The 72,089-nt window shown below is 38.8% G+C and overlaps 1 protein-coding gene, 1 long non-coding RNA gene and 1 pseudogene across 2 annotated transcripts; all 3 read left to right on the top strand.

Moving 5' to 3' along the window:
- Window positions 1–14,200: 14,200 nt before the first annotated feature.
- On the top strand, window positions 14,201–23,109 carry LOC143686477 (uncharacterized). The gene is made up of 3 exons (XR_013177182.1): window positions 14,201–14,464; window positions 16,429–16,584; window positions 22,922–23,109. It is a non-coding gene; the product is annotated as an uncharacterized LOC143686477 (long non-coding RNA).
- Window positions 23,110–24,986: 1,877 nt separating this feature from the next.
- Window positions 24,987–50,982, top strand: HAS2 (hyaluronan synthase 2). The gene is made up of 4 exons (XM_077167564.1): window positions 24,987–25,618; window positions 36,182–36,808; window positions 46,604–46,705; window positions 48,161–50,982. Exons 2-4 carry the CDS (start codon window positions 36,182–36,184, stop codon window positions 49,088–49,090), a joined length of 1,659 nt encoding a protein of 552 aa, XP_077023679.1. The 5' UTR covers window positions 24,987–25,618; the 3' UTR covers window positions 49,091–50,982.
- A 6,749-nt stretch (window positions 50,983–57,731) lies between these two features.
- On the top strand, window positions 57,732–58,988 carry LOC143686878 (ubiquitin carboxyl-terminal hydrolase CYLD pseudogene; annotated as a pseudogene).
- The last annotated feature ends 13,101 nt before the right edge of the window (window positions 58,989–72,089 follow it).

The following is a 72,089-nucleotide window of genomic DNA, read 5'->3' as shown; positions in this document are numbered from 1 at the left end:
ATGCGAAAAAAAAAGTAAGAGGCCTTTACAGCTGTTTTTTAAAAAGTTATTATTATTGCTGGCCATATTACTCTTTGCTACTCCACCAAAAGCTACTGAGATAATTTGGTGAGCAAGGCTTTGTCAGTTTTACTCATCCATGAGACTCTCCAGTGCCAAGCATAAAGCCTGGTCTAGAGTATGAGCACTAAGGCATTGACTCTAAAATCTGCTTTTTGCCATCTAAACTCTTCTGTTTGCTACCTTCTAACTACAGGCAAGTTACTTAACCTTTTCCAGCTCTATTTCCCCACTTAGAAAATGGAGATAACAACAGAGCCTTCCCCAGTGTTGTGCTGAGAATAACATGTAAAATGCTTAGCACATAAATGTGCTCAATAAATATCATGCATTTACCCATAGTTATAATTAAATAGCAATTAGAATATCTCCTGGTGCTAAAATAATTGACAAAAACGCACAAGCAATTTGACAATATCTAGCCTTAGATCAAGAGTTAGATGAGCAGTGAGTTCAGTGCCTCAGGGCACTCAGACTCTTTCACAAAAGGGCACTCAAGGCAAACTACTCTCTCCCTTGGCCCCCAAACACATGCCACATATTGCTATGGTGATACTTTTGTGCACGTGTTTCAATCCATTTTGAATGCCTCCTCCTTCCCAGCCTTTAGAAATCTTGTCTACCTTTCACAATATTTAGTATTAGTATTGCATTTCACAAAAATGCAAACTGAATACTAAAACTTCCATGGCATCTTCCTGGATTACCCCACTCCCTCCCACCCACAAACCCTCCTTCAGAATACAAGAGGTTGCAGATCTCCCCTTTCTGTTACTCCTTGGTGACCTGTTCACATCACCCCAGAAAACCAATTGCCTGGCTGACTTCAAGAGCTTATCTCTATTAGATTAGGGATTTCTTGCCATTGGAGTCTTCATTTTTTTTTTATCTCCCATAGTGTAAGAAACACAGCAAGCATCAGTTGATGTCTATTGAATCAGGCACAATTGAGTTCGTTGGAACTGACATCAGTTATGAAATCATTTGCCTTTGCTGCTTCTCACATCCTTGTTAATTAGCAATTACTCAAGTTTTCTCTTACTGGAATTGCAATTTCAGTTTAGTTTCTTGAGATTTATTTTCCTTTCTTCATTTCTAAAGCAAACACAATGGCACTGGCTGGCTTAGACAATGGAAATGCATTGGCTCACAGTTTTGAGGCAAAGAGAAGTCCAAATCAAGGCCTCATCAAGGTGAAGCTTTCTCCCAGAAGACTGGTGTTCTGGGCTGACTGCTGGTGATCCTTGGCTCCTAGCTTTTCTGTCACACGGCAATGCATGTGACGGTCTCTCCTGGTTTCTTTCTTCTCTTTTGGATTTCACTGACTTTCTGTTTCTGGATGCTCCCTCTGTGTGTTTTTTTCTCTCTGTGACCTTCCCCATAAGGCCCCCAGTTCTAGGACCAAGACCCATCCTGGGCCACACCTCATCTGAAGTAACCTCATCAAAGGGTCCTATTTACAAAGGGTCATACCACAGGAATGGATTAATTTAAGAACATGTTTTTCTGGGGTACATAGCTCCAAACCACCACAAGATCAACTAAAACAAAACACACACACACACACACACACACACACACACACACACACACACACACGGTTGTGTGGGTTGCAGCTGCTTTAGGAGTGATTATAAGGTATTTAAAAGCAGTACTGTAAAAGCACGCAAACTGATACCAATAATCCACCCATCTTATTCTCCGAGTTTTGTGAAGTTTCTGTCCTTTTCTTTTAAAAAGAGTCAGCCTGAAGAACTGAGCATAAAGGTTGGTTTAATCAATAAGCTGAATGGAATACATATGAACTTCCTCTTTGAAGAACTTTAAATCTGAAAGTATCTTCTGGGAGAGGCTAGCTGTATATCCAGATTTGATTTTGAAAGCCAGAAGCATGACAGGAAGTCTGCATTGTTCATATGTGCTTGAATTTTTTATGTGCATATAAAAGTTTTTTTAAGGGCTTTTTAAAAGAGCTTTTAATATGATAATCATTTTTGTAAACACAATACTGAAAAGGAAAATGTGTAATGAATAGAAGATCTTTTAGGAAATAGACTCCCCTATTACATTTCTAAAATGTATTTGTACATTAAAATATCTCAATGCATGTTGGTATCATATTTTAAATTTTTCTTAAAAACATATTGAAACCCTTCTGATGCTTTTAAATATTCTTTGAAGCATATAAAACATTTTTATTAATTCCATATAAAATCCCACACAAAATTTCCATATAATTTTGGAATTATATATCAACTCACACTACATTTTACATTGGGAAAATTACAAGCCACATTAAAATTATGCAAACAATTGTAAATGAATTTATCACACTTTAAGATGGCACGAGCTTCGAAGGCAGTTTGATTGGATGAATCTGTGCTCCACTTCACTGTGGGTCCTTTAACATACTCTCAGGCATTCTAACTTCCAATTCTCTGGGATAACCATTTGTGCTGATTTGAAACTATTATGTACCCCCAAAAACCATGTTCTTTCGATCCTAATCCAATCTTGCAGACCTGTTGTAGGGTGGAATCTTTTGATTAGGCTGTTTCCATGGAGATGTGGTCCACCCAATTGAGGGTGTGGCCTTTTGATTAGATTATTTCCATGTGACCCTGCCTATTTGAGGTGGATCTTAATTAGTTCACGAGAGTCCTTAAAAGAGTTCACGGAGAGAAAAAGAGCTCAGACCTGTACAGAGGGCAGATGCCTGCATACAGATGTTTGGAGATGCAGAAGGAAAGCCTCCTGGCAGAAGCGAGAGGACCCACAGGAGCTGCGGGAGCCATTTTGAGACCACCCAGGAGGGCCACCAGACGTCACCATGTGCCTTCCCATGTGACAGAGGAATCCGGATGCTGCGTTTCCTTCAAGAAGGTATCCTCTTGTTGGTGCATTATTTGGCTTTAGAATTGTAACTTAATAAATGCCCTTTAGAAAAGCCAATCCATTTCTGGCATATTGCATTCCAGCAGCTTTAGCAAACCAGAACACAATGGTCCTTCCCTCATAGGACCAATGTGAGGATTAAAGCGGAAAATGCACATAAAGTGCTTAGCATAGGGCCTGATACCAACAAATGCCCAGCAAACATTTCTTTTCATCATTCAAAAAACAGAGATTAAGTTTCCACTCTGTTCTAGGTACCTTAACGGGCTGAGTTCATATAAAAGTAAAAAAAAGTTTCCTGACCTTACCTCTACTTCACTGAGAAGAAACCAAGGAAGTTGGAAGAGTTAACAGAATCACCTAACTAGTGACTCCAGAAAATTTGGACACTGGAAACTAATAAAGATCTTTATATTTCTGAAACACTAGCTGAGCAAAGCATTCAATTTATTTTGATACTTAAAAGGCTGTAGATTCTAATTCCCAAAAGAAATGGGTAGTCTTACACTGTTCAATAAACTTTCAGTTTGGAACTCAGATAGCCTGAAGCTTACCCATGGGGAGGGTACATAGTTTTGTTCTCCGAGTGCACTTTCCTACATTGGAGCCTTTTGAACAAGCAGTTTTCTCATCCTCACTTGGCCTTTCTCTTTGTCTTCAAAGCAAATTCTTAAAACCCTTTAGTTCCTGTTCAAAACCTGTGTCTGACACTCCTTTTATCTACAGTATGGACAGAGTAGTAAAAGACATGGATAAAAAAATAAACAAATAATAGGGGGAACAATGATTAAAATAAATTGAGTAGATTGAAACACTATGGTCAATGAGGGGGGGTAAGGTTATGGTATGGATGAAGATTATTTTTCTTTTTTCATTTTTTTGCTGGAGTAATGCAAATGCTCTAAAATTATCATGGTGATGAATACACAACTATGTGATGATATTGTGAGCTATTATTTGTACACCATGTATAGAATGCTTGTATGTCAAGAGTGTATCTATGTTAAAGTATGACAATAAAAATGTTAAAAAAAAAATCCAGTTCAAAATTTACCTCCTTTATTTTTTTCTATTAGCCCATACACTCTCCAGGGATAAATTATTCTCTCTGGAGTGTTTCCATTGTACTTTATTATATACCTCTATTGTAGTGCACAATATAAAATAGTTATAGAGAAATGTGTTATTTATTCTTTGAAGATAAAATTTGAGCTAGTGTATCTGACCATATTAATATGTGCATACTCATTAGATGATTTTTTTTGTTTGTTTGTTTGTTTTGCATGGGCAGGCACCAGGAATCAAACCCGGGTCTCAGGCATGGCAGGCAAGAACTCTACCTGCTGAGTTCTCTGGCCCACCTTCTAGACCTTCATATTTTTAGCTACAAAATGTCAATTTGGATTCATAACCACTAAGATCCATTTTGTTTCCAAAGTGCAATATTTGTAAATCAAGTAACATAACATGAAATTCTGTCCTCCCTTCATTTCAAAAATTAGAAAACTAGAGCTCAGAGAGTTTGAGGGATGTTTATGGTATTTAGGAAATAGAACCTGGTGTGTCAGAGTGGGTTCTGGAGTCGGTGTGCCTGGGTTTGAATCTTTCCTTCTCTATTTTCTTGCTCTGTGATTCTACATAAGTTGCTTGAACTTTCTGTGCGCCTGTTTTATTATCTATAAAATGGGAGTGATAACTGTATTATCCAATTTAGTATAAAATTCCTATGATTCACTACTAAAATATTAGTATTTTCATGAGTGCTGCCCCAAATGCTCTTAAGATGTTGCTAACATAAAGTGTTATGTTGTTAGATAATATATACTGTTTGCATTGCATTGCCTTTCTATCATGAAAAACTTCTAAATTCTGTTTTCTTGGGATGATGAAAATGTTTTATAATTATTGTGATGGCACAACTCCGCAAATTTACTAAAATCAATGACTTGTACACTTAGAAAAAGCAAATTTTATGGTTTGTAAATTGTATCTAAAGCTGATTTCAAAGGATTATTAAAAGAAGAAAAAATATATATTTCCATTTGCTAAAGTTGGCAGAATGCAATATACCAGAAAGGAATTGGCTTTTATAAAGTGTATTTATTAGGTTACAAATTTATAGTTCAAAGGCCAAGAAAATATCTGAAGTAAGGCATCAATAAGATGATATTTGGGCTCTGAAGACAGTCCATTGGCATCTGGAGCACCTCTGACAGCTGGAAAGGCACGTGGCTGGCATCTGCTAGGTCCTTGCTCCTGGTTCATTGCCTTCAGCTTCGATTCCAGTGGCTTTCTCTCTGTGTCCTGCAGGACTTTTCTTAGTATCTCTGGGGCATTTTTCTTTTCAGGCACCTGTGAGTCCTCTGTTAGCCTCTCAAAGGCAAACTCTGAATTTCATCTCTCAGCTTAACAAATTCTAGGGTGTTTTCTTTCTCCAAGCATCTGTGCTTTCTCCAAAATGTCTCCTTCTTAAAGGACAGTAAGCAAATTAAGACCCACCTTGAATGGGTGGGGTCACATCTCCATGGAAACAACCTAATCAAAAGTTCCCACCCAACAATGTCTGCCCCCATAAGACTGGATTAAAAGAACATGGCTGGGCGGACCACAGTGGCTCAGCAGGCAGGAATGCTTGCCTGCGATGCCAGAGGACCCGGGTTTGATTTCCGGTGCCTGTCCATGTAAGAAAAAAGAAAAAATGGCTATTCTGGAGTACATAATAGTTTCAAACCAGCACAGCATATATAATTAATAGGAATAATAAAGTTAATAAAAGCTTACCTGTAAGCTTTCCAATTTAATATCACCACTAACTATAACATTTGGTGTTTTAGATTAAAGCAGAGCTTAAGTGGTAGAAGTATTTGACTACTATCCATATAGGGATTTAGATTTGTAATGACATGTAATGGAGTTCTTCTACAGTTTCCACAAAAAAGGAAGAAAAAAACCACAAAATGCACTGAAAACTGCAGAGAAGGGGATTCATGAGAAATTAATGAAACTGAATTGAAATAGTACCTGTTCCATAATTTTTCCTGTTGATCCACCCCATCAGAATTCATTTACTCCCTCTGAGGTTCCATTGTATTCTATGTTTCTATGATGATACCGAACACCACTTTCCAGACATCTGCATCTGTTACACAGAGTAAGAAGCCTCTAGAGAGCAAAGATAGCTTTTGTTCAGTTTTGCATTATTCATGGTTCAGAAATGCTTAAACAGGAATTAAATAAATATCTGAACTATACTGAACGACTTCCTCAATAAAAGTTTGCTCATAGAATGTTTTTTTGCTATGTTCCAAAAACTTAGAACATATCTGATCCCAAGGGTTTTAACTAAGAGATTTTAGATCATCATTATCACATCAGTTTTACAAAAGAAGCAACTGAAAATTGGAAACATTAAGTTACTTGGTCAAGAACATGCAGTTATTAAATTGGCTGAGATGGTATTCCAATACATATCTGGCAGACTTGAAACCCAAATGTTTATCTGTTTCTCTTGAAGATATTTGTACTTTTGGGTACTATATTAAACAAATAGAGAATCTTTATTTTTTTTAAACCTTTGTGATATATCAATGTTACAGAAATGTAAAAATTTTTAACGGTGTTTGAAATTCCCTGAATTTTTTGAGTTATAGTATTAGCCTACTTTCTTCTTTTTTCTATTGGGGAACTGAAAACTTGACTCTTGTCTTCAAACTCTAAGCAATACCTGAGCTAAGCTCAACAGCCAGAAGTAGATGAGCTCATAAAGAAAATGACGACAACAACAAAAATTGGAAGCACTTATCTCTAATTGAGTTTTCTTTTTTTTATCAAACCCATTAACAAATTATCCACCCATCTTCTCATGATCCAAATGGGTCCTTTACCATAATGTAAGACCAAAAGATGAACTGTCAGATTTGAAAAGCAATAAATACAGCACAGTCCGGTTTCCTGGGAAAGATCAAATGTTTTGAGTTTGACTTCCTCTCTATCCCTAAAAACATTTGAGAAGGAAAAGACTGATGGATTCCTTATTGGCCTTTTTCCTTTGTATGTTTTGTTAGATTTTTTAAAGCAGGCTGTGAAAAGTTGTTGTTCATTAATGAAACTCAGAAAGTAGTCAATTTCCTTTGATGTTTAAGACAGCATCTGTTCCTCTCTCCAAAGAGAGTAGAGAAATTAACATCTCCATCACATGGGCTTCCATGTAATTCAAGTTTTTGCCACCCAGAAGTTGCAGGTGCAAGGATACAGCTAGCTTTGTTTTATGAAGCATATTCATTTGTACGTGTGTGCATGAAGAATAAGGACCTGGTCTCAAAAATTTTTTTAATTAATTTTTAAATTAATCTGCAAACACACTGAGATTAAGTCAAAATTGTTCTTCAGGTTGACTTTTCTCAATTACTGTCAAAAGCCATTTCAGAGTTCAATCAATAATGATCTAGATCCTATTGTTGAAAACGTTCTAAAGGACAACTCAAGTTTTCCAGCCCAGATCATTGAAAGGGATGAGTTTATGATGGGAAATCAAATTCAGTCAGTGTATAAAGGAAGTTCAGTCATCCTCCCCAATCAAGATCAAGAAATCAAATTGAGTATTATAAAAATATGATAAATATTACATTTTAATTTTTACTTTATGTATGTAAAGGCACATTAGTTTGCCAGTCTCTTGATATATAGCCATTGGTCGGGGGAGGAGGCATAGATCAATTAATCTGTGCCACCTGTCTCTTATAAGCCATATCAATAATGCAATTTGTTTAACAGTTTTGGTTTCCCTAAGTAGAGTGAGAATCAAAAAACACTGAAAACACAATCTTGGTGCAGAAAACTTCAAAAATTTTAATAGTGTTTCCTCTATACCTAATATTACAGCAGTTATTTCAGGCAAAGTCAATTTTCATAGACCCATTAATTTTCTCCTTTCCCACATTCATGTTTTGTTAACTGATGTATAATTTTTTTAAGTAATCACAATAATAACTGTCAAAAATAAACAGAATAAGTTTCCACTTCTGGGAGAACGGAATGATATACTTTTCCTTATTGCTCCCATTAAATATAATTAAAAGCCCTGGATATAATATATAAAACAAACATAAGAATAGTCTCAAATGTGAAGAGAAGAAGGTAGACTGGCTAGAGATTTTGGGACCTCAAAGAATTACATGGTGGTGTGTTCTCTGGGTTTGTGTTTAACCTTATAAATCTCAGACTCAGAGCTGAAGAGGTTGGACACTCAGAAATACCAAAACCTCAGACCAAAAGAAGCCACCATAAAAGCTTTCTTCCTTTAGCCAAAATGAAAGAAAGGGGCAGCATAATAAGACAAAAAAAAACTTTGGACAATAACCACACTACTCCAGCCAAATAGCAGAACAACTCCTTCAGAACAGCTGAGTGGCGGCCAGGAAAAGGTGAGTGGGGATCCTAGAATCCCACCTCATCAGGCTGCCAGGGTGGTGCCAGAGAGTTCTGAGCAAGGAGCCAGTACTTTTATGCCTGGGGGTAATGAGGCCTCTGTTCCATGATGCGTCAGTGGAAACCACATAAGGAGCATGGATTTCCACCCCCATTAGGCAGGGTGATATCAGAGGAGGTCTACCGGAGTGGAGGTACAGGATTGTTGTCACCGCTCAGTGGTAAGGAAACTAGATACTTCTCTCATCCTGGTGCTGTCAGTGGAGGCTATACTGACAGTAGCAAAATTCTCATTATCCCTCTCCACTGGGGATATCAGTGGAGGCCTCCAGGAGGCCGAAACTCCTACCCACACCCATAATAATTAGGAGGCTCTTCCACATGGACGTCAATGTAGGCTGAGTAGGGAACCTGGACTTCTGCCCCCAGCTCCTCACCCACCCCACCCCTGGCCAGTAGAAAGAAGACATTGCAAACTCTTTCCCTGTCAGAGCAATGTCAGAACAACAGCTAAAGCAAAAGGTTTAAATAAGACGCAGTATCTCATAACGTAATACCCCAAATATTTAAGTTTCAACTGAAAATCATTTAACATGGAAAGTACCAGAAAGACCTCAAACTGAATTAAAAATTACATTTGGTAGATGCCTGCCTACAAGATGACGGAAATGTTGACTTCTCTCACAAAGATTGTTTAAGCATTTTAAGCTAAAAATGCTTCAAGGAGCAATCATGAACACTCACGAACAAATGAAAAAAATAGAAAGTTTCAGTAAAGAAATAGGTGCCATAAAGCAAAATAAAATGGAAATTTTAGAACTGGAAAATAAAAACCAAATAAAACCCTCAATGGTTGAGTTCAGACTAAGGGATTAGCAAACTGGAAGATAGATAAATGGAAGTACCCGATCTGAACAATGGAAAGGAAATAGACTGAAGAGAAAAATGAAATGTGACCCAGGGAAATGTGGGACTATAACAGGAGATCTAATATTTGTGTCATTGGAGTGCTGGAGGGAAAGGAGAAAAATGGTGTTGAGTTGAAAAGGACTTAAATAAATAGTGGTTGAAAACTTCCCCAAATTGGCTAAAGATGTAATACTACAGAATCAAGAAGCTGAAAGAATCCCAAACAAAATAAACCCAAAGAAATTCACACCAACACATATCAGAGCCAAACTTCTGTAAAATAAAGACAAGAAAAACTTTGGAAAGCAATGAGAGAAATGACTCCTTAAATAGAGGGGAAACATAATATGAATGATAGCAATAGCTCATCAGAAACCATGTAGGTTATACATTTTCAAGTGCTGAAAGAAAAGAACTGTCAACCCAGAATCCTACATACAGTGAAAATATCCTTCAAAAATGAAGGTGAAATAAAGAGATTCTCAAATAAAGGAAAACTAAGAAAATTTGTCACCAGCAGAATAACTAAAAGATCTTCCCTAAGCAGAAAGAAAATGATAAAAGAAGGAACATTGTAACATCAGGAAGGAGAACAACAGTAGAAAGATTTAAAATGTGAGAAACGCAATGCATTTTCCTTTCCTCCTTGGGTTTTCAATGTTAAGGTTAATAGTCAAATAAAATTAAACATCTCTGATGTGGTTTTAAATGCATAGAGAGGAAATATGTAAGACAATTTTAAAAGGGGAAAGGTAAAAAGATGCAAAGGGAGGTAGTGTTTCTACATTTCACTCAAATTTGATAAAATTTCCATACCAGAGTTAGGTATACATAATGCAACACCAAGAGCAACCACTAAAAACACCATACAACAATTTTCACTGAAAAACCTCCAGACAAAATGGAATTTTAAAAATGTTCAGGTAACCTATGGGAAGAAAGGAAAAGGAAAACAGATTTATGGCAAACAGAAAGAACAAGAGAAAACAAAAAATAAAATGGCAGACAATTCCTAGCATATCAATAATTACATTAAAAATAAATGAACTAAATGCACCAATTAAAATACTCATATTATCAGAGCAAAATAAAAAACATGACCCAACTATATGCAGTCATAAGAAATTTACTTCAAATATAACAATAACAAATAAAACTAAAAGGATGGAAAAAAATATTTATGCAAACATGAAAAGAAATTAGAAGTGGCTATATTAATATACCTAAAGTACAGTTCAGAGCAGTGAAATTTACCACAGACAGAGGTATATTATACAATGATAAAAGAGCCAATCTACCAAAGAAGACATAGTACTCCTGAATGTATATGTGCTAAACAATTGATTATATACCTAGAGTGGAATGATTGTGTGTTAAGAATGTTTGTTTGTATATTATGCTAAAAAAAATTTTAATTAAAAAAAAGAAAAGAAACCCTAACAGAATTGAAAGACAAAATCCACAATTATAGTTAGAAATTTCAACACCCCTCTCTCAACAACTGAGAGATCGACTAGACAGAAAATCAAGCAAAATAATAGAACTCAACAACACCAATGTTGATGGAACCTAATCAATATTTAGAGAATACTCTACCCAACAATACATTCTTTTCAAGCCCCTATGGAACAGCAATCATATAGGCCATAACCTGGGACAGAAGACAAATGTCAACAGATGGTAAAAATGTAATTCATACAGAATGACCACAATGGAATCAAACTAGAAATCAATAACAGATAAGAACAAAATTGCCAAGCATGAAATTAAATGCAACACTGTTTAATAACCCACGGGAACTTGAGACACATCTTTGACCCATGGATTATAAAAAAAAATACATTGAACTTAATAAAAATGAAAATACGACATATAAAAAATAAATGAGTTAAAACAGTGCTAAGGAAATTTACAGAATTACACGCTTACATTTTAAAAAGAGGAACTATGTCAAATCAGTCATCTAAGTTCCTACCTCAAGAACTAGAAACAGAAAAGCAAAATAATCAACGGAAAGAAGGAAATAAAAATAAGAGCACATTATGTATGTAGCAGAGATGCCTAACAGTCACCTTCAGAGGACCTCTTTTATTGCTCAGATGTGACCTCTCTCTCTAAGCCCAACTCTTCAAGTGAAACCATTGCCCTCCCCCCATGTGGGACATGACATCCAGGGAACAAAATCTCCCTGGTGGCATGGGAGATGATTCTTAGGGATGAGCCTGGCTCTGACACCAATCAACAATGACATCCTGACCTAAAGGGGGAAAGAAGTATAGCAAATAAGGTAACAGTGGCTGAGAGAGTTCAAATAGAGTTGAAAAACTACTCTTGGAGGTCACTCTTATGCAAGATTCAGTTGAGACACTGCCACCTATGATAACTTGCCAAACCCTAATCAAAACCATTCCTGCAAATCCTAAAGAATACCTAGAGAATTATATAAGATTCTACAAAGATTCCATGGACTAGGGCAACTTTACAGAAACCTACAACTGTCAGATGGATCCCTGGACCAGATAAGTATTGAAATGCAGAAGGGCCAGCATTTCTAGAACATCATAATTCCATCCCCCATCCCATATCATCGACAGTCCCTTCCAACATGAAAAAGTTAGAATGGGCATAGCCCAAATACCCCTAAAGAGTGGGACAAAGATCAAAGGTGATGGTGGAGTTATACAGAGAAGGTAAGGTTTAACAAACAAGTATGACTGCTGAATCATGATATGATATTTCTTTTAGTCTCTGGTAACTTAGAGCAGCTAGAAATAAAAACCTAACTGTGGAACTGTCACCCATACCAAACTCTGAAATCTGTTCTACAACTAATTGTTGTGATGTGCTTTGAAATTTCTTGCTTTTTTGTATATATGTTATTTTTCACACACACACACAAAAAGAAGGATTTAACAAATGAGTATGACTGCTCAATCATTATATTGATTTTTCTTTTGGTCCCCAGTCTCTTGGAATAGCTAGAAGAAAAAATGAAAAATCATGGAACTGTAACCCATACCAAACTTTAAAATTTGTTCCATAGCTACTCGTTAAAATGTACTTGGAAATGTGTTGCTTTTTTGTATATATGTAATATTTCACAATTTTAAAAAAAGCTTTAAAAATGATAAAAGCACAAAGCACTTATACTGAAAACAGTAAAACAATAGAAAAATTCAATGGGACAAAAAGTTGGTCCTTCAAAAAAATATCAGTTATTTTTTATATATACAGCAATAAACATATGAACAAGAAAATTAAAACTAGAATAACATTTCCAATATCTCCCCAAAATGGGAATCTAACAAAACACGTATAGGACTTTCTGACTGAAAACTACAAAACTTTGATGAAACAAACCAAAAAGATCTAAATAACTGAAGAAATATACCATTTTGAAGGATTTGAAGTTTCAAAACTAGATCCTGTATTAGTCAGGGTTCACCAGAGAAGTAGGAATAACCTAATTACAAATCTTCCTTCCCACTCTGCTCCCAAGGATATGGTCTCTTAGCCAAAAACAATCCTCCTTACTACAGGGACCAGGCATAGAACCTGCTTATTGCTGAGCTATGAGTTCCAGCTCCCTGCCAGTCTTCAGAATTATTCACACAAGCTGTTATGTACCCCAGAAAAGCCATGTTCTTTTCCTATTCCAATCTTGGGGTGCAGACCTATTGTTTGGGTGGAATTTTTTTTTGCTTGGGCAGGTACCATCTCTGGCATGGCAGGCAAGAACTCTGCCACTGTACAACCATCTCCCACCCTGGGTGGGATTTTTTTTAAGTAAGCTGTTTACATGGAGATGTGACCCACCCAATTCTGGGTGGGACCTTTTGATTAGATGGTTTCCGTGGAAATGTATCTCTACCCTTTCAAGGTGGATCTTAATCCATTTACTAGAGTCCTTTATGAGAGAACCATTCTGGGAAAAACAGCCAAAACAGACAGAGACATTTGGAGATGCAGAAAGAAAATGCCTCCAAGGGAAGCTGTTTGAAACCAGAAGCCAAAGGACCAGCAGATGCCAGTCACGTACCTTCCCAGATGACAGAGGTGTTCCAGATACTTTCTTGAGTCAAAGTATCTTTTTCCGGATGCCTTCATTTGAACATTTTTATGACCTTAGAACTATAAACTTGTAACTTAATAAATTCCCTTTATAAAAGCCAACCCATTTCTGGTATATTGCATTCCGGCAGCTTCAGCAAACTAAAACAGAGGATTACCCCATCTTCTGATTATTTCAAAGCTTGCCTCCCACAGTCCCTGCTGGTTTACTCTGTTCCTAATTGCAGCCACCCTGTGGCCCTGCGTGGCATGTGGCGCCCTTCTCACCCATGCTGTGAGTATATGTTACTAGTCAAGTGATGTCAGTTTCCTTCAGCCAGGGTTGGGTTGCACTCGGACATTTCTATCAACCTACAGCACAAATCCCTCCCTCGCCAATGGAGTGAAGAGGAGGTGAGTAGAACAAGCGGTGGTAGTTGAGGAATGGGAAAATGACTTTTTCATATTGCACAGTGGAACAATGGATATTCTGGTATGGCGTCTGGAAGCATCACCCTTCGATCTGGAAACGAAGGACCCCAGTTTCGAGCACACTTCTCAAGCAGAAGCATCTACCCAGGGTTTGGAGGGCTGGGGTCCAAAGACTGGTAACGTATGGCTGATTGCAGAGACTGTACACAGTCTTGGATATGCAAGCTGGGGTATTCACCGAATATCTTCAGGGTCCCTCCCAATATATGCACATGGCCTGGGTGGGGAAAGAAGAGGGATGGACTGAGGACGAGGGGCAGGAGCCAGAGCTGGAGAGGTGACTGGTAGAATGTTCTCCTTACGTTGCTGTTGTCATGGAATGCTGATGCGTTTGAGGATTCCAAATTTGAAACTAGCCTTCCAAGTGTTTATGAAGTTATATTTATTCATCAAGGTAGAAAAAACTAATTTATTCCACACTTTGCCAAATTGATTTTTAAGTATTAGTATTCAGATATATGGTATGTGAGCCTCTATTAGCACTCTCAAACCTAGTCCAAGGCTTGTGCCTGACCCATAGTAGATGCTTAATAAACTCTTGGTGAGTGGATACATGACCACAGGGACTGAGATGACTCAAAATGAAGAGCGATGGCAGAGACTAGACCTAAGTGGCCAGAACTCCTAAGAGGTAAAGACATTTGCTATAGTTATAATTTAATATAGGTAGTCAAATAGCATAAATTCAGTTATTTCAAGGAAAGGTAGGAAGGCATATTTGAGCTATTATGTTTAGAACTATCTCTTATTTTATTTAGAAATTTAAATTGAGTAAAGTCATAAATATTTGCTCTAAAAGTGGAGGCTTAAAGATTTATTTTCAGTTAACCATGTATTCTTGGACACTCCTACTGGACAGAATTGCCAGAAGCCCTGGCCAAAAAAAGAATTTTTTTTTTTTTTTTACTCAATCTCGCCTGAATCACAGACTCATTCTGTGATCTGGGGAAAGTCACTTGACCTCTCTGTACCTCACATCATTCAGCTGGAAACATGGGCGTAAAGGAAGAGTTTGCTGAAAGCCAGATGCTCCATCTAAGTAAGGTTTCCTTAGGTAAATAAATTATGGGGAAAAAAGCATTCATCCCTTTCGGGGGGGGGGGCGGCATTTAAATGCCACTTTAAATGTGGCATTTAGGCTTTTGCACATGGACTTCCTATAATTCAGGTAGACAGTGAAAATTATATATAGCGAATTTCCTCTGAACTACATACTTCCTACTGGATACTCAGTATCTTAAAGGCATTTTCTTAGAAATTATAACCCAAATCTGTAGTTTTTAGTCTTTAGGGATTTGACTAGTTTTGGTTTTTCTTTTTTTCTTTTTTCCCCTCAAATCCTGAACATAACCTAGAAAGATAGTAGCAGGAAGACTAGCAGAAATTGAGTATTTCCATTGCAACCGAGGAGGACGTTCTTGGAGTGATGAGTAGGTCTCACCTTGTCACCTAACAGCGTTTTCACCAACAGTTATGCCTAATATCTACTAAACAATCACCAGAACTTTTTAAAGGATACTTTCATTTACTCTCCATAAGGAATTTCTAAGGTATGATTTCATTACTAAACCCATTTTGCAGAGAGAAACCAAAGCTCAGAAAGAGTAAGCAATTTGCTAACCACCATGCAGATCCCCAGAGGCCTCCCCTTTTTTTTTTGTTTTTTTGTTTTGTTTTGTTTTTAGCGTGGGCAGGGACTGGGAATTGAACCCAGGTCTCCAGCATGGAAGGCAAGAACTCTACCTCCTGAGCCGCCGTGGCCCACCCCCAGGGGCCTCACTTTTATACTTGATATTTCCCTTACCTGTAATGGAAATCACAGCCTCAATGCACTGGCAGGTGACTTATTGATGAAACAAATTCTCACGGTGTTGAAGAAAAACAAACTGTTATTAAACAGAAAAACTCTTTGGAATTCGCAATGGTATTTTGCAAAAGAGGTGTTATTACTCTTTTGGTATCTAAGTCAAGTTAAGAACAGAAATCCAATTTAAAGAGCTATGTGTTAAAAGCCCAGGAAAAATCTCTTTCATTTTCTATGACCCTAAGGTAGATGTTCCTGTAAGTCAGAGAGCATAAGCATCACCTAGGGGAGCTTTCGAATGGCATATTCCCAGGCCCCATTACATTCTGATGCAGTGGGTCTAGGTTGGGGCCTGGGAATCTGTATTTTTAAAGCACACCAGGTGATTGTGATGGAGGCCTCCCCTGCACACACTTTGAGAAACACTTTTCACCTCTGCACACACTTTGAGAAACACTTACTTTTCACCTCTGCTGCATGGAAGGCACCTGGCTTATCAAAACAAACAAGGATGTCACTGCCCAAATTGCTTACTTAGAATACTGACAGATTAGGGGTGAACAAACCACAGGTGCTTTCTGCATGAGACAAACTAAAATCGGCCTGGTTCTTTGCTCAAGCAAACTATATAGACAGAACCTTTGCATACTTAGTCCTCAGACCCACACAGATCTGGGGTAATTTTGAAACCTCAAAATACTAGAAAGAATGCTGTGGGAGAGAACATTCCTATAATTGAACAAAATGTAATTCCTTTGATAAGCATCACAATTGCTTACTTTCATCTTTAGGTTATCCAGGAGTGACTTTCAGAGTAGACAGGAAGTGACTAATGCTTTGAGTCACAGTCCTCGAAGTGTGACATTTTCAGGACTGACAGTGGCAGTACCTGCCCTGAACGGTAATTCTGCTAATTGGGTCTCCGAGCTAACACCTCTTGGATAAAGGTAGGAAGTCTCACTTTATAGGATTGGTTTAGGTTATCTCCCCAAGGATTTCAGCCACCTGTATTTGAAGTCAGGCTTCTTAAACTGAATGCTTGGAATAGAATTTGGATCTTGGTCTCCTAAAAATATAAAATCAGGTTTCAATTTACCTGAGGAAAGAGAAAGGTAATAGCATTTTTAAAAATCTTATATTCTCAGTTTCCTATTCCCCTTGGATAGCTTTTTCTAAAATGATAAAATTCCTTTAAGTTTAGATCCACACTGCACAACCAAATTGATGAGGTTAAAAAAAAGTACAAGCAAAGGGTTTTCTTAGTTTCCACCTCCCTCCCTTTTTTTTCTTCTTTAAGTGTTTGCTTGTGGTTTCTAATTAATGAGGGCAATTTTGGGTCTCATATTCTTTCCAGAGACTATACAATACTCCTCTTGAACAACGGAATTTGTAATCTGTCAGTGTACAAGTTCGGGGAAAGCAGTCTATGAATCTCCTGAAATTGTGTGAACATCATCTTTTCTGGGAAGAGAGTCACTTTCTTCCCCAAATTATTGAAAAAAAAAGTCTCCCTTTACTTAGAAAAGTTTAAGAACTACCCCCTCTAGGAATAAAATGGAAGTCCATATAATTTGCAAGTACTGTAGTTACTATTGCCACAATCAAGATTATTAGCAATTGTTTGTGGAGAAAAATACATTTCAAAATCTTCTCCTTCATCATTACAATTAAGACATTAAAATATCAAAGGACAATTAGAGTACAGACCTGGGACTTGAGTAGCATGCTCTGCTTTTGTTCATTTGTCATGTAAAATACAAGCCCTGGTTGTTAGAAGTTGTTGGCATTTTCCATAATGTGGGTTAAAAAAAAATACAAGTGACAAAGGTCATTTATGCTCTGTAAAATAACCATTTTCCCTAAAATCTGAAACATGCACGTGGGTCTGGAGATTATTCTTAAAACTTAAATAGTCCAATAATTTAAGTTTAAGAACTCCAACTTGATTCCAGTTCTTTAAAAAAGTGTTGAACTGAATAATTATTGAATGATTTAAGGTGCCGTTCCAAAATACAGCTGGTTGTACTAAGGAATTTTGCTGTTAATCAAATCATCATCACTGACTTCAGATACATTTGGGTGTCAACATTTTAGGGCTTAACCAAAGTCATAGAGCATTTAAAACAGTTACCACGTCTGATAGACATTTAGTTATCTCCCTCTACTCACATTCGCACACCTAGTGACCATCATAAACATATTACACTCATGCCCTCTTCAACTTTTGGTCTGAATTATTCCCAGGACCAGGGTAGATCGGCCTTGGAAGTGACATTAAAGGTCAAGTAGTTTGTGGAAGCAAAATTGTTAAAATGCCTCTAAGCACTGCAGATGTAATTATTGGGTTGATAGAGGTGAGGAACGGGCAGGATTCCAGGCCAGAATGTTCCTATTAAGAAGACACTTTGAGATTATATTCTTTGTTAATATGAGTGAGGTTTATTCGATGCTACTGTGTGTATTGTGGAAAAATTTAAGTCCTTATTTGAAACATCTAGTCTTTCTAAATGCTTAGACTTATACAACATACGTTCAAAGTAGACAGTGTAAAATAATACTTTAAATATTTTTTTCTGTTAAGACATGGGAGTGGCATTGCTAAACTATATGTTTTGGAGCAATATGCTGAGGAGGTGGGGGGACAGGGAAGGAAGTACAGAGGGAAGGGTTCTTTATACGTGAATTAGACAAAATCAGATTGTCTGACTGTGGTTCTGTATAGGCATTTTAGATATTGCTGGGTATTAAGCTTAAGTCTTAATGGCCAAACTATATTAAAAATAGAGGTAGAATGGTAGTCCTTATAGAAGTGTCCTTGTGTTAGTTCATAGGAAGGACTCTCTTCTGTGCGTGACCTCTGCTGAGTCACCTCCGGGAGCTAGATGTATTTCTGTATTTAGTCATTGAAATCATATAAGAGGAAGAAGAGGAAGGGCGAAGGGAAGGGCTCTTTGCTAGATCTCTGGATCTAGAAGGTAGTTTTAGACTATAACCATAGTTCTACGTACATTTTTTTTTTTAAAATACCTGTGTTTACTGTGGATAAGATTATTTCACAACATCGAAGCTTTTTAGATATCTTGAGGTGACAGTGTATGATAAAAAGTAGAGCTAGTGAAGCAATGAATTTATGAATATCTTTTGGTTAATAGAATAGAGGCACCTTTGACATGGAAGTATTAAACCACCTCTGAGCAGGGTGTATCAGGCCCCCTCTAAGCAGTATGCGTTAGGTTGGCTACAGAGGGGCAGAAGAAAATGCAGGGGGAGGGATGTATCCAGATGTGTTCACATTTCCTTTCTTTTTTTTCTGTATACTGAGCAGTGGGAGTCATATTTCATTCTTTTTCCATGTGAATATTCCGGTATCACAGCATCAGTTGTTGAATTGGGGTGGTTTTTGAGGGGTGGAGTGCAAGGGCCGGCAATTGAACCCGGGTCTCCCACATGGCGGGTAAGAATTCCACCCTGAACTGCCCATGCACTCCTCATATTTTCATTCTGATATGACCATCGAACATGCACATCTCTTGGCTGTAACATAAGAAAATGTTGTTAAGTAATCAATGGAGGCATACCTTGCTATTATTTTGATATAGATCTGACAATGAATTATCTCAGATGCATTATACTTTTTGTATTCCTGCTTTATGTCTAATTCTAAATTGAGCATTAAGGGAATGCAGTATTTGTAACTGCCAACATCTATAGAGGCCTGTTGCCATTTTTGTCCTTTATGAAATTTTTGCTCCCAAGAGAAGCAGAACACATTCCTCACCCCACCCCCGGCCCCCGACCGTGTATTCTTGATTCTCACAACTCATGGCTTTGGGACTTTGAATCAGTAAATATTCATGAAAAAGCATGATACTTTCTGTGTGATTTCAACCACATAAAAAATGTATGCTCAGTTATGTTTATACCCATAAGGACCTAGAAGGATATGTCAAATTGTAAACTGCTTGTGATCCTGATGACTTTGTGTTCTTTGCTTCTTGTGCTTTTCAGCTTTCTGAAAATTAACTTAAACAATTAACTTAAAAGTTTTTTAAAAAAATACATGTTATTTTAGAAACCAAAAAAAAGAAAAAAGGTCAAGTAGTACAATTTCTACGTGATGCTGGAAATCCCTTTACATCATCTAACCCAGGAGCTGAAAACTAAATTTCAGATCAATTCCTTTCCATCTTTGCACAGCACAGAATCCTATGAATTCAGCGAGTCCCAGGAAGCTGAAATATCTTGTGTTTTGATCCCCACTCACTGGTGTAGTCAATCTTAACTGTACCGTACCAAGCATTTCATTTCCTACACCCGTTCTTCCTGTGACAGAGTTGACACTGATGCTCCTTTTCTCACTGCTAGACTTCATCTTAGTGTGCAATGGCTTATCTATATTAGTTTTTTGTTGTTTTTTTTTCATGGGCAGGCACTGGGAATCCAACCCAGGTCACCGGCATGGCAGGCGAGAACTCCGCCTGCTGAGCCACCGGGGCCTGCCCTATCTATATTAGTTTTATAGTATGACACCCAGAATCACCACACAACTTCATTTGTTATGCTCAATATAAAGCAGTATTTTTCAAACTGATGTCTGTGGACCTTTTGGGGGACGCAGAGATCCTCTGAGGGGATCAGAGAGACTAAAAATATTCTCATAAATACCAAGACATCATTTGTTGACATTTGTGATGATGGTACAAAAGCAGTGGTGGGTAAAGCTGCCCTGCGTTAACATGCAACAAGACAGAGGCACCAAACTGTATTAGCAGCCATTACCTTCTTCACTGCCATAGCGTCAGAAGGAAATAAAAAGCCATTTTCATTTAGGAGGCCCTTGATAAAGCAGAAAAAGTTACTTACATTAAATCTCAGCCCTTGAGTATGTGTCTTGATATTCTATGTGAAGAAATGGAAAGTGCACATAAAATACTCCTGCTACTTCTCAATCTACAGTGGCTGTCTGGAGGAAAAGCTTTCATGTGAGATTGAGTTTTGAGCTGAGCCACTTTTATTGCGGAGTACCTTTTTTACTTGAAACAACAATTAACAGGCTAATGACCACTACTCAGACTTATGTATTTAGAAGATTTTTTTTTTAAATGAATGAAGTGAACCTATAACTTCAAGGCAAACAATTGACAGTTTTGTTTCTAGTGACGACATTTGAGCTTTCAAGAGAAAATTGGAAATTTAGAAAACTTGAATGAGTGTGACAGTATCCCCAGATTTGATGACTTATTTGATACGATTGGTGGTGATATTAAGAATTGCGATATTTTTGTACTGAATAATTAAATGTATCAACATTTGAAAAATCTGTATAACTCAGTGAATCACTATGTTCCAAATGATCAATACATAGTAATACAAATTCATGAATGAGTAAAAGATTCACTTACAGTACAAGATAGCTGAATTTTAATGTAAAAAAGTACACAAAGTTCACTGACATAGTTTTAGATTCAACTTCGCAATTTGCCTATAAGACATTATCATTCTAAAGTTTTGATATAGTATCAAAGAAGAATATCTTAAAAGATTATTAAAATATTTCTCCATTTCCACATTGTATATCTGTGTGAAGCAAGCTTTTTTCCATATACTTCAATCAAAGTTTTGAGCTGAGCCACTTAGAATGCAGAAGTAGATATGAGAATCCTGCTGTCTCCTACTAAGCTATTAGTAAAGATATTTGCAAAAAATGTAAAACAAGACCATATTACTCACTTATTTTTTTGTTAATAATAGCTATTTTTACAAACATGTGTTACTAAGTAATATATCATGGCTTTATTATTGTTATTTTAAAGGAGTTAAATGTTTTTAAACAATTTCAGTCAGCTTTAATTTCTAATATTGTAAATGTAGACAGCTCTAACCTATTAAACAAGTTTTTTTTAAGTCCTCAGTAATTTTTCAGAGTATAAAGAGGTCCTTTAATATCAAAAAGTTGGAGACCCACTTATGAGAGAATTATGAAGGTATTAAATCCATGCTCTGGACACTTTGTTTCAGACACATAACAGTGTTTTTCGTGCTGTGGGAGAGAGGGTGTCAGCACCCAAATGCTGCTCATTCACATTCACTCAAATAAAACTCCTATCCCTGAAGTTCATTGCTCCATATTTTATTGATATGGAGAACATCGATAAATTTTATGGATCTGGAGAAAATGGTGATTCCACTCCTTCTTCTATTCTATACCTTGATTGCTAGGGAATATATTGTCTTGTATAGTTGAAAACACAAGAGGGGATGGGTTGGCCTAAGGTATGTCTTAGTGTTGGGGATTGAATTATGTACTCGACGAAAGACATAATGAAGTCTCAATCCATGTTCCTGTGCCGTGAACTCATTTGTAAATAGGATCTTTGATGATGGTATTATTAGTTAAGGTATGGTCTCATTCGCAAATAAGACCTCTGACCATCCTATTTTGGATGATGCCAAATTGAATCAGGGTGGGTCTTATTCCACATGACTGGAGGCCTTATAGAGAAAGGAAATTTGGGTGGTCAGTCCAAGAAAACAACACGAAGAAACCAGAAGTCAGAATAAACCAGAGAGATGGACATGCGACTGCCATCACCAGATGCCACCTACCCCAGAGAAAGCATGGCCTCACCACATCATGATTTTAGACTTCCAGCCTTCAAAACTGTCAGACAATACATGCTTGTTTAAGGCACCCCTTGTATGGTATTTGCCATAGCAGCTCTGGCAAACTGAGATACTTAGGATGTCAAAGGTTGAAGAAACACTTGCCATCTTCCAATCCAAACAGTTCATATTTGAAATAAGAAAGCTGAAGTTTGACTGTTTAATGTTAATCAACTGGTTGGTTTCATAGTTTGTTTGTGAAACTGGGTTTCACATCCCCTACTTTGGGGCTTTTTCTGTGCTTTATAGATTGCTGGTAGCAGGAAATGCAGGTCTAGGACCCAGAAAAGAAGCTGGGTGAATGTGAAGATTTGGGATGTGTCCATTGATGCACAGAATAATTCAATTTATTAAAGCCAGTGAGAGGACATAGAAAGCTGAAGTAGGTGTAATAAGAGAGCATAAGATGAAGCCATGGTTAATGTTCACCAAGGAAAATTCAAGGTATAGAAATATATTATGAATATTCACAATATAACAGGCACAGTGTTATAACAACTGTGTAAAGTTCCATGTATCGACTAGGGAATAAAGGTTCAGAGAAGTGAAATATGCTACCAGGATCACACAAACAGTAAATGACAAATATGGGATTTGACCTTTAGTTCTTTCTTATTCCAGGTTTTCTCTCTGATATATAACATCTGAAGATACAATTCTCTGCCTAGAAGAAGTTTCCACCTCTGGCTTAAATTGCACTAGCCTTTTCCCAGAAGTGCATGGATGTGTAATCAGCTTTTATATCCATCCATTTCAGGGAACATGTTACTTTTGCTTTATGGGTTAGAAATGAAAGGTACAAGAGAAGAAACAACAAATATGTTTTTGTTTAATAAAGAAACTCAGTTTTATGAAATATTCTCATTGCTTCAACTGTTAAGATAGTAACAGCTAAATGTTACTAAGCAAAAGTGTGCAGTAGTATTATATGTAATACTCCTGCATTACATTTACTATTAATGGCACTTTAGAGCTAGAAGCTAAGTGTCCCCCTGGGGTCTCACAGTTAGATACTTGACACCCAACAATTTTCACCCTGCCCCTAAATTAGTTTGTTCCACTTTAAATTTAAATGTAACGGTAAGGGAGTTAGATAATATATCTTAAATTATCATTTAGCATGAAAACTACTATAAAACTAAAAATAAGGGAGCTCAAGTCTGATTAAGTGGGGTCAGATGAAATTGTGCTCTGAAATTTAAGCCAGTCCCTCAAGAGTTCAGCCACCTAAACAAGGTTCAAACAAAGGTGGAAGCCTTGAAGGTTTGTTGGTGGACAATGACTTAGTGGGTCTGCCCTGAGCAGTGTGAAGTCATCAGGCCAAGGTAAAGTTGCCCAGAGGTGTAACTGCTGTGTATGGGGGGGTGGGGGAGGGGGGGAATAGGGCCCCCACACAAGGGATAGAAACTGGTGGATGCTGCTACTTTGCTGGTCTAACCGTGGGGACTGACTACCTGGTACTGCAATACAGTTCTTGACCCCAAATCACATCCCCCAACACTATATCCTGTCCGAAGTGCTGAAAGCATTGGTCCTAGTTTACTGGACTTTTCTGTTTCAACTTGCTCATTATTGTCTAAAAAATGTGATAAGGAGCAAATCCAGTTTTCACAGCCTGGCTGAGTCAGAAATAAATGTGCGCCTCCGAGGAATCCTGGAAAGGAAGGTTGGGGGTGGTGGGGCAGTAAAGAAATTTGTTTTACCCCCTAATAATTTCAACGGAATCTCCAAAACCCAAGTTAGTTTGTAAGCTCTTTCATTTTTTCCTAAACAGTGCCACCTACTGTCTACTTTAAGTCATGAGGAGGCTGGTTGGCGAGGAAGAGAGTGAGAAAATAATACATTTTCCCCCAACCCTGAGGCTTTGGAAGATGAGAAAAGGCCATCTCCCAGCAAGACTAAGTATTTCGACTTATCTTCCTAAAAGGCTCAAAAGTAGTAAGGGCCACTTCAGCCATCCCTTAGGGTTGGCCATATATTTTAAGAGCGCTATTCCCAATCATCCAGAGGTCTATTTTAAATTACATTTTATTTTAAATGTGCGCTGTTTGCCCATTTTTTCATTAGGGGGCCACTTTCAGCAAACAATGAAATTATTTTTCTACTTCTTTCGGCCCACCCAAGGCGGGTATTCCAGTGTAAAAACGCTTTAACACTTGAAGTCAGTTCAGAAACTCCTGAGTTGGCGGGAAGAAAGGGTTAACCAGTAGGCAGACCTGGAGCCTTCTTTTTAGGATCCCAGCCAGCTGTTGGTGCCTCCGGGCACACTCATTCATTCATTCATTCATTCACACACACACCGTCCAGATATCCCTCCCCAGAGCGGTTGCTTAGCCCAATGACACCATTTGGCCTTACGACAAATTATTTAAACACGACGGGGAGTTTATCGCAAAGAGCGGATACTTGTAACTCAGACGCGAGTTGAGGGATTTCTAAAAAGCGTGGCCCGCCGGCTCGGCCGCTGCAGGAGAGGACGCAATCAGGTGGTGGCCAGCCTGTGTGCGCCGCATTTCTCCGCACACGTTAGCAATCAAGTTAATTGAATTCATTGGAGTTTAGAACCGGCCTCTAGCTCAGAGAGGGCTTTGAATGGCCAACTTCTCTCTCTTCCTCTCCCCCTCCCCGCCTCCCGCCCGCCCGCGCTCCCAGTTCCCTCCCCTCGCGGTTCCCCAGTCCGCACCTCCCTTCTCCACTCCCCTCACCCCCCACTCCCTCCTCGGCCCTATTAAAGCATCCACCGGCTTACTTGTTAAGACCCCCTTAAGTTGGAGGAGGCAGGAAGGCAACAAGAGCGGGGAAGGAGAAGTCAGGACGTCTGGAAAGAATTACCCAGTCCTGGCTTCCAGCAGCCCATTGAACCAGGGACTTGAACCAGCCTCAGCCAAAGACTTTCTCCTGATGCTGTGCTTCCTGGGTTCTGCTGAGGCTTCACCGGGCTTCTTTTGATACGGAAAAGGGACTTTCCGATAGCGGGGGAGAGGGACTGGAGCAAAATAATAATAATAATAATAATTTATTTTTAAAACACATTTTTTTCCTCTTTTAAGAATCGAAAGACTTAAATGCAACGGAATTAATAAAGCGAATAACAGCAAAATCTCCTTTCAAAGTGGGGGAGAACCAAGCATTTAAGACTCCCTCCCCCCCTCCCACCCATTTTTTTAAATGTTGTTTTTAAATTTTTTTTTTTTTTTGGCCGGTCGTCTCAAATTCATCTGATCTCTTATTACCTCAATTTTGGAAACTGCTGGCCACCGACCCTCCGGGACCATACAAACAGGCTGCAGAAGACTTTATGACCAAAAGCTGAACAAGGTACGTTACACTGGCGCGTTTCGGTGAATGATGAGGGTCCTCAACGGGCCAAGGAGAGGAAAGGATTTTAGCCATAAAGATGTTTTTAAAAAAAAAAATTTTTTTTTTACTGCTTCGATAGAAAAGTTCGAGGTCTGAAAGTTTCCAACTAGACTGCAAGAATCAGTGCATATTTCATATCATTGTCAGGTTTAGCAACAGAGATGTCTTTCGCTCCCTGCGGCGCTTCCCCAGAAATCCGCTACCTTTCTGGGGAACACAGGTAACCTCGCTGCCGCGGGAAGACAGCACGTCCGGGGGATGTACTTTTCCGTTCTGCATGTTCCGGAGCCGCCGAGGGCTCCCGACTTAAGAAACAAGAATTTCCACTGCGAAAGGACGCCCGTCCCCTTCCCACTTACCTTCCCATCCCCTCCCCGCCTTTTCCCACACTATGTGTGCGGAAGAAAAGTCTGCCAAGGGCCAGCGCTTTTGAATTTCGAGTTGGAAACCCGCTTCTTTCTTAGAAGGCAAAGGGTTAAGCCGCCCGGGCTCCCACACGCCGGGACCCCAGAAGACTGGCTCTAGGTCACCTCCCGGCCGCTGCCGGCCCCGCTCGGCCACTCCCCCTCTCGCTCGGGCCTGCCCTCCTTTGCGCACTCCGCACCCCATTCAAGTGTTAAGCTGGGGCTGCCCGGGCTCAGCCCGGCCCGGGTGCCGTCCCCCGGCAAGGGGTCCCCGAGGCGCGCCGGGGCACTCGCGGCCGCGGCGGGAGGAGGGCGCGCAGCCTGCTCTCCGCCGGGCTCGCGCGCTGCGCCTTTGCAGCTGCAACGTCCCCGGGAGCCAGTTCCGACGTGGCACCCAGCACGCCGGCGCTTCTTCCCGCAGCTGCAGCGCGGGGCTCGGCCCGGTGCCGGGGGTTCGGGGCGGGGTGGGGGGGACACGCGGGAGTCGGGGTGGAGGTGGAAGGCGAGCCAGAGACGGGGTTGGGATGCACAATCAACACGCTGGGCGGAATTCGTCGCGCTGTTTCCCGCCCTGAGTGAACGAGGGCTCGGAAGTGGGTCCCTGCGAACGGGAGGGCGGGCCTGAAAGGGGGCCTGTGGGAGGGCGACGACAGAGGCTTTTTCCTCTGGCCAAAGAAACGCAGCCGAGGGGAAACGGCGCTGGAGGAAAGAGGGGCTGGGAGCCGAGAGGTGGCGCCTGGGGAGGAGGGTTTACGAGGCCCGGGTCCTATTACACCGCCTCGGATGCCAGCTCCCCTCAGCGCCTCTCCCTCTCTTCCCCCAAACACCCGGGTGGGGTGCTTGGACTCAGCGCCTCTGGGGCGAGAGAGCCGGCCGGGGCCGCGCTCTCAGAGAGTGGGTGTGAGAGCCCGATCGGCCCCTCCCCGCCCAGCTCCCCACCCTTTGGGACCGATGCTGCTGAACGCGTCTCGCCTGCAGCTGCAGAGAAAAGCTCTGCTCCTCCAACCCACGTGGCTGCACTGGGAATGCCTCTGACGTCACGCCCAGAGGGGGAGGCGTGATGCAATAGATCGAGAAGCCCTGATTGGCCACCAAGGGCTTCCCCGAACTGGAGGCCTGAGTTTATATCCACTTTCACTCCGCTTAGAGGCAGGCGAGGAAGTCAGCACTGGGGCTCTCCTGAAGAAGGGGGTTGGTAAGAGGGAGAACTGCTAACCTGCCTCTGGTAAATTTCAAGGCATTTTCTCAGACTGCTTATTCCGGTCCAGCAGATAATATATCTTTGAGATGTTAAATGCATTAGGATTTTTTTTTCAAATCATTTTAAGAATAAAGTTCTTAAAGGTCAACGCATATTCAAACTTCAGTCAATGCTATTGGGCTTAAAATTTAAAAGTGGGATAGAACAAATGTAATTGGCTCATTCATTGTATTTCATTACATGTTTCTAGGGGCTTAACAAGAGTTCATGTCCAGGAGGAGGTACTGTTTTTCCAGTACCCATCAGACTCTACCAAAGGTGGTCCGAGAATTTTCTTTTGCCATTCTTTTACACTTTCAGTGAAAGGTAATTCCTTAGAAAATGGCAGAGTCTCTATTGTAGTGTGTATATTACGTTGTGTCTCCAGTTCTGACACAAATAATTTAGAATTCTAAGATGACAATACTAGGTCATTGTAATTAGCATAGCATTCCTTCTATTATTTTTCCTATTTTTATATTACTTGAGTTGCATATTGTAGATTATCTGAGTTGCTTTTATTGTAGCTAGAAGTGAATCCTTACTCTACCAAAGAAAGTTATGCACTTTATAAAAATTCAAGGACTTAAATTGGTGACTAGCATCAAATTTGAATGCCATTCTCTACTAAGCACAGATTACATTTAGTCACCTACTTTCCTGGAAGAGAGGAGTTATGTAACAAATAAGAAATTTACTAGAAAGTTAGGTGGCTTGGAGCTAGTCATTTTTTCTGGGTCTATAGAATACAGCCTCGGCCCCCCCCAATATTGAATTGCATAAATACTTTTTCACACATGGTTTCCTTACCAGATAGTTATTTTTAAAACAAAATTTCCCTGAATTGTTAAACGCAAATTGTATGCCTTTCTTCATTCATGTTTCATTATTGGCACTGTGGAGAAGGGTCCAGGGTGCATATCTCCTTTGGTGAAGTTTTGTTACTCACTTACATTTTAAATCAATGAACAAGTCATTTTGTTCTTCATAAACCTTCCAGCTCTTGCATAAAGTGGAAGTGATGAGCTGATGTAATGGAAGAACCCACTGTCCCTTTCTGGGTTCTCCTTTTATCCCGGCACATCCAGGCTGTGTTCCTCCAGAAAGCTGAAAGGACAGAGCCTGTGGCAGCTGGTATGACAGCTGAGTGGGGGAAAGCTTCCTGAAGAAAAATCTCCGTCACTCTGACTTGGTTTTAACCCTTTCTTCTTTAGTAGCAATCTGCATGGAATATAAATGTGTTATAACATTGTAGATATCCTTAAATTAAATCAAGTGTATTTTGAATGCCATCTATATTGCATATATATATATATAGCCTAACCCATCATCTAGAAATGTTAGTGGTATGAGTAGATACAGATAACAAGATCACATTCTTATTTTGTTATTAAAATAATAAATACCTATTAATGAATGCCTCTTAAATGGATACATGTATACTCAAGATGCAGTTCACATCTTCATGGAACTCATGATACAAAAAGTGTACTCAAAGGAGTTTTTGAATAATCTGATCTGGCCTATAAGAAAATGAAATAACTACTCTTTATCACATGCTTCATATGTTTCAGGCACCAACTAGATACTCTGCATACATTGTATTGAATTCTAAGCTGCAGAGAGAATTTTATAATTAGAGGAAGTTTCCTCAGAAAGGTTCAATGTAAGGGTGTGAGTAAGGAGTGAGGATGAAATTTAATCCATGTCTTTCTGATTATAATGCCTACACTATGCTACAGTTGGCTTACACAGGTTTCGTGGCTTAGACAGGTTTCATGGGAACCCAAATTGGGGAGAAATCACATCTGATTGAGAGAAATCAGGAAAGATTTCATAAAGAGATATGACATTTGGCCACCTATGGCTACATTGACCTATAGAGATAGTGCCGGAGAGCTAATACAGATATGTATAAAGCCAGGATTCCATGCCTAGTCTTTTTATCATTTTCCACTTTACTGCACTGTGAACTAAGTTTAGGATAGTGAAGTTCAGGAACCAACAGGCATTCTAGAAATAATTGGTTAAAATTATTTAAAGGGAGAGAAACCTAAAACCTGAAACTCTGGATGCAGATACAGCTCGAGTGGCAAGGCCTTTGTAAGGCTCCCATCCTAACCTTGCAAACTTGGCTCCAGAGTCTTGACTAGGATAACTACAGAGAAAAATGGAGAATAAAACAGCCACCTGCAGAGTCAGAGAGGGAGAGGAAGGTGGTTAGAAGGGGAGGGGAGAGCAGAGCTTCCCTCCTGTCTGTCCCAGAGAAGAGCATCTTCTAAAGAGACTTCACTGGGTGCTTCTGCCTCCAATTTTAGTTAGGGCCAGAGTTGCAGAACAGGCATCAGGCATGTGTGTCCGCACAAATGAGGTCATAAAAACCTTCTTTGTCTTTAACTCATTGAGTCCCAAACGTTGCACCTCAGAATCATGTGGGGAGATTTAAAAAATTCTGATGCCCTGTTTGCACCCCAGGGTTTGATTAACTCAGAATGTTGTGGGAACCACACATCCGTCATTTTTTAAGATCCTCCAGAATTCCCATGCTCAGCAAAGTTTGGGAATGACTATTTTAGCCATTTGATCAACACAGCTTCCTAACCCACTATTATCAGGCAGCTGGCTACCACATGGAAATGTCTTTTAAAAAATTTCTTATAAAAAATCAGGTTTCGGGCGGGCCGCGGTGGCTCAGCGGGCAAAGTGCTTGCCTGCCATGCCGGAGGACCTCGGTTCGATTCCCGGCCCCAGCCCATGTAAAAAACAAGCGGACAAACAAAGTACAATAAAACAAGAAAATGTTTAAAGATGTTTCCCTTTCTTCCTCCCTTCCTTCCTTTCATCCTTCCTTCCTTCTCTCTGTCTTTCCTTCCCTTCCTCCCTCTCTCTTTAAAAAAAAAAAAAAAATCAGGTTTCCATGCTTCTTTCTAGTGTCATCTGCCTATACTAATATTCTCGATTCTAATTATTCTACATATGATTATCAGCTATTTATATAATAATATTCTCAAACCGAATTATTCTGCATATGGTTTCAAGCCTATTCACCCCTGTTCCCATTACAGCCAAGGTTTAGGGGTAAAGAAAACCTGTGTTCCATAACCGGTTCTGCTACTTATTATATGTGATCTTAGCCAATGCATTCATTAAACATTTTTTAAAGTATTTCCTATCATCCTCTGGGCTGTTTGAATGTTGACTGCAAGTTAAAAAGACACTGACCTAGGGCCGGTCACGGTGGCTCAGCAGGCAGAGTTCTTGCCTGCCATGCCTGAGACCCAGGTTCAACTCCAGGTGCTTGCCCATGCAAAAAAGAAAAAAAAGACACTGACCTGGTCTTCAGTGCGTTTTAGAGAATAATGAGGAAGAGAGAATGCAGTTCATAACAAGTTACTCTTCCTTTATGTTAAGACATTGAAGCCATTAATAACAATAACAAAGTAACAATGATAATAACAACCAATTATTAAGTGCCTACTATATTTCAAGTGCTGAAGAATACATACATTGTCCTTATTAGTTACAGTAACCCTGCAAGGGTGGTATTATTTCCATTTTGTGGATGAGGAAATGATGCTTCAAGAGTGGTTACCAACAAGAGTTAGCTCTCTACTCTCATCCTTCTCTAAGTAACTACAATGAAGGGTGTAGAATGGAGAACGTACGGGTAATAGCAATGCCAAAATCAATAAGACTTTTAATCCCCCATCCCCCTGATTTGAATTTCAGAGACATTTAGTGGATTGTCCCAGGACACATGACTCAGTCATAGAATGTCTAATGGTTTTTCTAAGTTTAGATAGCTAATATGAGGTAGAGTCTGAAATTGAGTCTATCTCTTCTGATCCCCAATCCTGTTCTTTCCACCAGCCCACATTATCACTTGTTAACTAATGAACAGGAAATTCAAAAGGAGGGAGAGTCAGGCTGATTAGATAGTTACTGGCAGTGGGCGTTATTGAACTCTGACAGTTAACAATGTATTTTTGTAAGATATTTTACATGACGAGTTCCTTCTTTTAATCTCAGTCTGTTTTGTGGCATCAATATGATTACTTACATTTTATCTATGATGCTGAAGATCATAGATGTTATATAACTTGTTCAACATTATCCAACCATTAAAAGGAAGAGCCAGGATTCTTTCACGAATTAGTCTAGTTCCAGAGGCCAAATTTTTCCAGCTCTAAACTTGCGAAACACTGTGTGGTCAAATGGATGGTAGATGGGAGAGCTGGGATTTGAATACTAGTATATCTGACTTCAAAGCTTTGCTAATCTTTAATACCATATAATTTCTCCAGCTGAAGCATCAACACACATGTTTGCACTTGCAAATCATTAAAACCACAACACAAAGGATTATATGGATAAATGGACAATAAATACTGTCAGAGTACTGGAGTACTCTGAAAGATGATCCCACTATCCCTTATGCTCCAGACTTGACCCCTGAATTTTGAGTCGCTTAGAATGCAACTCAAAATTGCCTGGAAATACCTTAGGTATCTTCTGGAGCTTGTCTTGAACTCCTCATGACACTTAACTTTAGACTGCTGAGAAAGAAGTGATGGCACTGGCTAAGAATAAGAAAAGAAATAAATGCTGGATAAGGGGGACCGTAAGTAAGGGTTGGCTTGCTCCTCAGCAGCTATTCACTGCCCCCATAGCAAAGGGCAGGGACCCAAGTCCAATGTGCCAAGCCCTGTCTTGGGACACTCAGAGCAGTTGATGGAGACACATGAGACCCTGTTGTTTCGGAGCAAACACAAGTACTTCTTGGAAAATAAAGCAGGGAGTGAAGGCGGTGGAGGGGAAGGCTGTGTTGTGGGAAGGTCTCTCTGAAGAGGTAACAATTGACTTAACCTTTGCAGTCTTTCCCAGATGCTGACAACTAATTTGAATTCGTGTCAGCTTCTAGATCCAAAACCAAGGGACCACTTCATGAAAGCCATGGGAACTCAGTTCTTGCCAATGTACTAGAGCAGAGAGATAGGACTATATTTCTCCCTTTATTTAACTCTTTGCCCTCTGGCTAATATAATAAGGTTAAAAGGCTGTGATACCCTATAACCCATAGAGACCCACTTAAACTGTGTAAGCCACCAGCAAGGCTTTTTACCTGTTCAACAGGTGGAAACAATGGGAGCAGTAATGGCTTTCTTAGGGTAAAACAGGGTTTTGGCTATTGGCATTTGGAGCAATATTGCTGTTGCATAGATGGAGTCACTGGTTTCCCTTGACACCACCCCATTCCATGTCCCTTTAGGTAGTGCACATATAGGAAAGTCTATGAGCCCAGAATTTTACGTATTAGCTGGCTTTGTGTCTAAACTAAATTGAATGCGAATTCCATATTTTGTTAATGACAGGAAACAGTTTTCAAAGTTCTTCACCAATCTTTCCTTACATATCAAAATTGTATTGGCCTGAAAGAAGATGGCGCTACCTATTTTGTCATGAGGATTCAGATCTGTTCAGCAAATATTTATTGAAAATTACTCTAATCACTGGTATTATGCCTTTGTGTGGATTCTACTCCTGGTTTTGTGACTTTGGTCAAGTTACTTAAATAGTCTTGGTTTCTTCATCATATGTATATATCATTTATAACATGAGATAAGTAATCCATTAAGATAAAGTAAAGCAAAAGAAATGAAACTTTCTCAGCTGATTAGAACTAGTGCTGAATAAATGTTAGCTGCCATTATAACAATAATTATGATGATTTTAATCAATTAAGTTAAATTCATTCATTCAACAAATGTTATTGCATATCAAAGACAAGCCAGGCAGTGTTTTATTTCTTTGGGGTACATCAGTGAAAACAGATTTAAAAAATTCCATGATTTTGTGGGGCTTATGTAATGGTATATCTAGCCATTCCTTAACACTTGGTTTGGCCCAGAATTCTGTGGAAAATAGTACTTAGTGAATAATTAATTGGCTGTAAGCCCAATAGCAATTTAAGAGTCAATTAATAGGCTAGTATTTGATAGGGCACAAAAATCCAGGTTTTATATTTTACGTGTTTTTGGAATATAGATTTCTCAATCATTTTCCTATCTAGCAATAAACTCTTTTGATCTAGGATTGTGTTAACCATATTTTCCAATTTAACAATAAAGGCACTTGCTTGACAAGGAGAGTGTGCATAAGAAACAGCATTTGAATTGGGGATTGTCTCAGAAACTCGAACACTTATGGTATCCATATCTATGAAATCGTCCAGGGGAAATTATAAAGAAACACATCTTGGGTGTCACTTTCCGAGATCAATGTATTCCCTCAACAAAGCTAACTCCAAAAGGTGCCTTTGCCCTTTGGTCTGTATTGAGATGCTGTATGTGTCATATTAGGCAACAATGAGATATCTTGCAAAAATATAAAGGTTTAGTTCTAGCCACATTGCTGCAGCTTACTAATAACTTTTCTAGGCTTCTAAAGGACATTTTGTGGATGACGATGATGTAAGAGGGTGTTCCCACTTTAGCTGTGGCCAACAGATGCTATGTGAACACTCTACGTCCACGTGTGCTGATAAAAGCAAGGAAAATGTGAATAATGGAAAAGAATGGCAGGCAGTGCTTTTTGCTGGCTATGGTAATTTTAAAGTCAAGCTAAATACACACTTAAGCTTCTCTCTGGCAAAGTGTTTTAGTCCCCTTGAAATTTTTCACCCTTGTGAGAATGACTCATGTCTTGGAAATGACAAGTTTCAAGTCTGGTGCTCCCAGCATCTCTGTATTGGTTAATGCACTCTTTGGGAGTTTCCAGCATCCCACCAGCAGTGTTAATTAGTGAGGGATGCTGTACTCTCTTGCCTTTAGCTGAAAACTCAGTATTTACCTATTCCTGAGCAGCCTGAACTTCTCACTTGTATTATGATTACCTTTATCAGGCTTACATATTATATACTTTTTTTTTTTTTTTTGGCATGAGCAGGCACCGGCAATCAAACCCAGGTCTCCAGCATGGCAGGTGAGAATTCTGCCACTGAGCCACCGTTGCACTGCCCTATTACATACTATTAATTCTTACATAACAGCTAGAAGTGAACACATACATTTTTTTCTTTCTACTTCCTAGTTAGCAAATAATTTAAACTGCATTGCATTTTCTGCTTTTGAAAAACACTTTCACAAACAAACACTATTTCATTTGCTTCTAAGCACAGACTCATGAGGGAAACTTTGACAAATACTATCATTTCCAATTAACAGAATAAAATGCTGCCCACAAGCAAGAATCCTGGTCTCCAGGTTGCTTTACATTACCTGTGTAGGATACCCAACTAAACTGCCAAATGGATAACGAGTAAACAAATAAGCAAAAACCTGGAAGGTTATTTCTTGCTAACCCAAGGGACCAAGGCAGGTATACCTGATTGGCAGTTGGCTTCTTTTCCTGTGCACGGTCCTTGTAGCTTCGGGCTCTGCAATCTGCCAAGACCTTGTTGATAGGTGTAGTAAACCTGTGGAAAGGAAAGTGAGGTTGGGAGAGCCCCTCCCTCTCTCTTAAAAGCCCTTACTGGAAGTGGTACATTCCAGATTTCTAGAGGCTCGAATTCCATATCCATGCCATGCACTCTGTGATCAGGAAAGAGAGGTAACACGGTGGGTGAGCAGTCACATGAAGCTTCCCGAAAGAACAATACATACCTATTCAGGACCACCTCAGTGGGCAGTACAGGGAATACAGTGTGAATGGCGTCTCCGAGAACTGAACAATGTGGTCCTGCGACTATTAACAACCAAAATGATTTAAGTGATGTGTGGGCATTTAATTTAGTTTTCATGTGGATTAGTAAAATTCAGTTAGCTTATGAAGCAAGAGGTAGGGCAGGGATGATTGCTTAGCATAAGTTTCCTTTTAAAAGAAATGTATTTAGTTTGCAAAAATTAGTTGAGTTAAAGAAAAAGATTAAGGACTGGGAATTCAAGTGCTGAAATTAAGCATGGTATTATTTCATTAATATATTTTCTACAAACATTTATTATGTGCCTGCTAGTTCCAGGAAGTATACGAGGCCAGAGAGATACAGAGTTGAATCCAAAAAGACTCCTGTCCTCCAGGGTCTTACCATAGAGTGGTTAATGATGGCAGATAGACACCTGACCAAAGGACGGCAATTCAGAATTGCAGGGGCTTTGGTAAATGTTTGTGCAGGATACCTAGATAGAGATAGAGAATTTTTAATGCTAACAGGGACTTTGGAAATGATTGGGTCTTAATACCCTCATTGAACATGAAGGAACTGAGACGAGAGAATTAAAGTGACTCATCCAAGGTCATGCAGCTAGTTATGGAAAGAGCTAGAACTAGAATCCAAGTGTCTTCTTCCCCAGTCTCAGCTCCTTGCATGGACAGGATGTGAAATGAAGAATTTGCATTGGGGATGAGATGATATTACACGTGAGAAATTTAGAAAAATTCTCCCATAGATTATTCACTGATGAGTACTGGGGGAAAGGAGGGGTGGGGCATGGTACAGGAAAGAAAGACTACTTTGAGAGTTCAGAAATTTAGGTTCTAGGTCTAGCTATGATCATATTACTAAAGTACAGGCTTAGACAAATGATCTAAGACACTAAAAATAATACATCTGTGTTTAACACATTAGTTTTCAATTGTACCTTATATCATCATCTCATTTGATTCTTGAATGCACCCTCTAAGCTGTGCTAGAAAGGCATCCTTATCCCCATTTTGCAGATAAGAAAACTGAGATGCAGAAAGTCACTACCTAGCTAAGTAAGCCACTCATGGCTAGAGGTCCTGAACGTTTCTAGTCCAATCCTCTCCCCGTGAAACCTTGTATATAACATGTGTGGGACAAGAATGGTTAACAAAGCCTATCTCTTTATTATGTTACAGATGCATTGTGAGAGGTTTCTATGTATCCTGAGAATAATTGGAACCACACTTTTTGGAGTCTCTCTCCTCCTTGGAATCACAGCTGCTTATATTGTTGGCTACCAGTTTATCCAAACGGATAATTACTATTTCTCTTTTGGACTGTATGGTGCCTTTTTAGCATCACACCTCATCATCCAAAGCCTCTTTGCCTTTCTGGAGCACCGAAAAATGAAAAAATCTCTAGAAACCCCAATTAAATTGAACAAAACCGTTGCTCTCTGCATTGCTGCTTACCAAGAAGATCCAGACTACTTAAGGAAATGTTTGCAGTCTGTGAAGAGACTAACCTATCCTGGGATTAAAGTCGTCATGGTCATCGATGGCAACTCAGAAGATGACCTTTACATGATGGACATCTTCAGTGAAGTCATGGGCAGAGACATATCAGCCACTTATATCTGGAAGAACAACTTCCATGAAAAGGGTCCAGGCGAGACGGATGAGTCACATAGAGAAAGCTCGCAACATGTAACCCAATTGGTTTTGTCCAACAAAAGTATTTGCATCATGCAAAAATGGGGTGGAAAAAGAGAAGTCATGTACACAGCCTTCAGAGCACTGGGGCGAAGTGTAGATTATGTACAGGTAGGTCTCTAAAATTCCTGCCAGTGCAAACATACATTTAAATAAAGCGGCTTTTGTATCTCTCCAGTCATATGCTATAGCCCATCCCTGTCCCTTCTGAGCACAGTACCTCCTTTCAGTTCATTTGAAAACAGCATGGCTGTTGAAAACACATTTTGAAAGAGAGGAAAAAAAATTTGTAAAACTGTTAGGACTATCTATGAAAATGCTTAACTTGTGCAGTGTTATTGGTTGGAAATCAAGATTATTTTAAATGAGACCCCTCCCTCCCTTCCTCTTCCCCTCCTTTACCTTCTCTGCCCCCTTGATTCTGCCAAGTCAAATCCAACGTCATTCTCCACCCTCTTAAACTCTCCAGCCTTGTAAGAAAATAGTGTCTGCCTGAGCATAAGGGTCTGAGAAAATCTGCAGGCTGAAGAGAAGGCTGTAAAATGTTTCTCACAGAGCCTTGGCAAAATGGGGTTGGTAAGAACAAATTTGATTTTAAAAGGATAAGAGTTCAAAATTGAGAGAAGGCAAGAGGGAAAGAGAAAGTGGGGGGAAAAAAATCCCCAAAATGTCTGCAAGCAAAGCCAAAGTAATGTTTACTTCACTCCCCAAACAGCATTACCTCACCCACTGCAACTTGACCTTTGAAAGCATGTGTGATGCTGTTTGTTTGCACAGAAATTAGGCAGCTTGTACCCTTCATTAATTCTCTGACTGCTCGCTGTAGGGTTTCTACCCTCCTCATTCTCATAGAGGCTTTCCTTAGGGAATTAGTAGAGTTCCTATGAGTTTTCTAGTTATAGGTTCCTGCAGATACTTTAGTTAGATTTTGGCTATGATATTGAGATGGGAGAAATGTCCTTGGTTTAAAAATTTCACTGGGACATTGTTCCACTCCTTTTAAAAATGAGATCATGGTTTCCAGAAGCCCCATATATTTTTAAGGGCCTTTACTGCCACAAAGTTGTGTCTAATGGGTTTCCCAGTTTAGTGGGATGGGACTGAGCACTGGCTTTAGTGTCAATTGCTTGAGGTTCTAATCATAGGGATTACCCAGAGGTATTGCCTTGGGCAAGACTGGGCCTCAGTGTTCTGGAAAGAGTAAACCAATTTCACCAGAATGTGGAGACAATTATTTCAAATAATGTATTCGAGGTGCTTAGTAAACATTGCTAATGGTATTAGGATTGCTCACATAATTAAAGCTGTTTCTGCTGATGTTACTAGTACTCATCTTATCATCTAATTGTTACTAGAAAATTAGTGTGCCTCTCAGTTGTAACCACAGGGTTAATTTTGTTTACTATCCAAAGAATTTTGCAGTATTTCTTCAGTGTTTACCAATCTGGACATTAATTTTGCTTCTAGGGAGGTGGTAGAGTTTCATTTCCAAATTTCTCCTAATTTTTCAGCTGTTGGGTCTTACACAATTAAGGTTCTTTCAAGTATCTCTGGACCCTCAGAATTTACATGGTGCAACTTCAGGCCAGATGAGAGGATGACATGACATTTTTAATGGAAGGGATGACTGTGGAACTTAGAGAAGATTTGAAGAATGAAACTCTGCCTAAAATGAGGAAACATCTGTCTTGATATTTTGCCTTTAGTTCTAGTTAAAACAACCTCTGTTTGCCATCCCTAATCAAGGCCTCATTGTGTGGGTTTTTTTTTTTTTTTTTGACTCTGTTCCTCCCAAACCCCCTTCTCTCATCAGTCTTATTTCGAAATTTTGTTTGTATCCTTGACGACTTTACACAGTGCCTGTCCAGGAAAAAAATAATACAAAATATAAAATGTTAGAATAAGCTTCCTGCTAGAGCCCTTGTCAGGCTTGAGAACTGCCCTTCCTTCCACATAAATTGACCCAAGCAGCAGCTATTCCCAAGGGCTTGACCGCCCTTGGCCAGACCCAAGCCAAACAAGGGTAAGAAACTTCTTTGCATTCTGAAAAACCTGCTACTTCCATCCTGCCATCCCCCATCCAACTGCCCAATAGTTAACCTTTTTTGACCTACAAAAATGGCAGTTTCATAAGTTTCAGACCAATACCCTCTCATCCTCTATCCAACTAACCCAGCGTTCAAGAATCGCAGAGCAGAAGCCACAGAGAGACAAGGAGAGAGGGGGTAGGGGGTGTTGGGACCGAGCATTACAAGTGATTGAACTCAGGGTGCAGTTTAGATACAAGGAAATGGGGGCTGGAGGAGGAGAATTGGCCATCTGCTTAGGTCATTGCTAACCTGGCTGGAGAATACTGCTTAACTACACAGAGAGATGGCCAAAAAGATTGGTTTCCATTGCGGCTGGGTCCTTGACACTGGTCCGCACTCTTTTCACTTGATCTTGAATAGATTTCTTGCTTATTGCTCTCATGACCTATTATTTCATACCTTCCCCAGTCTCTCAGCACCCTACCCACACCCCTCCCTGCTTAACTACTAACAGATGACCTTGCCTCCTATTAAAGAGGAAATAAAAATCACTGATTCTGAATGCTGCCCAGAGCTTTACTCTCTCCTCCTTCCAAAGTTTAAGGGGACCATCTCACTTCCTGTCTCAAGGTTAACCTTTCCAGCTGTGCTCCTAGTTCTTTTAGATCTGCTCCCTCTGGTCTCCTTCAGAAGGTTTTGTCAAAACCTCTGCTTTAATCTCTGGTCTTTTCTACTGATACTGTGTCAGCCTTCCAGCCATTCACATACTTAGTGCTGACATGCAATACCAAGGGAAGTTCTACTCTAGGAGAGAAAGCCAGTGTGGTAGCAAATTTATCTGATGATGCTTATTGCACCTTCAGTGATGAGAGAAGACAAACAGATGAGTAAAAATAAAGTAAAAAAAAAAAAAAGAAGTTGAAGAGAATGAGAAATAAAGGGGTGCATAAGGAAGATTTTCTTAATTCTGAAATATGTTTTGTCATATTTGGAGAATAAGATTAAGAGCACACTGAATGGGGAAACCTGAATTCTAGCTCCAGTTTTTCTATGGGCTGCAATTGAAATATCAATTGAACTGGTAGAACAGATGATCTCTTAAGACCCCCTTCTAGCTCATAGTGTAGCTAAGAACTATTTTAATTTCTCTGACATCTAAATTTCCTTCAGACAACATTCTGAAGCTCTGGCAGAATGCAATCAATATAAAGCAAAAGCGGGTATTCTAATTTTCCTTTAATTTATCCCTTGCTATCATGTTTCTCACTTTACTTATAATCTGCTCCTTCCCCTAAAATTGGGTTCTTTAATATAAACTGTGATTTAAGACCACCATAATGTGCTCTCATGCTTCTTTCCTTTAGCATGAACATTTGACCATTTGGAATAAGGGTATTTCTTGGCATAGGCTTCAGTGCTGACAACATTTGGTTTCTCACTTTATCAGCTGGCTTGTCACCTTTGCTTTGCACCTTCTATAACTTTCTTTCATGTTGAGACTTTCTTAAAGAGGTAAAAAGAATAAATAAATGATTCCTTTTTTCACCTCAACACTTGGAAGAGATTCTAGGTTTACCAAAGGCTGGACTAATTTTATAAGAATTTGGATAATTCATTCCACCAAGTAAGGCTTATCTCTTCCTAATTCTTCTAAGGGCAATGGAGAAGCATTAAACAGCTCTGGTTCTTGTAATGTAGAGACCTGGAGGCTCCCCACTGGCTTGATGTGAGATCCCTATAGCATAAACCCAATGACGTGAAAGGAATATCCTCCCTCCCTTCCTCTCCTCTATCCCCAAAGGAAAAGCTTTCCTCCTCTTTCTGGAATGGTTTTATTAATTTCAAGGGGTTTTTGTAGCTCTGAAATTCTTAGGATTTTACATTTGCCACTTCAGTGAGATATAGGGCTTAACGTGAGACTGCTCAACTTATCTGTATTCCATTTATCCAGAATGAAAATAAATAGAAATCAAGAAAAATATTTGATCAAAGTATCATGCTAATATTGATGATACCCTAGAAGTTTGTTATAATTTAATAAACGACCATATACTATGAGCTTTTGGCTAACCTTTATGGTTATATGAGAAATTTTAAATTGTGAGCAGTATTCTGTTTGTAAAGATATTTCCATATTCTAATTGTTCAGTTCCCCTGTCTCCTGCATGTATATGATTCTATACAAATTATTATTTTATGTATACTCTTTTTCACCAGACAATGCTGTCCTCAGGGTCTAGATTTTTAAAATGATCAGTGTTGACACCCATTCACATACTTCCAAAATCAAAGATTTTGTTGCTGTTTTAATCAACATCACATTTAACAGGTCCAAGGTCAATGAACAGATGCCAAGTCAAGTTTGGATGCAACAAGCAATTCTGAATGTTTCTACAGGTCCAGCTTCTTCTCTTTACTGCATGATGTACTTTCATATTTGTATACCCAGGGTTATATTCCAGGCCATAAATGAAGCCAGTGCAAACTTCTCTAATGACTTAATTTCTTTTTCCTAGTCAACAAACCCAACTTAAGCCCTGTTACACTGCCTGCTGAAGAGTTCAACTTGTTGAAATTTGGGGGTACTGGTGTATGTGGTTTTGGACTAGGCATTGATTTCCTGCTCTGTGATGGAATCAGGGCTTATTTACAGTAATACTAGCAAGGACCTTCTATCTTTGAACTAGTGTCCTGAGTTTGTGCCTCTGATTTTGTTTTATCACCTCTTAGTATATGTGACTTCTATTTCTTGAGCAATTACTATGAGCTAGCCACTGTTAAGAGCTTCACTGACATTTTCTCACTAAATAATCATTATAACAAACTCAGGAGGTAGATATGATTATATTTTTCATTTGAGGGAGCTTAGGGAAGTGAAGTAAGGAGCCAGTGGAAGGTAAATGTGGGCTTGGGACCCAGATCTCTTTGACTTGAAATCTTTGCATGGAGTTTTCTCTTTTTTTCAGTAGTGTCTTTCCTCTGATGGTATTCTGCTAGGGTTTCAGGGAGGCTGGCATCACCTTGTTTGTTTGTTTGTTTTTAGTAAATAACAATTTGTAAAAATGTTGGTTCTGGTCCCTACTCCTTTTAAGTAGAGAAATGGGTGTGGGGGGTACTTTTCATTTGCTACATGGCTAAGTTGTAGCTGGGCAGCTGGGCAGTGGGTCATAACCAAGAGTAAATTCCATTCACTCTTGAAATGGTCTCACAGAGTCAAAGTTAAGATGAAGGGTCAAGGTTAAGACAGGATTGCACCTTACAAGCAGGGAAAGGGTGAAGACTGTAGCAGCAAAAGGGTCTTGATTTATTTTCCTCCAGTTTCCTCACTGAAGGCAGCCAGAGTAATTAAGATTTCCTTGTGTTGTGTCAGCTCCGGGTTCCCTGTGCAGTAGTGTGTGGAGGATCCATTAGTCTGAAAGAGAAGGATCTTAAAAAAAAAAAGTGAAACATGGAGACACTTGGCTTTTTACACTTGGGTCATAGAATTTGAAAGGCATTTGCTAGAATAAATAACAGTATTTCTGCAGGGAATTGTAAAATTGTGAGGTAGGTTAACTTTCAGATCAGTGAGATAAGTTGGAACAGGCAGGAAGAACAGACACGAATGAATCTATGTATCTTTATCAATAGACACATTTATAGGTCCAGACAAATTTGAATTTTGTCATTATGGTAAATGATTCTTGATATGTAATCATTCCCTTTTAGTAAGTTTTTTGGTGTGGGCTTATTTAAATGGGAATATAAAAATTAATTATATACTATTAATTAATACCATTGACTTATATCTCTACAGTCTTATAATTCACAAACACTTTTGTATGCGGTGTCTCACTCTGATGACATGATGATGCTAAATAATTTGTTCAAGATCGTAGAAGCAGCAAGTTCCAAGACTTAAGACTTTAATCTAGATCCTTGGTTCTTAGGGTATTTGTTCTTATAATAGGTCAAATTTGGGAAAAGAAATTTGGTTCATTAACGTTCTATATTTTTAATGTAGTTACTGCTACTTAGAAAACACTAAGTTGGACCCAGCCTTAAAAAAGAAATCTACCATAATGAACATCAGGGCTTAAAACATATTCATCTCACAGGAGACCTGGGTTCGATTCCTGGCCCATGTACCCAAAAACAAAACAAACAAAAAACCCACATGAACAAAATTTCCTATGATATACATATTACATTTCTGCTTCTGTATGTGTGAATGTATAGATACAGAAATACATATATGTAGGGAAACAAAAAAATAACAACATATTTATCTCAACTTAGCTCCTTTCTTTTTATGAAAGTAGAATTCCTTCCCCACAACCAATTATTTTAGACCAGGTGTCAGCAAACTTTGTAAAGAGCCAGATAGTAAATATTAGATGTTGAAGGCCATGGGGTCTCTGTGGCAAGTACTCAACTTTGCTGTCATAATGCAAAAGCTGCCACAGACAATATATGAATGAGTGAATAAGGCTGGGTTCTAATACATTATTAATGAACACTGAAACTAAATTTCATATAATTTTCACTTGTTATAAAATATTATTCTTTTGATTTTTTTTTTTTAACCATTTAAAAATGTAAAAAGCCTTCTTAGCTCACAGTCATATAGAAAAAGTGGCAGGCAGGACTTGGCCTACAGGTCACAGCTTGCCAAGCCTTGTTTTAGATGTAGGGAGGAACGAAGAGGGAAATAACTGCCTGCAGGAGTGATTGTCTTATGCAGGTTGGTGAATCTGTTTAGGCTGAGATGGCCACTTTCTTCCCTATAATATCTTCCTCTTGCCATTTTTCACTTATTTTATTCAGATGTTAGTGGCTTTGCTTCATTTCCTAGTGCGGAATCTTATGACTTGTGGTTTAAACCAATTACAAAGTGATACATTCAGTGTGACCAGTCATTTTGACTTGTTCTCTAATTGCTTCCTGCATACAAATCCTGTCCTGTAGTTATTCCCTTCGTGAGGGTGAGCTCACGGAATGTTCCCCACAGATTCTAGCCTGAAGCTAAATAGTTGACATTTGTGAAATGACATACTTATTACCAATGGGTGAAGAGAAAACTGGAAATTTCATCTCTACTATACTGATGAAGTGCTAGAGCTACACTTTCTTTACGTCCTCGTAAGTAAGTACTGTTATGCCCACGAACACATGCTTTTCTAGACTGCCAGGCAGTGGGTCTCCTGGTGGCATTCCATCAGCAAACAGCATGCAGACACTGAACTCCCAAATCCCGTAATAACAAACCCCTTCCCGAGAGATTTTTGAGAGTTTTCCCTTCAGACACAGCTAACCCCACCATGAGAACAACCTCTCTCAGAGAACTTCTGGCACTTCACTATTGGAAACTGGGAGGAGCAGAGACCAATTTAAATGGGTAGAACCTCAGAAGTGTGGTTCAAGTTTGGTTATTTCAAAGAGGCACTTCCCCGACTTGCTTGTGCTTGCAAGCAAGGCTGAGTTATCTAAACACGTTCATTCTGGACTTCCCCTTTCCTGTTGTCTTTAGTCTTATTTTAGCTTTCTGGTTTTACCTTTCCCAGTTTAAGTCAACAGAGATGGGTGTGACCACCTGGATTCTAAAGGTGGCTTGACTTTGTCTTCTCCTTGCTCTATCCTCACTTTCTCTATCCTCACTACAGTCTTCCTGCCCAGCCTGTAGCCATATACGCAACAGTTATCAAGTCAGGGAGAGGCAAAGCATCACTTTTGGAGGCATTTGTCTAGGCCCCTGTGCCTTGGGATGCCTGGATACATAGTCAACTATTAGCAAAATCTTACTGTCTGCAATGAAAAATGCATGCCTAGCTTCTGCCTCGTCGTTACTATTATTTTTTCATAAAATAAATAAGGGCTCACTGGAACAAAATGGAATGTCAAAAAGCTAATTAAATGTACATAGGTGCTTCTAAACAAGCAAAATAAAATACAAAAATTTGAAAGTTTATCCCCAAATTGCTATGATGCCTCATATGCTCCTTAAGTCAGGAGTTTCATAGAAAATTAAATTTCTCTTTTTACCAACATTTGTCATTAAACTATAAACTTTTCAGGAAAAAACAACTGTTGGTAAAACTGAAACGGACATTTTTAGAAATGTAGGTTTAATAACTCATGAGGGACTTATACTTCACATATTTAAAGTCTCCTTTATAAATCTACTAATCTTAGTTTTACAATTTTTTATATTCAAAACTGATATATCAAATCCCAACTATTTTTATAAAAAGTAGTTTGGAGAACTGTTAAGACAATTTTGATATAAATAAGTAGACTAATTCTGGACTAAATCCAACCAGTGTAGCCAGACTAGACGGCAGAATGATAGGAATTACAGATAAGTCCCTAGTCTCTGCCAGTCATACCACACTGGTTTATCACATGCCAATTCTGATCCATTTATAACTACTTCCTGGAGGATGCTTGGGTTTTGCTGCCTTCATCAGGGAAAGAAAAAAAAAGTCCAATTAGGGATAAGGAGGCACTTCTTTCCTACTTCTGATTTTCTTTGATCCTGTAGAGAAAGTTCCAACTCCCAGGATAACTCAGTTGGGCCAGTCCCAACCACCTCATGCCATCTTTCCCAAGAGAAGAGGAGTGATTTAATCAGATTAGTGAGTTTGGAGGAAGGAAGAAGTATGGGTAGCCCAACCTCTCCTTCCCGGTTTCTTCTGGGAGTGAGCTATCGTAGGTGAGCAGGCATCTCCCATACCTTTTGAAAAGGCACACTCTGCATCTGCAGAAGGAGGCCAGCCCCACTTCAGTGCTGTCTGGGACTGAGCAAGTCCGTCCAACACTGGGGAACAGTATTATGATGAAGCACATATACAGATATAAGCCATAGTCTCCATCCATATCTTTATCAATAGAAAGGTGATATTTTGGTTTGTTTTCTGCCTTCTTTATCTGTTTTATTTTTTCAATTGGTTTAGAAATCAGGCTGGAAAGCAAAGTACTATTTATAATCCCACTCACTTGGATCTCACAATGCAAAATCTGTTTTGGGTTTACTGGCGACACCCTTGTCTAAAGAATTTCTATCCCTGGTCTAGATGAATTCCAGTAAATGCACTGAAGGTGTATTTGGTTTTGTTTCAGAATTGCTTTTGTTTTTGACTCGTGTAAATCAGTTTTTCATCTATTCATAGAAAATGTTCATATAACAATTGTTTTAAGAACAATGATTGGCATTTCTAGAATGGCTTAAGGTGACAGATAGATGCTTTTAAATATGTGACCCTAAATGAATACTTTACTAATGCAGAATAAAAAGGTGTTCTGAAGGTCATCCTAGTTCTTTTCCTAATGCACTACATCTCCTGAGCCCAGGAATTATGGCCATCCGGTTCTTCAACTACACAGCCATCTGCAGAATGGATGTTCTTCCATCTTTTAGCCACCATATTAAAACGGAAAAATAACCCCTGTAAAACATACCCCACTTTCAAAATTGCCATAGGGTTTCCAGAGCATCATGAGGGCTAAGGTGCCTGAAAGCCATATTAAAGACAAATAAGAACAACAACAAATCAGAACAAATAATAATAATAATCACAGACATCCTTGCTAATCAAGAGTCCAGGTGTGTCTGGGATGTGGGACTTTCATTGCTAAAATTGGGAAGTCCTTGGCTAGCCAGGATAAGCTGGTCCTTCTATGAGGTATCCCTAGAATGATCACTTGAACTGCTCCAATCAACAGAATCTTTAATTTAAATATTGAGCTTGCTGAAAAACAAGGTCTTTCTATTGGCCATGATATAGCAAACCCTCTGTCATCCTTGTGATGCTTATTGACTCTTGTGAGTTTTTACTATATGGAGAACACTAATAATATTTTCTTTTCTTTAAATCATTCTCTACTTTCTTCTTTGCAGGTTTGTGATTCAGATACCATGCTTGACCCTGCCTCATCTGTGGAGATGGTTAAGGTTTTAGAAGAAGACCCCATGGTTGGGGGAGTCGGAGGAGATGTCCAGGTACGTATGGCTTCTCTTTGTGCTTCACATGCCTTTAGGAGCATGAATTCTTATTCACTGATTCATTAAAAACATAGTTACCATGCACCATCCCTGTGCCATATATTCTTATTGCTAGAGACATGTTAAAATGTGCCCTGTACGTACTTCACTATCTCTTCTCCTATCGAAATGGAAGTAATTTAGAATTTCCTTCTTTTGACCCGCAGTCTAATTCATATCTACACTGACTGTTTATGTTATAAACAACATAACATAAGTGCATAATGATTTATACTGTATTTCCTTGAGCCATAACTTAATGTTCTGCTAAAATCTGTTGTTGATGTACACTTAGTTGCATGGGAGGAAATGGATTCTTATATCTTATACTTATGTATTTAAAATCTGGCCAGTAAGTGGTTGCTCAGAAATTCATATTAGGAAACAATGGACGAAAAGAAAACTAGGAACTCAAATTCATACTAATGAGAAGAGCAAAGATGATTAATTAATAAATGGGTTCTCCAATACGACCTATCATTTGCTATCAGTGAAGACAAGACTGGTGGAAGAAATATTAATGAAAATAAATTGTGGAATGGAAAAATAAATATGTGAAAATAGTGAAGCTTAAATAGAGTATGTTGCAAGCATGAGGTTAGATTTTAGCAAAAGGTGAACTACCTGGGAAAATTGACTCACAAATCTAGGTATTGCATTGCTGTATAACCCATGTTGCATGTGCATGATGACAGTAAAGGTATAGAAAATGCACTAGAGAGGACTGAGAAATAATCTGGTGATAAAAAGCAAGCAAGCATGCAAAAATCCAGATGAAAGCTAAACAGAATTGAGAGCAGAGAGAATTTAAGAAATATCCTGAAGAAGCTGATAATTTTTCTTTATGTAGAGAGCATTGTGTCCAGATTTAAATTTTGGGAGACCAGGGAAAAGCTTTTTTATCATTGGTAGTACAGAAAAGTATGGAGGAAGGAGAAAGAAAATTAGCAGCCAAAGATGGGAGAAATTGAAAATTAAGCAGAACAGGAGGGAATAGCACTTAAAATCCTTCCATACTTATAGGGAAGGAAAGACTGTCTGGAAGAAGAATTTGGTGACTCTGATCTAAAGCTTAAAAACAATCTCAATATCTTGACACATCAAGAGCAAAAAAAAAAAAAAAACCCAAAAAGAGGACAGAGAATAGATGAAGTATAAAAAAAAAAAATTACTTTCAAAGAATCCGTATGAAACACACACACACCACTACCACCAATACCGTATCAAAATAATTTAGTAATACATATTTGGAAGAAATAGGATGTAGCCATGACAAAAAGAGGGAGGAAGCCAAAAAACAGGAGCTAAAAATACTGAACCTCTATCTAGGCAAAAACCTCAGCATGGTGCAGGTTTTGTTGGCACCTCTGGCAGAAGCGTTCCTTTTATTTATTCCTTTTTTCCTTCTTGCAGATTCTAAACAAGTACGACTCCTGGATCTCCTTCCTCAGCAGTGTGAGATACTGGATGGCTTTTAACATAGAAAGGGCCTGCCAGTCTTATTTTGGGTGTGTCCAGTGCATTAGTGGCCCCCTGGGGATGTACAGAAACTCCTTGCTGCATGAATTTGTAGAAGACTGGTACAATCAGGAATTCATGGGCAACCAATGCAGTTTTGGTGATGACCGGCACCTAACAAACAGGGTGCTGAGCCTGGGCTATGCCACAAAATACACAGCTCGGTCCAAGTGCCTTACTGAAACACCGATCGAGTATCTCAGATGGCTGAACCAGCAGACCCGCTGGAGCAAGTCGTACTTCCGAGAGTGGCTGTACAACGCCATGTGGTTTCACAAGCATCACTTGTGGATGACCTACGAGGCAGTTATCACTGGATTCTTCCCTTTCTTTCTCATTGCCACAGTCATCCAGCTCTTCTACAGGGGTAAAATTTGGAACATTCTCCTCTTCTTGTTAACTGTCCAGTTAGTAGGTCTCATCAAGTCATCCTTTGCCAGCTGCCTTCGAGGAAATATCGTCATGGTGTTCATGTCCCTCTACTCAGTGTTATACATGTCAAGTTTACTTCCCGCCAAGATGTTCGCAATCGCAACGATAAACAAAGCTGGGTGGGGCACTTCTGGAAGGAAAACCATTGTTGTAAATTTCATAGGACTAATTCCTGTATCCATTTGGTTTACAATCCTCCTGGGTGGTGTGATTTTCACCATTTATAAGGAATCTAAAAAGCCATTTTCCGAATCCAAACAGACAGTCCTAATTGTTGGAACGTTGCTCTATGCATGCTATTGGGTCATGCTTTTGACACTGTATGTGGTTCTCATTAATAAATGTGGCAGGCGGAAGAAGGGGCAACAGTATGACATGGTGCTTGATGTGTGATCTGCCATGGTTTGCTGTTTGCAGTCACATCCAACACCTTAGTTCCTCTAGGGACCGTACAGTATTGTGGTACCAGAAAACGCCACCAAAGGAGACATATCACTGCTGCTGGGACTTGAACAAAGACATTTCTATGGGTTTATTTTGATTCTGCCAAAGTAAAACGATATATCCAACAAGAAGAAACTCAAGATTTAGCCTGTTATTTCTATGAAAATGGGAGGAATTCTTTGTTTATGCACTTTGTCCTGACTGTGCATCTGCCTGACAGTGTTTTGTCCTATATACCTCACGAGCCGTGCTTTATGTGGGTTATCATGGAAGACAAGGATTTTGGAAACTCAAGGAAAAGTTCTTTCAACCTATACAACCTAACTTATGGACTTTTTTTGATAGCTAATTTTTTAAGGAAGGATTTTCTGTTTAACTACCAAAAGAAATGCCAAAGGAAATTTTAAAGGCCGTTGGCTATGCTGTATTTTTATATAATTGTACTGTGTTTTAAAATTTTGTATGCCAATTTTTAAAACAAATTTTTGCATACTCTATATTTTACTTCTCTGCCAAAATACACTTGTTTTCCTTTTTTTTTATAAAATAGGTTTTGAAAAAATTCATACTTAAAAAAAAAATTGCCCAAAATGTGAAGCTTGTTGACTGATGTTGTTCAATGATAGAAAGAATAAAATGTTTCTCTCTCTCTCTCTGCCTTTTAAAATTGAATAGTTTGTTTCTATGAAAAAAAAATTTAAACATTCAATATTTTGAACCTTCCCCCCCACCGCACTTCTTTTAGAAAGTCCCATATAACTGTCACACTTTGGGAATAAAAACATATATGTGTGCACACACACACAGTCATTGAAAACCAAGGCCAAAGGGGTAGAAAAGTGCAATTTTTTCAGAAGATAAAAGGGAATGCTGGTCCTCAAAAGACATCACTAGACATGCAGCATTGGACAAAACATGAGTATCAAAGATATCTGTGCATGTTCTGGCAGTGCTTTCCCAAGACAAGTAAAATGGAAGGTGGGAAAATGACCTCCATGATTTGGACAGAGACAATGCAGTTCATGAAAGGTTTGGTTTTGTGGCTTGAATTTGCCTCCCCTTTTCTATCTCTCAACCATGTTTTACCCCTCTTTTTTTCAGTTTGCCAGTTCACTTTACATGTGAGAGAGAGGGTTACACGGTGGAATTGGGTACATCACAATATAAATCATAGAGATTCAAAATTGGCAGATCCAAGCTCCAAGCATCCTCTTTTACTTTCTAGGAAGGATTTCTTCTGAGTGATACAGATAATTGCTTCATCTTTTCTGATCTTGGCTTACATAAATGTTTACATAGTAGCAATGATATCAAGGTTTAATAAGTATATCAAGAATTGGCACATACACAAATCAGTGAACCAGAACTCTGAACTTGGCTAATTTAGCTACTCCAGGGCCTCAATTGTCCAGTTTAACTTGACACGACCAATCTTGCCTTGTAACTGGTGCTGCATTAGACCTGCGTTAAAAATGCAATCAGAGTACATGGATAGCTGCATAAAAAGCATTGTGGTGAAGCAGAGCCACAGAGAGAAGTCTGTGCTTCTTGCTTTTCTGCTACCTTTTTCTGCAGACATCTATCTTCATTTATCCTACCTGAGAGAAAGTTGCATTTTCTACCTTCAGAGTACAAAAAGGTACAAAACATTCTGAAACCCAGACTTTCACGGATTGGAGAGCTTGTGGGAAACAAATGCACCATGCCAATAAATGAGACTAAAACTTGAGTTTGCCTTTTAACTATTTATGTTCTAAGTTAAGCTTTGATAACATTCAAATGTCAAAATCTCTCATTCTTATAAAAGGTCAAATTAATTGCCTGTATTTATTTTAGCAATTATTCAGTGTATTTCCAGTATAGGATGTATAGTATAATTGATTCTTTTGTAAATAAAATATTTTTGATAAGATTATCGCCTTTTTTTCTAAGGGAAGGGGAAATTTAAAACAAGAAAACTTTATTTCCTGATTGTAATGGTATGGCTTTAAGAATGGGGTTATGTTGGAATTGGTCAAAGAGAAAAGTCCTTGAATGTTACTTTAGCTTAAGGTAAAAAAGCCCCAAATTTGTACGGTTTGGAACCATGGAACATCCATGAGAGAAAGAAAGGCTGTCTCAATATTTCCTTCTTACTTGTCTCTGAACTTCTCTTTCTTCCACTTTCTTTGAAAGCAGCCCAAATTTAGATAAAAATTTCATTGTGTTAATTTACCATAGCAGGAGAAAGATCACAGATTTGCAGGAAAATTAGAAGCAAGTTTGCTTATTATATTTATAACAAATCTTAAAATAATTTAAATATCCAATAACAAAGGCAATAATTAAATTCTGGCATAGCTAAACAATGGACTACCATTAGCCATTAAATATTTCCTCAGAATAAATGAGAATATTGGAAAAATTGGTACATTAAAATGTATCATTTTGTACAATAACATCCCAATTTTGTAAAAAAATGTTAAATGTGGTTATCTCTAATATTGGGAATATGACCTATATTCTGTATACAGTTTTGTATTTCCAAATACATAAATATGTATTGCTTTTATAATCAGAAAAAAAAGAACAATAAATATTGTGTGGTTTTTTTTTTTTAAAGTGGGTTGGGACATCTAATAGCTTTTCCTGGTTTGGGAAGCTTTGATGGTTTAGCCAGTTACCTGTCAAATTCATCTTACACCCCAATTTCCCTTTTTGTTACCAGTTTCTAAGAACCCTTCATTACTTTGGCACAGTTACATTAGAATAAGAGATAGCTAATGAATGTTATTGCCACTGTAGACCCAAGAAATATTAATGGTCTGGTCACAATAATTCATTGATAAAGTTACTGAGGGCTATATAATAGGTTGGCCTTTTACTATAAAAAGCCAGAATTTGGTGTGTTTTTTAGGCTGTGCCGGCTATGCGGTCGCTGTCAAGACTTCTCAACTCTAGCGTTGTAGCACAAAAGCATCGAGAGTCAATGTGTATACAAATGTGCATCTGTATTCCAATAAGAATTTATGGACAATGAAATGAGAATTCTATATAGTTTTCATGGGTTAGAAAATATTCTTCTTCTTTTTAATGTTTTTCAACTATTTAAAAATGTAAAGTACATTCTTAGTTCATTGGCATTAACCACAACAGACCAAATGGGCCACATTTGGTGCACAGGCCATAGTCCCCTGACTCCAACTCTTTAGGAATTTATTTACTTATTGGTAACATTAAATATTCTTTCTGACACCGAATTTTTGAGCACATAATACATGTTGGGTACCACCAGAAGCACGTTTTCTACATTAGCTATTTTAGTTCTCATATCTACCCCAAGGAATACCACTATTATTACCATCTTACAGGTGAGGAAGCTGAGGCTTAAAGAGGCAGTCATTTACAGTCATAAAGCCTAGTGAATGGTGGTGCTGGGATTTCAACCCAGTCATTCTGATGTCAGATTTACCCCTGAAACCAGAGCTCCTCAGTATGTTGTCTAGTCACTCACAGCATTGGCATCATCTGAGAGTTTATCAGAAGGGCAAATTCATGGGTCCTACCCCAAACTTACTGAATCACAATCTCTGGGATTGGGACTAGGAATCTGTTTGAAACAGGACCCCAAGATGATTTGCAAGCACTTCGAAGTCTGAGAAGCATTTTCCTAACCCAGTATCTTATATTGTTCCCCTCAGACAGTATAACTTCAAAGGTGACTTTCAAATCAAGCATTTGCAGTCTTCTGTTGAACTTTTTAAAATTTAAGTATGATTTATAGATGTTGGCAGTTATAGGATATTATTTAAGTTTATTGAGCACTTGTTATGGTAAGAAATGAAGAGATGTATTATTTTCACTAAGCTCAGAAGTTTATAATTCAGTAAGTGGGATCTGATAATTACACAAAGACTTAATGCGAAATGATTATTAATGAATAATCAGAGTATAAGGAGGAGCATGGAAATATAAAAAGAAAAAATGAACATATCAATTAACTCTGTCAAGATAGGGTTTATGATAGTGTGGTGTTTTGGGGTGATTCTTTAAGTAAGGGCAAATACAGATGGGAAGAAAAGACTGTCCAGGTGTTAGGAATAAAAATGGGCAGTAGTGGCAGAGGTGTAATTTTGAGCAGTGGTCCCTTAAACAGAATTAACAAGTTTAATTCAGGTGTAGGTGATAGCTAAGAATTGGGACTTAAATCTAGAAAGTAAACTTGAAGATGTGTCATAGAAAGCCATAACACAACTGAACAAAATAATAGAATAAGTTGTTTAAATAAAATTTGATTAATAATAATACCTGCAGGAATTTTTGAATAGGGTGCTAACAGTATTTGAAACTTAAACTTTTTGATGGTTTGGGTTTGATCATCCCTCATACACAATTATATATATTTAGAAATATGATTTGGTCTGCTTGTAATAAACTGGTATTGTTCTCTTAGGATCTTAGCTATATTCATCATATTCCCTCCAAACCTGCCTCCTGAGTTACATCTCTGTTAATGAACGAGTCACCTTCAGCTGGTCACACAAGCACTATCATCAGTCTCTTTTGTATGCCCCCTATCAAGCCAGTCACTACAACCATTTGATTGTAGTGACTACAATCCTTTGACTTTGCCATGCTACTTATATCCATCTCTCACTCTGGTTAAGGCCTTCTGAATCTCTCACATGAACTCTTGAAAACACATTCTAACTACCTATCTCTTCTCCCATTTTTGTTTCATTCAATGAACTCTTCACCTCTCTGTTAGAATTATCCTTCTAAGGCCAAAGGTTTAACTTCAACCCACTGCCAATCAAATAAGAGCATTGCATCTTTAAGAAAGCATTCAAGACTCATGATTATCTGTTTGTAATCTATCTTGAATGCCTTAAAGGTAGAACTGAAAGCAGTCAGAAAGAATGATTTCTATCCCTACTTCAGGCAGTCTGCTTCTCCTGGGAATTCACCTAAACTGTCATCAGAATTCCCAACTTGAGGCCTGCCCTGTGGAATTTGGACTTGCCAATCCCCAGTTACATGGGCCAATCCCTAAAATAACTTTCTTAGTATATATCCTATCAGTTCTGTTTCTCTGGAGAACCCTGACAGTTGCTATGACCCCTCATTTAGCATCTGTTTCTCTCCATGAATCAAAGAACTGTGTGTGTCTCAGTATTGTTTCCCCTGATCTTAGCATGCAATTTTTCACAGGGTAAGAACTAAACATAAATTTTTGGCTAGAAGAAATGGACAAGGGAATGAAAATCCCAACAGAGTCAGACTTATAAATAAGTCAAAGTCCTAGCTTTTCCTTTATGGTGAACTCCACTCCCGGCTAGGCTTCCAACATGTGATACAGAAAGAAGATGGAGAAGCGGAGGTTTCACCAATTCAGAGAAAGGAGACTCTATGGGTAGGAGGCTGTTCTTAAGTTGTGCAAAAGGTGAAGTGTAGAGAGTTCACTATGATTTCCATAATCAGGAGGACAGCTCCCCACAAAATGCAGAGTCTAGCTAACTTAAATGTTTCCTGTCTTGGGTCATGGTTTGTGAACTTTGATGAAGTCTGGATAAGTATTGCAGATAAGATTACCTTGTTATCTTGTTTGCTGGAATATAAAACTATTACTCTCATCTAAGCATTTCTGAAAGTAAAGTTTGTCTTCAAAGAATAATATATGTATGTGTGTGTATTTGTATATGGTTAATATTTGTTCATACGTGGCACACGCCCATGTATGCACGTCATATATATCTGTGAAGCCTTTCTTTGTCTGATTCACTCACATTTGCCCTTTAAAACTCAGCTCAGACATTACCTTCACAGACATCTTCCTTGACCCCCTTGTGTGTTATACCACCTTATACGTAGCCTTGACTTTCTCTTTTCCACATATGACATTGTGTACCATGATTGTGATTTAGATTCTCTTCTCTGCCACACCTAGCACACAGCCTCTTACACAGCAGGAGCTCAATAAATGTGGTTCAGATGATATTAGATGTGTTTCCATAGGAAAATATTTTTTATAGCATGTCTGTGTGTTTCAATATAGATCCTTACTTCATAGAACTTCATCTATTCATGTACTTGTCTAATTTTTTTATAAATGTTTATTAAATACCTATTGTCTGCCAGCCTTTTCTGCTTGAGAAAGGAATAACTCTCAGTGGTGCAATTGCTTGCCATATCAGTGCCCCAAGGTGTTGCAAGTCAGCCCATGAAAGAAAAGGTTTCACTTCTCAGGTATGTTCTGGAAACACTGACTCATCAGATTTCTTCATTGCAGAAATTCTCGGAAACCTTTCATGAGCTGATGAGCTTTGAGGAGAAATCGCACACAGAAATCCCCACACTTATTTCACTATGGATCCCTGGATTAACATTATTATCCTGTAGAACATAGTTTAGGCAACACCGGTATGTAATTCCTGACATCATGAGTTGGATTTGTTTTTAGTCAGGATCTAGAAACAACGCTCAGGGCTTAACCTCGTTATTACCGGAGTAATCAGCTCCAGGTGTGACGACCACAGGGCTGAGAGGGAGAACCCCTCCGACTCATTTGGCTCAGCCTCTGAGCTACACAAACTGGCTCCTCTCAAAAAGAGTTCAAATCACCCCTGTGCTGCCAGAAAGCTCACCACGGGCAGTGTAGGCCAACCTGAGTGACCGCTTTGGATCTGCCCTCAGGGCAACAAGGAGGTTGCTCCTGATGTGTTAGAGAAATGTACAGTTAGTGGGTTCACCTAATCTTTTTTTTTTGCATGGGCAGGCACCAGGAATCAAACCTGGGTCTCTGGCATGGCAAGCAAGAACTCCTCCTGCTGAGCCACCGTGGCCCGCCCTAGGTTCACCTAATCTTAGGAATAACTTTGGCAATGTATGAGAACGACACTGACTGAAAGAAGAGAGGTTGTGTTTTATAAAATAAAGATCATTCTCTATCTTGAGTTGATCACTGAGTCAAAAACTTAAACCCAGAAACAGAGGCATTAGCATGTCACATACGGAATACTTCCCTTCTCCCCAAACCACACTGAGATGTCTCTTCAATTAAAATGAATACATGAGGGTGCAAGGATGGTTCAGTGGTAGAATGTTTGTCTTCCAGGTTCAATTCTCGGGCCATGCACCCCAATAAATAAATAAATAAATAGATGAACGTTTTAAGGAAATCAAAATCCTGGAAGGACCTGTGGAAATCAAAGCTGAATGGCTATTTTCATGTAGCTAGTAGTAGAATCACTGGAGAAAGGAAATTTAAAGGTTATTTTGTCCAACTCAGCTGCTTTAAATCCTTGTTGGAATGTGGCAAGGTACAGGCGTGCCTCATTGTGGTTTTTGGTTCCAGACCCTGCAATAAAGTGAATTTTGCAATAAAGTGAGTCACATGATTTTTTTTGGTTTCCCAGGGCATATAAGAGTTATGCATACTCTATACTGTAGTCTATTAAGTGTGCAACAGTATTATGCCTAAAAAACAATGAACATACCTTAATTAAAATGTGACACAGAGACAGGAATTGAGCATACCCTTTCAAAATAGCGCACTGACGGACTTGCTGCACCCAGGAATGCCACAAACCTTCAATTTGTAAAAAACACAATATCTGCAAAGTCCAATAAAGTAAAATGCAATAAAGTGAGAGATGCCTGTATAGGGAGAGTGGGAGAAAGTTCAGGCTCTTTTTTGCAAATGAGTAAACTGAGATCCAGTTGATTGCTTAAGGAGTCACATCTGGGTTTCTTTTATCCAGATTAGTGTTTAATGCTTGCTTTTTTTATCTTTAATATATATATTAGGAATTTGCAGGTTTATGGAAAAATCATACAGAAAATACACAGTCCCCATATATCCCCCTGTTATTAACACCTTGCACTAGTGTGGTACTTTTGTTACAATTGGTGAAATAAGTTATTATAACTGCACTATTAACTGTAATCCTTAGTTTACATCAGGGTTCACTGTTTGTGTTATACAGTCTTATATTGTTGTTTTTAAATAATTTTTATTCTAGTAACATATATATATAGAAGGCAAAATTTCCCCTTCAGCCCCATTCAAATATAGAACTCAGTGCTGTTAATTGAATTCACAATGCTGTGCTATCATTATGACTACCCATTACCAAAACTTTCCCCATCACACCAAACAGAAATTCTGTAGCGATTAAGCATTACTTCCCAGCTAATGCTTAAGCCTGCTTTTTCATGTAAAAACCTCTGCTTTTTCTTGGGCTGCTTCTCAACTCTTAAGCCTGACATATTGGGACTGCACTTACATCCATTTACCTCAAAAAGAGATAGAGGGGCCAGCCCAGGTTCACGGGCCAGGGCAGCCAGGAAAGAGGCAAAGCCCTGCTGTCCGAGTTTTCCCTTTCTAGAGTGCAGGTGATTTTACACAACTGCCTGAAGTTCTTTAGTTGAAAGGTGCTCTCTGTTCAAACAAGGCATTTTGATTTGCTATCTTTTTACAGCATGGACACCAAATTGCTAAAAACATGCTCTGGAACTGCCAGTGAATTCATCTATTGCGGTTTTATGATGAACTTATTAGTAGCTCCTTTTTAAAATTTTTTTTAGATAATTTTTTTAAGTTAATACCAAAATGAGCTCAAGCTAATGGAGTCAAGAAAAAGTTACTTCACCCTACTGGGAAGAATGGAATTTTTTGTGTGTGCATCGGCAGGCACCCGGGAACCAAACCCGGGTCTCCGGTATGGCAGGTGAGAACTCTGCCACTGAGCCACTATGGCCTGCCCAGAATGGAATTTCTACTTGTTTCTTCAAGAATGCAGTGTTACATACAGATGCAGGAGCTGGTTGAAGTACCAAAGGGGAGTATAGGACAGTATATCTAAGGTTGTTCTTTGAGACATTCAAGAATTCCTTCCAAAAAGGTGCAAAAATCAGATTGGATTAAAATGTTTAGAGCAACTTCACACAGCTCTCTTTGTTGATGAAAAGGATGTTGTAGAAATAAATGAAAAATTCACAGAGCTACTTTTGGCAATTGCCAATCGTGAGCTGAGTTTCGGCCTATTTAAAAACAGAAAAATAATAAGTAAAGGCCCCCAAAAAACTGGGCTAAAATTACAGTAAAACGACAGCTGTAAAAGTGCACCTGAGATCTGAGAAGAAAAATGTCCTAGTGTTGCACACTTCAGAAGACCCTACCTAGCAGAAAGGGCGGATGCTGTTGGGGATATTCTTGGGACTAGAATTGCTGGAAGAGGGTCACAGCCAAGATTTCACTGATGGGACATATTAAGAGAAACAGCTTTTTCAGTGTGATAAAGATTGTCGAGGGTTTGTTGTGTTGGACAAGCTGGAAATCATGGAAGACGATGACAATGAATTGGAAAGTGATTTGACAGGTCCAGGGGACACAATGCAAGTGGAACACCCCCCACCCCTGCCCTTGGAAATAAACTCCAGAGTTTCTCTGAAGGTTGGAGAAACTAGAGAACCTGGAACAGTTACATTCTGTGATGTTTTGCCAGGAAAAGAAAACGTAGGATGTTTTGTTGATGTGGACCTAGACAATCCACTGGCAACTGGGATGGAAGATTTAATGGAATACAGCTCTGATGCTTTCCGAGTGTTGAAAGTACACTTCTCTTGCATATCAGTGATATCATCCCAGATAGCATGACTCAGGATAGGAGGCCTCCCAAAGTGGCTTTTAAGTCAAGAGGTGTTGGGGACAGTTTCAGCCAGCTGTAATTAACCAAAGTCTACAGGATCTCCTTCAGACCCAGAAATAGAAACAAGTCTGATTTTATACCTTAAATGGATTGTCTGTTGACTCACAAACCACAACCCAAATTTTAAAAATACATGGTCCATTGATGGAGTAATCTAATATTTAAGTGTTTTTAATATGACTTTCTCCTTCTTTTAATTCACTGGAGAAATGTCTTGTTCACTAAATTTGTAGTTTTCAGAAATAGGATAGAGCATTCTTTACTAATATGGCTGAACTAAAATATTGTACACAATTTTAATTCCACTGCTGCTAAGAGTAATAAAACTTAAAAAAAAAAAAAAGAGAGAGAGCTAGAAAGTGCAAGCTCTCAGCCTTCTGGACTGATAATTATATTTTAAATATAAAGTAAACTTGGTAGTCTAATACAGTGGTTTATTTTGCTAAAGCTGCAGGAATGCAATATACCAGAGATGGACTGGCTTTTATAACTGAGATTTATTTAGTTACAAATGTACTGATTTGGGAAGGTACATGGTGATGCCTGCTGGCCCTCTCCCAGCTACTGGGTTCAAAAAGCTTTCCTTGGGGCGTGTCCTTTCTGCATCTCCAGATGTCTGGTTCTGAGCTGCCCCTGAGCTTCTCTCTTCTAACTCCTCCTTTTAAGCTCCACTTATTGCAGAAGGCACTGCCCTTAACTGACTGTAGATGTAATCAGCCATAAATGAATTTCACATGCTGATGATTTAAGTCCACAGCAACAGAACAAGTTGACCAACACCTGGCCAAGTTGACACCTGAACCTAACTACTACATACAGTATCTGAAAATTTCACCATTGTTAAAAAATACTGAAATGTATTTTTTAAAATGGAGGTCCTAAAGTTCTTACCCAAATACAAATTGCTTCAGATATGCATATGGTCTGAACCAGTTTGGAAATATGACTTTGTTATGAGTTTAGGCTTTGGTTTCAGATTATCTTGTTTCAAATTACTGCTCTGCCACTTACAGGTTGTATGAATTTGAGAATATTACTCCAATTCTTTGAGCCTTATCTTCCTCATCTGCATAACAATGGGAATGCCACCCACCTTTCAGAAGTATTGTGTAATTCACATATCACATGAAAAGTGTCTAGGAAAAATACTTGCCACATAATAGGAATTTAATAAAAATTTTCTTTGTTCCTTTCTCCTTCCTAAATGGCTTCCTTACTTCCCTCTTATAATTTCTTTACTTAGCACTCCACTGGACTGAAGGCTGAGACATGCAAACTCTAATCCTAGATTTAGATGGAATGGTTTTGTGACCTTAGATAAACTGTGCAATCTCCATAGAACCTTTTTCTACTAAAAACCAGGAGCTGAATTCAGAGATTTCCAATTTCCTTTCTATTTATCTTGAGTAACTACAAATAGTAAATACCAATTTCATCTCTCAAAAAAGTGCATTTTTAGTTCACCCATTTGTTGGCATCTATCCATCCTCAAGATTTTCCCTAAAAATAGGTGGTCTTTTTTTTTTTTTTTTTTTTTCTTTACATGGGCAGGCACTGGGAAATGAACCCGGGTCCTCTGGCATGGCAGGCAAGCGTTCTTGCTTGCTGAGGCACTGTGGCCCGCCCAAATAGGTGGTCTTTTCCTCCTTCATACACAGAGCTGGTAAACCATTAATTGTAGTGTTTTCTGAGTTTGAGAAGAACACAATTCATTACAGACAAGTCATGCTTCACTAGTTGTTCTGGTTGATTTTTAGTAGATGCTTCAATTTCTTCATTTGTGAAGGCATAAACGCTTTTCTGCTACAAACCTTATAGGGCTGCTGTCAAGATCAATAAAAATAATAGTATGGAAAGGTCAATAGGAACACAGAAAAACTCTTCAGATTTGAGTTACTGTTATTAGTTTTGAGCACAGGAGAATTTATACCATGGCAGAGGCTGGATTAGGATCCTGAGAGACACCTCTCTGCATCCTATTACTTCCACCCTAGGCCATGCTCCAGCCATCTTGTGTCTACTGTCAGAACCTCTAATCTATCTTTCTATATTTTTCCATAGAATGGCCAGTGTGAATTCATGTCACTCACCTGCTTAGAAGCCTTCAAATGCCTTCTTATTCTCACTTAGGACACTATGTTCCACAAAGTCCAGTGGATCTGCCTTCTGTCTGTTTGCATGACTTCCTGTTGAGCTTCTCTTTTTCTTCCTCATTACAGCATAGTCATACTGGCGTGCTTTCTGTTCCTCAGCTAAGCTGAGGCTGTTTCCACCTCAGGGCCTTTATAATTGCTCTCTATTTCTTGCCTTAAGTACTCTTTTTAAAGAACTTAGTGTGGTTGGCTTCTTGTCATATATGTCACCTCCTCAGAGACCCCTTCCCATTCCTCAGTCATTTTCTATCACATTATCCCTACACACTATCCAATACATTCATCATTGTTTGAAATTATTATATTTATTCATGTGTTGCTTGATTGCTATTTCTCTCAGCACCTGGAGTATAAAATCTAGGAATTTAGGGTTTTAGTTTGTATCTCAAACCTAAAATAGTGCCTGACATACAGAAAATTCTGAGAACTTTCATATGGTGAGATCATATGGGTGATTATTTAAGAGTGACTTATTAGTCATTCTTTAAGAGGAAAGAAAGGCTTTCTTTTCCCTCTGCTGTTTATTCCCATAAATCAAGAAATCATTCTTACAAGCTTGTGGAGGCTTGGAGTTATGTACGTGAGAAAAACATGTTCTTAAGCTTAATACATTCCTGTGGGTGTGAAACCATTGTAAATAGGATCTTTTGATAAGGTTATTTTTACCTAAGGTATGGCCAACTGACTCAGCATGAGTCTTAATCCTATTTCTAGAGATCTTATAGAGAAAGCCACAAAGAGAAGTCACTGGAGAAGCAAGAAGTTGGGCTTCAACAGAACCCAGAAGAGAAAGGATGACATGCCATCATGTGCCTTGCCATTTTACAAAAAAGCCAAGGGACCCTAAGGTTCACCAGCAGTCAGCTCTAGAAAGCCATAGACTTCAGGGCAAATGCATCACCTTGATTTTTTTTTTTTTTGAAACAAGTAAAATATTTTATTTCTAAGACTCTACAAGTGCTTCATAAATCTGCCTCCTTGTAATTCAAAATTAACTCTATCCATGGGCAAATATTCAAAGACCTTTCTGAAATCTCAACATTCACCAGTCCAATATTAGCAACAAAATAAGTTGCTTTTGTGTATCACCTTGATTTTGATGCCTTGATTTTGGACTCCTTCTAGCCTCAAAACTGTAAGCCAATAAATTCCTCTTTTTAAGCCAAACCATTGTATGGTATTTGTTTTAGCAGTGAGGAAACTAAAGCAAAGCTATACCCAAGGAAATAATAAAAACATATGCCTTTATTATGTATATACTGAGGAAGAAGATATTTCTTTCATTCTTTTTTTTAATATTTTAATCAATATTGTGTGGAGGTGTATTTAAGCAAGCCAGCTTAAAAAAGGGGATTTTTTTTTTTAACTCTCTTTCACAGCTGGTGACATTTTTCATGTCCATGTATCTGGGGAAGAGAGTACAAGAAAGGGTAACACACTAACTAATGACTGTAAAGCTAGGGGGTCATACTATAGTTATGACCCATAGTTGTAGTTTGCCCAGTCTTCAGCCCCACCCAAGAAGACCCACCCAGGATAGTCATTCTATCTGGATGTTGAATAGTGGCCAGCAATAGCCAAGCAGACTTTTGGCAGGAGAAACATAGCTAGAGATTAGGGAGTACAAAGAGGGCTGGAGACATCCACTGGCCATTCACTGACCCAGTAGGAGGTGTCTATGACCCCCATTAGATGGCCTCCTTCCAAATTGTTCAGACCACTGCCTCTGGACATATAGAGCTGATATTTCATTGGATGGATAGAAGCCCAGCCTGGACAAGATCTAATTAAGAAAGTATATACACAGGAAGATACTATCTGGCAAGGGACAGATTCAATGATGCCATAGGTAGTTTCCATCTTTCCTTCCCATGCTTGAGTCATTTCCTTTTGTAGGCCAAATAATGGGACGTTTTCAACACTAGGACTGGATGAGAATCAGTGTATTAAGGTTGAACTAGTACTCCAGAGTTGGTTTAATCAGCTAAGCCTAGCAAATATGGGCATTCTGGAGTCAGAAAAATATGTCCCCTGACAGCTGTAACTCATTCTCTCTTTTCTTCTAACATGGTCAAATGAGAATGTATAGCTCATCATTTTACCTTGAACCCATTGATAAAGGAATTCTATTTTTGTTTCTGTTTAAATTAATTTGACATATGTGAATGCTACAATGGAAATAGTCTTAGATTTGAAGTAAAAATTAGTATACAATAACTCAAGCAGTTCCTATTCATGTAACTTTGGTTAATTAAATTCTTTGAGCTTCATTCTCTTTGCTTCATCATCCTACAAGGCCCAGGTAAAATATCAACCTCCTTTGTGTGGCCTTTCTGGAAGTCACTAAATAAGAGTCATGGACTCCATCCTTTACTCCTGCACAGCACTTGTATTTTTCAGAAGTAATACTCTTTTCCCTCCCTTGATCTGCTCAAAGAGGAAGACTACATCTTATTCATCTTTGTAAATGTATTGTACCAATATAAAATGCTTACTGTGTGAGTGGAGACTCCATATTTGTTGACTGAATGAGTGAATAATTTATTTTATCATGTATTATTATTTATAAATAAAAAACAGTACCTTTCTTTAGGTCAATGAGAAATATATATTGGTTGAATGCCTACCAAATAAAGGCAAGTTTAAATGTATGTTTTATTTAAAATCTAAACAAGTTTATAAATTAAGTATTAATAACCCCATTGTAGAGTTGAGGAACTGAAACTCAGATGTATGAAAAGATTTCCCCAAAGTTCATTAACTAAATAAGCCAGAATTCAAAACAGATTTATTTATTCTCTTAAAATTTGATACTCCTTCCAATCTTGCATAGGCACTTAACAATGGTTTTCTTCAATAAATGCTAATGCTAAATTAAATTATATCTTAAACACATTTTTGGAGGCTGTTAAAATAATGGAGTCCACCTATGTTGTTCTTTCTTTTACTTTTTTTTTGAAGTTTTTTTAGCTTTATTTTATATACAAAGAACTAGTATTGTTTCTTTAGTTGTGGGGATATCGTGGATAACCCATTCAAGGAAGATCACTTAGTCTAATTTAATGAAGACTCTATCATTTATGTATCAATGGAAACATTGGTGGTACATATTGAGGCCAAATTTTCAGATCAGATAATGCTGGTTTGAGCAAAAATGCCAAGAGCAGGGAACTCTAGCTGAATTCTCAAGGATGGCTCTAGTAGAACTGCTGGTGACCCATCTTGTTTTCAGAATGCAATGAGGCAAAAGACCTTGTATTGCTTTTTGATTAACAATATAGATATCTGTAGATCTAAAATTACATAGCTCAGGGAATCTAACAAAGTGTCATTCCTGAAAGAAAAGTATTTAAAGCTTAGATTTTGAGTTTAAGAGGTGAATTAGAATCCCAGCTCCTCCATATACTAGATGTGTGATCCTGGGAAAGTTACTTAGATTCGATGAAACCAAGTCCTCTTATCTTGAAATAATTATTTTGTTGAATGCAATATAATGTGCCTGGTTCAATTAAGCAGAGAAGGAATGTATCGAAGTAACAAATGAGGAAAGGGCAGAGAACCAGGCAGAGAAACATGAAATATAGTAGCTCTAGATAATTAAAGATGAATTATTTCCCTGGCTCCTACTCCCATATTTAATCCCTCCAGCCAAGTTTCTCTCCTTTAGTGGCTCTGCACTCAAGATTCAAATGTTTATGACAGATCCTAATTGGTTCAATTTAGGTCTTCTGTCTATCCTTTGGCTAGAAGTGGGTAGGGCTAGTGAATGGCCACTGACATCAAGTCTATATACACTACAATGGAGGCAATTCTCCAAAAGGTACCAGGGGGTACTCTCACAAAAAGAAAGAAAAATACTAATAAAATATTATAAAAATAAATAGACATCTACTCAACTCCCTCATTGGCTATTTGGGAAGATAAAATGACATCATTTATTTAAAACATTTATTACAGGGCTGGGTTTACAATATATATTCACAAATGTCTTTTTCTTTCTAGTATTATTAATAGAGATATCTTTATATTAGAGAACTAATGTAGCATATTAATTGAAGTAGACTTCCTAGACTTGAAACTTGTTTCTTCCACTTACCACTTGTGTTACCGTTGCCAAATTAGGTAACTTCTCTGCTTCAGTTTCTGCATTTATAAAATGGTATCATACAAGTACAACCTCAAGGGTTATGAGAGTTAATTCAATCATCTATTGTGTATAACAAGCCATCCCCAAATTTAGATTATTTTTCAGTTTGAACAAATGAGCTAGAAGCTGTCCAATCACATGCTATCTCCTTGGGTTGGAATGTCCAAGATGTCTTCTTTGATAACAAATGTGGCATCTCCGCTGGGATGTTTGGAACAGTTCTAGTTAAATCTACAGTGATTTCTTAGCCAGGTATTCATCTTTCCCCCTCTCTCTTTCCGTGGATTTTTCATCAGGATAGCCAAACCACTTAGCAATTTGGCTTGAGGGGTTCCAGAGAGAGGCAGACTTTCAAGAGATAAAGCCCTAATGCACAGCCAATTATGAAGCCCCTGCTTGCCACATGATTGCTAAAGCCCAGTTGAACCAAGTAATATGGCCAAGATTAGAATCACTGCAGAAGGACTGCAGGAGGTGAGCTCCAACAGTACAGCTTATTAATATGACCAACATAACAGTCTACTACAATGATTAACTGAGATATACACATAAAAACACTTAAAATGGTGCTTAATAGCTCAGTAAATGTTAGCTAATGGTCTGATTCCTTCATTTTATAAAATAGCAAAAAAGATAGATTTATTATCATTGTCAGATATTTCAAGCAAAATTCTTGTCAAATCTCGATTTGGCTGGGTTCTATTACTGAGTCATTGAAGCCAGAATGTTCTCCCTAGTTGATTAAGAAGAGATCCACACATTTATATACATGGCATTTAAGTAGCAAAGTAAGTATGCTGTCACAACAGACTTGCTACTTCAACACTTTTACATTCACAAGACAAGCTAGAGGAGCTCTGCTGTGGGTCCATAAGTTTTCTCCACTTAACATGCTTTACATCTGTTCAAACATTTGAATGACTACTAGACTGAGACCCAGAACTTCACTTTACAAAAGATGAAAAAGATACTTTGGGTCTGAAACATCTTAAGTGTAGGTGTTTCCAGTCACTCATTTGGTCCATAGAAGAACCTCAGTATGGAGTCTGATGATGGTCTGAATGCATGCTCATGAGTAAGGGTGACAAAGTTGGGAAACTTACTCACTTCAGTATCTGGATTGAGTAGGTCTAGGCTGGAATCATTTAGTATAGTTTATTTGCCATAACCAAATATGATTATTTTCAGTGGCAGATGTCTTGCTAATATTTCAAACTATAATTAGCTAATAAACTTAGTTTTTTTAAATGTCTGGCACACAGTAGTTACTCCATGAATATTATATTCCTTTCGTATCCCCAAACCATTATATTATCAGAACTCCACTGGTCCCAAGTCAGAGAAAACCAAGTGGAACTAATTTAAGCAGAAAGGGAAATTTATTTTAAAGATTTTAAGGAAGGAGCTGTGATTGGCCCACCTCAACTCAACATCTTTCCCCAACCAAGTAGACTCTGGTCAGGCGGCAGAATCACCATCTTCCCCACATCGACCATGGAGACCAGGAATTAGAAGATCAGGGAGGATGACCAAATAATTGCATATGTGGCGATCACATATACTCTCCCAGAATCTATGGGTAAACTCAAAACAAGTAAATAAAAACAAGTCTCTTGGTGAACCCTTATGAGCATAACTGCTGGGATGATAACTCCCCTCTTTTCTACTAGTCCCTTCAGCAACTGCCCAGGTTCCTTACTTCTTTGAGGGAGAGTGATGTTACCCCCTGTTTTAGTTTGCTAAAGCTGCCAGAATGCAACATACCAGAGATGGATCAGCTTTTAATAAGGGGATTTATTTACTTAAAAATTTTTAGTTCTTCAGAGGAAAGGCAGCTAGTTTTCATCTGAGATTCTCTGTTACTTGGTAAGCAGCATGTTGATGTCTGCTGGCCTTTTCTCCTGGCTTTTGAGTTCCAACGGCTTTCACGGGGCAATTCCTTTCTGCATCTCCAAATGTCTGGGCTGAGCTACGAGTGCTGAGATGAGGAATCCTGAGTTGCTTGGGCTGTGCTGCACTGAGCTCCCTTCTGACCTCTCTCTTTTAAGCCTTCAATTAATTAAATTAAATCTTAGTCATTGTGGAAGGCACTCCCCTTAGCCGACTGCAAATGTAAACAGTCATAAAATTTCACTACTGATGATTTAAGTCCACAGAAACAGAACAATGGGGCATCAACACCTGGCCAAGCTGACACCTGAACCTAACTACCACATCCCCTTTGGCTCCCTCTGATGGTATGTTTCTACTGTGCTGTGGCTGCCATCAGAGCTTCATTTCCAATTGTTTCCCACCTGCTGATGCTTCTGTAGCCACCATTTCCATTGTCACTTATACAGTCACCTGGCTTCTTGGAGCTTCTTCCTACTTGATCTTCTGCTGCTTCCTTTGCTTTTCGTGATCCGAGAAGGTAGGTGGTAACCCAGGAAGATTGAAAGTGCCATTTATGCCATAGTCCAAGGCTAAGCTCTTTCTGGTTATTGACTTTCCCCCATTTTCTGGTTAGAGAGAAACAACTGGAACAATACTGAACATATATGGTGCATTTTGCATCCAGATTCCCAAGAAACACACCTTGAGGTGAAGGTGGGATTTTTTGTTTTGTTTGTTTGTTTTTGAGGGAAACAGGAATAGGCAGAGGGAAAAGTTGAGCTAAGATGCAGTTGCAATAGAGGCCTCAATCTGTCCCTTCAAGGATTCTGGAGATGGAATGGCCTACCAGAGCTGTCCTATATTTTGACACGGGGACCAGATATTTGTACTCCATTGGATGCAGGTTGTTCTTAGGGGAAAGAACTCAGCCTTGGGCAAAGCTTCCGCTTGTGGCAATTCCTGGGAAGTGACTCAATTGTCAGCCAACAATAGCCAACACCATTGGCAGATGGTGGAATAATGCCTTGGTCCTGAAGTAGGGATGTAGGCATTACATCACTGCTTCTACCGTACTGTGCTCATTAAAAGTGCAGATTTCTAGGCCTTAAACTTATAGCTTTTTATTCAGCAGACCCCAAGTCAGCCCCAGGAACTTGTGCTTCTTAACAGCAGCCCAGGTGATTCTCTTATATTCAGTTTAATTTTGGTAGGCAGCTCTGAAAAATGATGGAGCCAACCCCTCACCTAAAAGGCACTTCTATTTATATTATTCTTTTCTGAATCCTCCATTCTCAGTCATAATTTTCCTCTATTCACCAGCAGACATTCTCCTTATGTGATTTCCCAATGCCAGTTCTGTAGATTTTAGGCCTTTCCTAACAGTTGAAATTTCATAAGTACAAGATCCATTCCATTTTTCTTTAAATTGCTTATTTCTCAGTCATGATTTTCCCTATTTTTTTTCCTCAAAAGGTTGAATGGTTATATTAGTTTTTCATCTTTCAAAAGGTGACAAGCTTTCTCTAACCACAGGTAAAATGTTATGTTTTATAGCTGATCCTTAGGATAAAATCACGAGGCCTCCTGGAGGTAATTCACAACTACTCTTAGCTATACTTTAATGGCAGTTTTGGATAAGGGGACCTCCTCAGTCCTATGCTGTAAAAATTTGCCTAATGACTCAAACGTAAAGCATAGCTCCTCTTGTCAGGTATTTCATTCTGCAATGACCAAAACATGGTGAGATGTTTATGCCCATCAAGAATGTAAGTTCTGGGGGACCAAGACAGCGGCTAAGTAATGTGCGCGTTTTAGTTCATCCCCCAGAACAACTACTAAATAAACAGAAACAGTCCAGAACAGCTTCTGGGGCCACATCAGTGACCGGACACACAGTGTACCCCAGTCTGGACCAGATGGACTGGCTGCAAGCCTCCCCAGAACCATGAGTTCCCCAAGCTGCGGCAGCCAGAGACCCCACCCATGGGCTGCTTCCCATGGGGAAAGGAAAGAGACTTTACCAGCAGCAGGGACTGAGCCCAACGAAATGCCAATTGTGGAATTAATTAACAAATTCTGACTGAAAGGTTTAGGAGGTGAAAGGGTGAGAAAGAAGGAAGGTAGACCGGGAAATTTAAAGAAGGCAGGTTTATTTCTGTGCTCCCGGGCAGAGCTCACTGAATCCAAAATGGAAAGAGATGAGTCCACCTGCGGGCTCTCGCGCGGGCAGCTTTTAAAGATGGAGGTTAGGTGACGTCCAGAAGGAGCAGTTCATCTCCTTGTCCTGGAAGCCATGTTGGGAGGGGCAACACAGCCTTCACAGCTCAAGAAGCAGCGCCTTTTCCCTTTCCCCCGACCTGACACTGACTACTAAAAGTAGGTCCCCAGCTCAGGTGAACCTGGGCAAAGCGGAGGTCATTCATTTTTGCCCCGGTGCCAAGGGGGCAGGGCTGATGGAAAAAGATAAAAAGAAAAGAAACAGAGGTTTTTGTGGCTGTGTTTCTACAAGGCTTGGCTGTCTTTGAATACAGCAGGAGGACTTCTCAGGCTGCAACTGCCCCAGGCATAGGCAGAAACAAGCTCTTTTGAGGGTTTGTCTGGAGCCTGTGCCTTCCCCAGGGGAGGGATGAAGCCCATCTCAGGTGGAATTCCTCCCATAAGGAATTCAGGCACCAGGGCTTGGTAATTTGAAACCATTAAAACCAGCCTACAACCTCTCCTCTGTCTCCACCATGCCCCCAGCAGGGAGAGTCCACCAAAGTTAAAGATACCGCATCATCTTATGCTGGTGGGACCTGCAGGCAGACAAGCACCTCATACTGGACAGGATAAGCAAAACAGAGTCCAGAGACTTCACAGGAAAGTCTTTCAACCTGCTGGGTCTCACCCTCAGGGAAAACTGATGCAGGTGACTCTTTCCTCCTGATAGGGGGCCAGTTTGGTCTGGGAAAATCCGGCTGGCACCTATAATACCTATAATACCTCCTAAGGGTGTGGGGGGAAAAGCACCATACAAGCAGGGCAAGAAACAAGAAAATAAGAACTGAAAAATTCTCCTTTGTTAAACAAAACCTAAGCTAGAGTTCCAGAAAAAGCTGAACTGAATATCAAAGAACAGATAGACAACAAATTCATCCAGCAAGAAAACCCTAGGTAAAAGAAGTGAAAGCAATCTCCAGAATAAACTCATTCAGGTAATTAAATGTCTAGATGGCAGCAAAAAATAAATCACACTATAAAAATTGAAGATATGGCCCTGTCAAAGGAACAAACCAACAATTCAAATGAGATACAGGAGCTGAAACAATTAATTCAGAATATACGAACAGACATGGAAAACCTCATCAAAAACCAAATCAATGAATTGAGGGAGGATATAAAGAAGGCAAGGAATGAACAAAAAGGAGAAATCAAAAGTCTGAAAAAACAAATCACAGAACTTATGGGAATGGAAGGCACAGTAGAAGAGATGAAAAAACAATGGAAACCTACAATGGTAGATTTCAAGAGGCAGAAGATAGGATTAGTGAACTGGAGGACGGAACACCTGAAATCTGACAAGAAAAATAAAATATAGGGAAAAATGGAAAAGTATGAGCAGGGACTCAGGGAGTTGAATGACCACATGAAACACATGAATATACATGTTGTGGGTGTCCCAGAAGGAGAACAGAAGGGAAAAGGAGGAGAAAAACTAATGGAGGAAATTATTACTGAAAATTTCCCAACTCTTATGAAAGGCTTAAAATTACAGATCCAAGAAGTGCAGCATACCCCAAAAAGAATAGATCCAAATAGATGTACTCCAAGACATTTACTAATCAGAATGTCAGAGGTCAAAGAGAAAGAGAGAATCTTGAAAGCAGCAAGAGAAAAGCAATCCATCACATACAAGGGAAGCCCAATAAGACTATGTGTAGATTTCTCAGCAGAAACCATGGAGGCAAGAAGATAGTGGATAATATACTTATATTACTAAAAGAGAAAAACTGCCAACTAAGAATTCTATATCCAGCAAAATTGTCCTTCAAAATGAGGGAGAAATTAAAACATTTCCAGGCAAAAAAAATCACTGAGAGAATTTGTGACCAAGAGACCAGCTCTACAAGAAATACTAAAGGGAGCAGTAGAGACAGATACAAAAAGACAGAAGAGAGAGCTGTGGAGAAGAGTGTAGAAAGGAAAACTATGAGTAAAGGTAAAAAGAAGGAAAATTAGATATGACATATAAAATCCAAAAGGAAAAATGGTAGAAGAAACTACTACCTGTACAGTAATAACACTAAATGTTAATGGAATAAACTCCCCAATCAAAAGACATAGACTGGAAGAATGGATTAAAAAACAGGACCCATCTATATGCTGTCTACAGGAAACACATCTTAGACCCAAAGATAAACATAGGTTGAAATTGAAAGGTTGGGAAAAGGTATTTCATGCAAATAACAATCAGAAAAGAGCAGGAGTAGCTATACTAATATCCAACAAATTAGACTTCAAATGTAAAACAATTAAAAGAGACAAAGAAGGATACTATGTATTAATAAAAGGAACAATTCATCATGAAGACATAACAATCATAAATATTTATGCACTGAACCAGAATGCTCCAAAATACATGTGGCAAACACTGAAAAGAGAAATAGACACATCTACCATAATAGTTGGAGACTTCAAATCCCCACTCTCATCAATGGACAGAATATCCACACAGAGGATCAATAAAGAAACAGAGAATTTGAATAATACAATAAATGAGCTAGACTTAACAGACATTTATAGAACATTACACCCCACAACAGCAGGATACATCTTTTTCTCAAGTGCTCATGGATCATTCTCAAAGATAGACCATATGCTGGGTCACAAACCAAGTCTCAATAAATTTAAAAAGATTCAAATCATACAAAACACTTTCTCAGATCATAAAGGAATGAAGTTGGAAATCAGTAATAGGCAGAGTGCCAGAAAATTCACAAATATGTGGAGGATCAACAACACACTCTTAAACAACCAGTGTGTCAAGGAAGAAATTACAAGAGAAATCAGTAAATATCTCAAGGCAAATGAAAATGAAAACACAACAT

This window comes from Tamandua tetradactyla, chromosome 6 (genome assembly GCF_023851605.1).
Source record: "Tamandua tetradactyla isolate mTamTet1 chromosome 6, mTamTet1.pri, whole genome shotgun sequence".
NCBI lineage: Eukaryota > Metazoa > Chordata > Mammalia > Pilosa > Myrmecophagidae > Tamandua > Tamandua tetradactyla.
This window is presented reverse-complemented; position numbering and strand designations above follow the sequence as displayed.

Excerpts from the sequence above, each read along its gene's own strand:
- HAS2 (XM_077167564.1), top strand. The coding sequence starts at position 36,182 with ATGCATTGTGAGAGGTTTCTATGTATCCTGAGAATAATTGGAACCACA. Across the intron at positions 36,809-46,603 it reads GAAGTGTAGATTATGTACAG|GTTTGTGATTCAGATACCAT; the intron begins GTAGGTCTCTAA and ends TCTTCTTTGCAG. Across the intron at positions 46,706-48,160 it reads GAGTCGGAGGAGATGTCCAG|ATTCTAAACAAGTACGACTC; the intron begins GTACGTATGGCT and ends TCCTTCTTGCAG.